The 72,089-nt window shown below is 41.5% G+C and overlaps 1 protein-coding gene across 1 annotated transcript; it reads left to right on the top strand.

The window, feature by feature from the left end:
- The first annotated feature begins 31,130 nt into the window (after positions 1–31,130).
- On the top strand, positions 31,131–52,373 carry Bpnt2 (3'(2'), 5'-bisphosphate nucleotidase 2). The gene is made up of 5 exons (XM_038347899.1): positions 31,131–31,619; positions 42,314–42,476; positions 43,705–43,800; positions 48,168–48,329; positions 49,523–52,373. Exons 1-5 carry the CDS (start codon positions 31,233–31,235, stop codon positions 49,792–49,794), a joined length of 1,080 nt encoding a protein of 359 aa, XP_038203827.1. The 5' UTR covers positions 31,131–31,232; the 3' UTR covers positions 49,795–52,373.
- The last annotated feature ends 19,716 nt before the right edge of the window (positions 52,374–72,089 follow it).

Raw genomic sequence — 72,089 nt, 5'->3', positions numbered from 1 at the left:
AAATTGTTATTATCCTTGAGCCATTAATTTTAGGCTTGTTTTCTATCATTTTAATACAATTTAAAACTATTAATTTTCTACCTTAGCTCCACCACATAAATTTTGTGGGAATATGTGAGCAAATTTATGTGGACACATGTATATGGGTGGGTCTGCATTCAAGTAGGCGTGGATGTGTTGGTATCCTGGTTAAGGGTTCTATCCCTGTGATAATATACCATAGCCAAAAGCAACTTGGAGAGAAAAGGGTCTGTTTCTTCTTATAGCTTGTAATCTGTCATGCAAGGGGTAAAGGCCAGGAACCCAAGGCTGGAGGAACCTGGAGACAGGAACTAATGTAGAGGCCAAATAGGAGTGCTGGTTACTGGCTTGCTTTTTATGGTTTGCTCAGTCTGCTTTCTTATATCATCCACGACCACCTACACAGGAGTAGCATCAACCCCTGTGGGATGGACCAGCTCTCATCAGTCATTAATTAAGAAAATGACTTACAGGCTTGCCTATAGCTGATCTGGTAGGAGCATTTTCTCAATTGAAGTTCCTTCTTACTTTAACATGCCTAGAGTTGACTTGGAGGCCACAAGTCAAACTCAAGTGTGACTCTGTAACAACTAGCTATAGTTTTTGTTTGTTTGTTGTTTTCAGAGAAGGTCTCTCATTAACCTGAAGCTCACCACTGAGAAAGCTTGGCTGCCGCCACCAAGCCCCAGAGATCTGTGTTGGAAGGCTCTTCTGCCTAAGGTCCAGATAAGCCTCTGAGCTCCACACAAAATAGAGGACTCCCTTCCCCCGAGCAGGGCTTCCTGCCTTCTGCTTGACCTCATTTGAAAACTGTCCCTGAGCCTGCAAGCCTGTGTGACCTTTGACACAGTTCCCTGAAAATGCTCCCCCCACCCGTGCTCCCCCTCCATATGATAATTAGGTGTTGTCCTCCAGCTGTTTTGTAGGACTGTGCTGCCAAATGCAAATTAGGTGACGCCCTAGCCACTGTTCCCACCCAACCTATTTCCCTTACTCTGGAAGAAAGCTGACTGCAGGAAGACCCACAGACCTGACTGGTTGGCTCTGTCTCCTTTGTGTTGGGGTTATACCTGCATGAATTTTTGTATGTGGGTTCAAGGAATTGAACTGAGGCTGTCACAGTTACACGGCAAGCGCTTACTCATTCTCCCACCTTCCCAGTCAGCATCACATTAAATGTTGATAGATGGGTCTCTCTCTCTCTCTCTCTCTCTCTCTCTCTCTCTCTCTCTCTCTCTCTCTCTCTCTCTCTCTCTCTCTCTTGCTCTCTCGCTCTCTCGCTCTCTCGCTCTCTCGCTCTCTCGCTCTCCCTCCCTCCCTCCCTCCCCTCCCTCCCTCCCTCCCTCCCTCCCTCCCCCTGTCCCTCCCTCCCTCCCTCCCTTCCTTTATTTCATTGTTGTTGGTTGACTGCTGTTTTGTTTAGTTTTTTCATTATCATGCAGATCATAACATTTTTTTACCTTTCTTTTTATTTATTTTCTGAACCATCAGTTACTGAGAACATTGTAGAACTCCCAAGTACACTGAGATTTTTCAGTATAAAGCTTTAGTTTTGCACTATTTCAATCTAGCATATGTTTCGCACTTCTACCTTTAGAACTCTGTTGACTTTTTTGGTTTCTTTCATGGTTCCGCACATGGTGTTGGTCAATGACTCAAGTGTACTGATGAACAGCGTTGTTTGCCATGTTGGGTGGAGTTTTCTGTAAATGTCACCCAGGTCAAATTGCTCAACACTGTTGGTGCTGCTCAAATTTTCCATGTGCTTCCTGCTTTTCTCCTTTATGCACATATTATAACAGTAGAGAGCCAAGGTAAACATTTCTCTACTCCCGTGGCTCCACCCCGCTCCTCCATTCTCCAGACTTTATTCTGCCTATGGTCACGGTCTTAATTGAGTGCACACATGCTTAGATCATTATGTCAATAGTATCTGACTCTCACCGCATTAGGAAATGTCTTAATTCTAGGTACTATTTATTTGCACAACTTCTATTTGCTCTAATATTACTATAATTTCTCCATATTTTTCTCTTTTTCCACTCTGATAAATCTCACAATTCTCCTGCCTCAGCCTTCTGAGGGATTACAGACATATACTTAGCAATGTTTACATTTGAATGAACTGCTTATTCAGAGTGTATTGCTTATGTATGTATATAACAATTTTTCTGTTTTATTTGGTCTATAAACCTCTGTCTGCTGAGTACTGTGTTTAAATGGCATTCATTCAGTCCTATTATAAATGTGACTTATTCCAAGAAAATATCTTTGTAGTGTCTAGTTCATTTTAACCCTATTCCTGTTATTTTTTAATTAATGCAGTTTTTATTGTTGTTGATACTGTTTTGATCTTTTGAAGATAGAGTTTCTCTGTGTCAAAGCTCTAGCTGTCGTGGAACTTGCTTCGTAGACAGGGCTGGCCATGAAATCATACCAGCCTCTGCTTCTTGAGTGCTGGTGTTAAAGAAGTGAGCCACCACACCAGGAAAATGTAGTAATTTCTAAGATTTTTAGAATTAAGATCTCCTGGGCTGACATTATGATTAGATTTTAAGTGTGTCCCTACCCCCCACTCACCACCACCAAAGGCTCTTGTATTGAGGACTTGGTTCTCACTGCAGTGTTCAGAGGGTAGTCTTTGTAACCCATGATAAAATCATGAGCCGCTGCCCTAGTAAATGAGTTGATCCATCAATGAAGTCAGAAGCTGACGTGTCCTTACGGGAAAGTGGTGTAAACAAGGAACTTCCTTGGGAGAAGCATATCATCAAGGAGGGATCCAGGATAAGTATTTCTCTGTTTGAATTATATTCTTTATCTTCTCAGGCATTTGTCAGGCTGTCTGAATTCACACAGCTGATTGGCTATGCCTCGTGCTATCTTCCACCTTTGTTGGTCTTCTTTGGTTTATCAGCATGTTCATGGGATAGAGGAATAGCACAGCTCTTTACTAAGAAGAGCAACTTCCACCAGCAGGCTTTATGCTCCTCTTTCACCATTCCACCATTGTGATGCATTGTGCACAACAGCACAAACACGGCCATATGTTGTGGATTTTCCTAAAATAGTTTTGAAGAGTTTACATAAAATTGTTGTTTTAATCTTACCAATCTGTTGACTGCTTCTGACACTCTCTATTCCTTTGTGTGGATTCAGATTTCCACAATGTTATTTTCCTTGTTACAGCATTCTCAAACTTCAAATAACATTTTTTAGGTTATCCAGGAAGCAAAAAATTCTCAACTTTTGTCTGTCAGAAATGGTCTTTACTTCACTGTCAGTTTGAAAGCTATTCTCACTCACTATGAAATTATATTCTAGCAACATTTTACATTTAGCTTTTGAAAGGTCACTCCATAGTTTTGTGACAACAATATTTCTGATGTTAAGTTTAAGCGTGTCTTCTACCTTTGGATATAATATATCTATTTCCTTCCTTTCTTCTTTCCTTTCTTCCCTCCCTCCCTCCTCCTCCTCCTCTTCCTTCCCTCCCTCCCTCCCTCCCTCTTTCTCTCTCCCCCTGTCCCCTCCCTCTCTCTTGCTGTTCTCCCATCCCATCTCCAAGGTCTCACTAAAAGCCCTAGCTGTCCTGGAACTTGCAATATTGACCAGACTGCCTTCCAACTCACAGAGATCTGCCTAAGTGCTGTTATTAACGGTGTGTACGACCATGCCCACCTCTGTCTAAAATTTTAAGTTTTATTCTTTATTGCTCTTTTAGCATTGATTATGATGCACCAAAGACATTTTCTGCACTTTTCACACCCTTGAGCTTCTTGGATATGTAGGCTCATGGTTTAAATCAAAATTGACAAGGTTCAGACATTTTAATCCATTTCTTTCTGTCACTGCATCTTCCTAGTTCTGATGGCATGTGTGTCAGAGCACCTGCTAATGGTATAGAGGCTAATGATATCCCTGTTGTTTCCGTTTCCTGTAGGCTTAGAAGTGACTCTGAACTACTGTTAGGTCCACAGCTTTTCTTCTGCAGTGCAGCTTTGTGGCTTCTCAGGTAAGCCTCCCCTCGTCCATATCGGTCCCTCTTGGTTCTTTTCTGCGTTTTCTTCATGTTGTTGCTTACTATAAATTCTGAGCTTATTAACAACTGCCTACACCCTTTTTCTGGACATTCCATTATTTCTATCTTTCTAGATCTTTCTACTGACTTGGTTTTCTACTGGTTATATGCTGCTTTTTCACCACCAAGTCCTCTTTATTGTGTTCTGGGTGTTCCTAGGATTAAACGCCTGAATGTTTGAGTTTCTGTGTTTATTTTTACAAATAGTGTCTCTGTTCAGAGCACCAGGTTACTCATCAGTTTTATCTTCAAAAGTTTGTATTTTGTTTTTTTCAAAGCTTTTTGAGGATGATCTGCCAGATTGTATCAAGAGCTCTTCAGCATTCATCTTTGATCAATCCAAGGTCTGATCCTTTTGTAACTCTGTAGAATGCCATGTCTCAATTCTAAGCAGCATAGCTAGAGGGCCTGGCTTTCTCCCTGAACTCCATTCTCTTCCTATCCTTGTGGAGTTTGTCTGCATATGCACATTTTAACACTCAACAGAAGAATCAGATACACATACAGACTTCATACTTTCTGTGACCTCTGTGTGTGTGAATTACAAGCCCCTTAGCATCATGAAGGGTGAATCATTGTTTCCTCAATACAGAGAGATCTCCAGGTAGTATTGGGAATTTTTCTTCTTGAACTGCTCCCAGACAAAACCAAACACAAATGCATGTATCTTAGCTTTCTGGTAGTATTGCAAAATGCCTGAAACTAGGTATAATGGTTTGAAAGAAAATGGCCCCCGTAAGGAGTGGCACTCTTAGGAGGTATGGCTTTGTTAGAGTAGGTATGGTCTTAGAAGAAGTGAGTCACTGTGGAGGAAGGCTTTGAGGTCTCCTATGCTCAAGCAATGCCCAGTGGCACAGTTGCTTCTGCTGCCTGTGGACCAAGATGTAGAACTCTGAGCTACTTCTCCAGCATCAAGTCTTCTGAATGCTGCTACGTCCCACCATGATGATAATGGACTAAACTTCTGAAACCATAAGCTAGCCTTAACCAAATGTTTTCCTTTATAAGAGTTGCCATGGACATGATCTGTCTTTACAGTAATAGAAACCCTAACTGAGACAATGGGCAGCTTTATATACAAAGTTAATCACTTAAACGAAGGTCTAAGTACATGGTGCTGTACCAGCAATTTGGCTCTGGTCGGGGTTCCATTGCATCATAATGGTGACAAAGAGTGTGTGGTAAGGATCACATAGCAGGATAGGAAGCCAAGGCACAGGGAAATATTAGTCTTATAACCCTCATTGAGCCTACTGCTTAAGGGTTCCATATCCTCAGGTAGCCACACTGGCTTCCAAGCCACTAACCCCTGGGGCACATGTTCAAGCTGTATCTGAATAAGAATATAAAAATAACCTACAATTTACTTCCTTCAGTTTCCCCTAGAGATCATAATCATACAATGCCTGTGCTCAGTATCCAAAACACACTCTTTCGTGTAGTTTATCAAGCTGTTTGTAGAGAGAGGGCAAACTCAGTCTCAGACATTATGGCAAGGGGATGAAGACATTCAGTCTCTGCTCTGCCATGTTGTCCCAAGGCAGTTCTTCCAGGTGGCAATGTGAACAACATTTTCCCATGAAAACTGATTTGCTTTGTTAAGGAAAGGAATGATAAAGAGTAGCAGATGTGGCCTGGGGACGCCACGGAGGCAACACGACACGCTGTGTGATAAAATTCCCCAAGTCAGTATCAGAAAGGAATGGAGAGACCATGTGGTCCAAATCTATCACTTTATCAAGGAGAAACTCCAGGAAAAGGGGAGGCATGTGGTTTTCACAGAAAGAATTTATATCAGAGGGGTATTTTATATCTCACTTCAGACCTCCATTGCCAAGATCTTCAGCAGCCCATAATCCTTAGCAAATACACTAATTCCATTCAACAAAATGTCTAGAGAATGTTTTGTCCACAAACACACCTGCCTCAGGTCTAGGTTTGCCTATGCAGATCTACCCAACTCCTACTTTCGTGAACAGCTTGGTAGCTCCTTTAAATCCTAGTTGGGACTTTTTCTTTCTGTAGAGGGGTCTATGGTTAGTCCCAGATAATTCACAAATAACAGAAGAAAATTATTCTGTTTTTGTCATCCTTACTGAGACACAATCCATCAAAAAGACCTGTGATTAACACATTGTCATAATGGCAATTGAGAGTCATTCAAAACTAGGGCTGGGCTTGCTGTTAAGGGTCTCAACCCCAAAGCCCTGACTTGGTTTTAAAAAAACAGATGTTATAAGCTAAATTTTGTGCAGGGGGTGGGTGGGGCATATTTCAAAATGATGATAGACCCACTATGATTTTTTTTTCTCAATTTCTTAGTAAAGCTTCTGATTTATTTATTAGCCAAGCAGGGAAATCTCAGCTGTAGGTTAGATTCTAGCTGATGCCATGCTTAGTTTTTAGCATGATGGAAGGTACTGTTCTGTTAAGACATTCTAAAAGGTTCCATGTGATAACCATAAGGATGTTGGGTCAGATACAAAGACAGACAGTGCATGGCTATTAAAGAGATAAAGACAGGCTAACACAATTTGGCTCTGGACCTGCAATAATCTAAATCTCCTCACCAGTGTAGGTTCTAATCATCCAACTCTAGAATCCTGAACACAGGTTATTTTTAGCCCTGAAAAAGTCAGTTCACATAACTAATGTTTAGCATATATAGATAAATCTTGGAAAAGAGAGAGGGAGGTATTAGTGTGTGAGTCTTATAACTACCAGCCAGTGAGGACTGCTCCACATTTTTTATATGGCCCCAGTCACCCTCCCTCTCCCGGTCCTTGCAATCCTCTGGCCCCAGCCTCCCAAGTTCTAGGATTATAGACTTGTGTCAATAACCTGTATCTACTAATCTCCTCTTCTACCACATTTTTAAAGAACACACACACACAAACACACAAGAAAGAGAGAGAAACAGAGTCTGTCATATATAATTGTTATGTGTGAGAACTTGTATCACTTTTAATTCCTAGTTTATGCTGAGTCAGTCAAGCCTCCTCCACATCTGTCTTTGGCAGAAAATGAAAGCCTGTGTGTGCATTCATCCAGGTGTCCCTGCACACCTGAAGACCATTGGTGTTACTATACTGTTTGTGTTTCCACCCATTACTCCATCATCAATCCATAAATCCATTTATGAAGCTTAGCAGGCCAAAGCAGCCAGAACCAAAAGCAGGCAAAACCTGCTCCTCAGAACTGAGTCACACTTCTGAGGCCTTGGGGGTCTCCATGCGTTTTCCCGCTGTTACTCCTTAAGTCTTCCCCAGCACCCAACATTGGCGCTATCCTCTCCCTTCCTGGGTCCTCCTGATTTCTCTATTTTGAAGGTTTACCCTACTCTGCATTTCCTTTACAAGTTTATTCTCACCTGTCCTCTGAGTTTTGCTCCAGAACCTTTCTGATCAAAAGAAACACCGTGCTGATAACACCTGTAACTTTAAATCATCTGCTAGCCTCATTATGAAAAATAGAAAGTAAAACTTGATTTACTTACATGTATTCGGCTGAAAATAATCAGTGATTCATTGTGTCTCAATTTTTTCTTTTTCCTTTTTTTATTTCTTCTCTCTCTCTCTTTCTGTCTCTCTTTCATTGTTTTTGTTTTTGCTTTTTGAAACAGGGTTTCTCTGTGTAACCCTAGCTTTCCTGGAACTCTCTCTGCAGAACAGGATCCAGGCTTGTCTTGAACTAAGATTGGCCTGCTTCTGCCTCCTGAGTGCTGTGATTAAAAGAGTACACCACCATGGCCCAGTTATTTTTAAATTTTTAATTTGTGTCTACTGTGTCTCCATTTAGACCCAAAATTTTCATTGAAATATTTATTTGTTCCTGGATTTCATAAGCATTGTAATTGACAGCTAGATTTACATGTTGGAAATGTTCAGACCACTAGTATTCCAAAGGCTGAATGAGAAAAGAAAGTCATTACCCCTTCATATTGACCCTTGCAATGGCAAGACTGCCCCATCAGCTTTGCAGGAGAGAAATGACATTGGCACATCTGAGTTTAGCATGTTGGCCAACTCTTTACCAACTCATCATTAAAATCATGGCCAATTCTTTACCAACAAATTATTATACTCATGCCCAAAGAGATAATTCACAACTGAAAGACAACCCTTCCTCTGCTGGAATCAAACCAGCATCTTTCAGGTCTTCCTACTGCCCTGCATAATTCCTCCAAGTACAGTGAGAACCTCTGCGTATTAACTCATGGTGAATATAGCTGTGTTTGGTTTGTGTTACAGAATGTTTCAGCTTTGAGGGAAATCTGCAAGCCTGTCTTAGCTATCTATAAATAGGTTTTCTTCCTTGGCACTTCAAATTTAACTCATTAGCATAAAGTCAGTGAGGAAATGCGAGTCACACGTGTTCGGGGCCTGATCACACGGCAAGCAGGTGCTTGTGGGAGACTGAGGACTTGGAATGTCATTTGTGCAACTGAAGCTGCGGGAAATGATTTTCTGGTAACGGTATTATTCTCTGGGTAAAATTACTTTTTTTAAACCATCTCAACATGCAAAATGCTTTTTACTGCAGAGTCCACGCTGGTGGACATACGCATCACCTCAGATTGCTTTGGTCTCCTCTCTGTTCTGTGAGGTACCCTGTGATATACTTATCTGGATAGTTTGTTTCTGCAGGAGAGGTTACAGAGGCATCTGTGCGAATAGCAAAAGTAAAATACTTTACTACAAAATTAAATCATGTCTCTACCTTACTTGCTTACCCCTTAACCTTTTCAACTCTGAGTTTCTTGACCAAAACTCTTCTTTAAGCAAAGCTTTAGTCGAGTCCTCTGAGCTTGCAGAACTCCAGCTTAATCAATCCGTAGACTCAAAGGACCTGAACTGAGGGTGAAAACACAAGACTCTCGGTACCAAACGCCCTCAGCATTTTATCAGCTGGTCTGCCTTCTGCGATAACCCTGGAAAGCAAATAATGAGTCTTTACTGTTACAGCCTAGCATTCTCCACCCACTGTCCCCACCCTATTCCTTGGTTATAAATTCCCACTTATCTTGGTTCGAGTCAGAGGTGAAGCCATTCTTCACTTGCCACAAGAGTCTGTTCCTCTACGACTTGTTGCCATCTATGGCATCTTTAACAAGTATCTGGGTATCATTTTTCTCTGAAAGGCTTGATGCATGCTGTCCGCATCTCCATTGCATTACTAAGGCCTAGGGACAGCACCCATCACAGAATAGATTGTCCACAGCACTTAGTGACTGAACAGTCGGGGCCTGCCGGGCATCTTCACCTCTCCTTTACTCTCTAGATACATTCCAGTACCCCACCATTCCGATAGGTGCCTTGCGCATGTCATATGTGGGGGAGGAGACTTTTTAATAAGATAGTAAAAACACTTCTGCAAGCTTTATTTGCATGGTGTAGTTCGAAACTTTGAGAGGTCAAGTAGTCAGAATGGTATTTATCTACAGGGAGATCAGAAGGGGCCATTTTTAATTGCAACTTTAATGTATATTTTGAAAACAACTCCACAGAATCCAAACAACACACAAATGTTTTATTTTCTAGTCATGATTAGAAACATCTCAAAAGGTCAAGATCTGCCTTTATGCTTTGTAATTTCAAGTAAACCGCTTCATCTCTATTAGTTTATGTCTGAGCAAAGGTAAATTATCAGAAAAACTGTTGATCATCTCCTGAGCTCATTGTGGACGTCAAGAATTATGAGGAAAGCGTAGGACACGCTGCAAAGGTAAGCTCTGAATTTATTTTAACAACTTTTATTACAATAATGAAAACACAAGAAGATTGCATCACCTATTGTATTTAAGGTATTTAAGCATCAGAAATAGATGCTTATTAATGTGAACAAACACTGGGAGGCTATAGGATGGAGAAATGGTTCAGGTGGTAAAAGCACTTGCTAAACAAAAATGAGGACCTGAGATCTGATCTCCGTAGAGGTGTTTTTCAAAACTGTTCGAGCGAATCTGTATCTCTAAAGCTTGTTTGCCAACCAGCTTAGCCAAATCAATGAGCTCCTTATTCAACTAGCCACCCAGTCTCAGCACATAAGGTGGGAAGCGATTATGGTGGTTTGAGAGCGGCCCCAGAGGCTCTTCTGTTTGAGTGCTTGGCCCCTAACTGGTGGAACTGATTTGAGAACTGGGCATGTATCACTGGTGGTGTGTTTCAAGCTTTCAAAAGCCCATGATAAGCCCAGTCTCTCTCCTTCCAACTTGCTGATGAGGATGTAAAAGCTCCCTGCTAGTGTTCCAGTGTCATTCAGGCCTGCTGTCATGTTCCCCAACACACGCTGAAACCGTAAACAAGGCCCCCAAATTAAATGCTTTCTTTTATAAGGTGTGTTAGTCGTGAACTCTTCCCAGCAATAGAAAATTAGCTAAGACAGTGATTAGGAAAGATACCCAATGTCTATCACTAGCTTCCAAGCATGTACACACCCTCACACACGTATGTACACATTAAGACATGCATTCGACACACAGAAACACACATGCACAATGGCCACATATTGGAGGGAGTAAAGCAGAAAAGTAACTGAAAGACTCAATTAAAATAACAAAACAAAACAGCAGGATGCAAGGCAGCTCTGAGAACCTTCTTATGAATCAAGCAATCAGTGCTTCAAGTTGCCTGTAGCTGGGTGACCCAGTTGCAGGGAGTTCTCTGTCTTGTGCTTTTCTGTAACTCTCTCAGCGTCACGTGTTCTCAAACTTCTGGAAAACTGCCTGATTCTCCTCACACAGATTTTGTACCAGTTACTTGGTGTGGTAGGGTTGTGTGCAGATCTGACCCAACTTGACTGACAGGAAGAACATATTCTCCCTCAAGGGAGAACTGCAGTTCTGCTCTCCAGACAAGAATCTGGAAGAGTGCAGGTGGGAATGGCAGATGTAGTCCATACATAACTTTATTATAAGCTGTAAATTTCATGGCACAGTACACAGATAAGTCTCCTATTTTCCAGTTCCTTCCTGTGAAGCAGGTGAAGGGAGGGACAGCTGCTTGTTGAGAACAGACCTGAGATAAAGGTTCCTTGTTTTGTTGAACTTACAAAGCTTAGAAGGTTTGCTCAACTCAATCAGCAGTATTCAAGCCTGTGAGAAAATACAGATCGGTATGGAAAGCGTTCCAGATAGTGGGAAGACCAATGAGCAAAAATCAGAGACTGGGAAAGAGATGAACTGGGTTTGAATGTTCGAGAATCCAATATAGTATTAGAGCTTTGAGTGGGAACCGGGTGATATGTTCCTTGTTCTACCAGCTCCAGGGGTATTTCCAGGAGCCTAAAATGGGTGTGTCAAGGAATCCTACAAAGAGGGTTTGCTGGATTACAGAGGTTCCAGGAGCAAACAGAAACAGACATGAGGCTACCGAATTGCTTCTTATGTGTTCTATCGGGAAATGGCTCCACGGTCCTCAGCTAGTGCTTCTCAAATTGTTTTTTCAGGCTAATGTTGACCTAAGACAATGCTGGAACTGCTCCAATGCACAATTTAAAAAGAGAATTTTTGAGCAAGATTTTCATAAAATCTTATTTATTTATTCATTTAGTTGGTTAGTTAGTTTTTGCAAATTATTGAGCTTGATGTCTTCTGCATGTGAAGTATGTGTTCTAACACTCAGCTGTCCTTTTATACCTTAAATATACTTTGTTTAAGGAATCTTATTCTAAAATTGAGTCCTTCTAATACATCTGGGTGTTAAAGTATCTTTTTCATATGAAAATGACTAAAATAGCACTGTTTAAATTATCTTTACTTGCTACAGTGAATATTGGAAATTCTATGTCAGTTTTTTCTCTTTCTTAAAATAATGTTAGCCTAAAAAAAAACTATTGTTTTGGCATTCTTGAGCAAATGTGAAGAAAAAAAATGGCAAAGGACTGGTCTTTCGTCATCTGGACTCAGTAGGCCGTCACATTTTGTTTAGCTACAGGAATGTACACTGAGTGACTTTGTTGGGTGACTTTCATTATTTGGACATCATGGAGTGCATTACACAAGCAAGGTATCCAAACACAATGTGAAGCAATGTATTTCATATGATCATTGCCATATATGGTCAGTCAGTGACTGTGTGGGACACACTATATAGGGATGAATAAAAAAAAAAACAAGATCTTTACATATTAACTTAGAAAAAGTCACTGTATTACAAGAAATCAGTGGCTTAATGTCCATGAGTGGCAATATTGAATAAGTTTTAAATAACTAATGGTAGACTCAAATATGGTAAGCTACTGTCATCTCGAAGTTAAAACTCTGGCCCTACTAAGGCAGCTGGGGTACACTGTCAACCACCTTTTTGCAAAAACCCTGTGCCCTTGTCATATAATGCCCCTTTGTACCAGCTTCAGAGGGTCCCCTCCCGTACTCATAGCTCCACAGCCATAGTTTAACTTCAATGCAAGGCTTTGAGAGCAGATCATTGTCTAAATGTTCCTGCAATTGAAAGAGCTACTTTTGTTTTCTTATCAAAGTTCAAGTTTTGCCAAGTGGAAGTTAGTTGGCAGGACCTGACAAGCCGTGAAAAGAGCTCAGGGGAGGTACCAGCTGTGCCTGGGCAGATGCCCACATGTTGATCCTGTGTAACGAAGAAAGGCCAGTCCTTGCCAACTAAATGCTTGTCCATCTCAGTGTTCTGAGTGTGCCTGCATGTACAGATAACACTGAGGTCCTCTTGTTTTCATTAAAGTACTTAACAGTCACAGAAACTCCTTGAGGAGGAAGCCCTAGGCTAAGAGCTGGGTGGAGGAGATTTTCAAGAAAGATTCCCAGTGACAAGATCTAGGGTGGGAAATTTTCATTTCCTGATTTTAAGTCTGGAAGCCTCGGAGCAGAGACATCCCAAAAGATGGGCAGGCAAGGAGATTTGGAAATTACCCTCATTCATGGCATGAGCTCAGACAGTTTTGACAGTGAAAGTTGACCATCTAGTATGCTCTGACAGAGGCAGAGGCACAGCTTTGAATGGTGAGAAGGCATTTGGCAGAATATGCTTTAGGAAGGAACCCTTGCCTAACATGCATAAGAATCTGGGTTTGATTCCCAGCACCAAAAAGTTAATTCATCAGCCAATCAATTAATTAATTAACCAATCAATCAATTAAGAAGACGAAAGTAAATTGGGAATGACATCCAGCAAGCAAGTAACACATAAACTGGAGCATAGCTCCAAATCAGGAAAATGCTAAAACAAAAACAAAAACAAAAACAAAACCTGCAAAAGAACCACAGAACATCTAGTAGGGATATTGTCCCCTCACTGTAGGGTATTTTAATTAAACTTGTGTGTGTGTGTGTGTGTGTGTGTGTTTCTATAGTAGTAAGTTTCCATGAGTGATGGAGGAGAGTTATCTGTCTATGTTACTTTCATTGGTTAATTAATAAAGAAAACTGCCTTGGCCCTTTAAGATAACAGAAAATTAGGTAGGCGGAGTACAGAGAACAGAATTCTGGGAAAGAAGGGGAGACGATTCAGGCAGTCTCCATAGTGAGTCTCCATGCTTCTCCTCTCCGAGATGGACGCAGGTTAAGCTCTCTCCTGGTAAGCCACCCCTCATGGTGCTACACGGATTACTAAATATGGGTTAAAGGAAGATGTGAGAATTAGCCAATAAGAGGCTACAGATAATGGGCCAGGCAGTGTTTAAAAGAATACAGTTTCTGTGTAATTATTTCGGGCGTAAAGCTAGCCGGCAGCTGGGTGGCGGGACGCAGCCCACCGCTCATTCTACACATGAGGCTTTTTCAAATGACCCTTAGTTTAGTTATCCCTCCTGATAGTCTCTCCTTTTCTTTGCCCTCACATCCTGCACCCCAATTTAACCCTCCTTATCCCATTGTTCCCTTTTAGCCCTTTAAATTATTGTGCTCCATGTCCCATCACTTGAAGAACCTGGTTCTTAAAAACCCTAACTGAATTTCTGACTGGTGTAGGTTTTCCAAGTGGAGTATATACACCTGAAAATTCAAAGAGAACAGAGCTCAGGATTATGAGTATGAGGCCAGCCTGAGCAAAATAGTGAGACTTTGTCCTCAAACTAATAGCAATAATAAATAGTGACTAACTCTGAGCATAAATGGCAAAGAAAAGTAGGAAGATGGATTAATAAACTAGACAAAATAAACTGGCTTTGGTGGGAGGACACAGGGCAGGTGTTGGCATTTCTGAGTTAGCCTGGTCAGTGCTGTGATTTGAGTGTCTTTGTCCATACTCAAATTCATGCTGAGGGCTGTTCCCTCTGAGTGGCAGTGTTGGGAGGTGAAACCTAGTGGGAGGAATTTGAATCAAAAGGGTGGACAGCTCATGAATGCATGCATGCTATCTCCCTCAGTTGAGCTTACTCTCATGGGACTGAGACAGTAACCACAGAGTGCTTGTTATAAAGGATATAACAATTCACTATCCTGTTTTGTTTCTCTGCAGGGGCTATTCGCTATCTGCTTTCCCACAATGCATACAGCAGCACAAGGCCCCTACCAAAAGTAGAGCTGAAGCCACCAGCAACAACTTGCTCTTAGACTCCAGTCCCCCACCCCTCAAATACTTCCTTGCTTCGTAAACTGTCCAGTTTCAACTATTGGGTATAGAAGAAAAAATGGTGTAGACTAGCAGTAGCATCTAAAATTAATAAATCTAAGAAGCTCCTTGAAAAGTGGTAGGCTCCAGATGAGTGTTTAGACAAGCCCCGTGAGAAGTCAACTTTCCTGAGAACTGGAAGTCCTTTCACCAAAGAGAAAACAAACGCTGGCAGACAAGCTCAGGCAATTTGTCCTTGGACATCACCACGATGCTCTTCTGCCAAGGTGGGCTGAAGAGCCGTGACTGAAGCCGCAGAGAGCTACTAAAATAGGAGACACCCTCAGTGTAGACGCTGGGCACAGGAAAGGGGTTTGGAAGTCTGAAAAATGTGACGCTACCATAGCAGAGTTTTCAGAAATACAGTTGAAAACCACAGAGAAACTTCAGGGCTCGAAGTGAGAAATGGCAAGCCTAGGTGTGTCCCTCTTTTTCAGAAGACAGGACAGCCACTGGATGGTCATCCAGAAAGCTATCCATGTCCAGGGGTGGTACAGGCCAGCTGTTGTCCCAGGAGATGAACATGTGATGGGAAGAGCCCCCATGTCCTACTGTTCCTGTCCATTCCTCGTCTGAAAAAACAGCTACTCAGCTTCCCATTCTCTGAAAGAACTGACCACACATGCTCTTGTTTGGGGACCACGTTCTCAAGTTTGGGTACCATGTTCTATACGTAAGTGTCTGTAGTGAACTGGTGTACCATCTAGAAACAGGTTACAATTTGTCAATGGCAGGCATGAAGCATGCTAGGCAGTGCTTAGTACTGAGAGTCACACCCTCATTTAGTGCTGAAGGAAATATCCTTGTAATGAATCCAACGCCCTCTGGGATATGAACCTTGCTATGGGCCCTGAGTCTTAAGCCATCCTCTCTGAATTGGGTGCAAGACAGACACATGGCAAATTTTGGTTGCCTGCCATCCTTCAGGAGAATAACGAGTAGTATGAGAGCTGGAAACACAGGAAGAAAGAGAATCTGGAGCCTGTTTGGACTTCTGGGGCTGACAAGAAACAGGGAAATGAAGGAGACTAGGGAGACTAGAGAACTCTAGAAGAGGCAGGAAGTGGCTGTGGGGGAAGAAGGCACTGTTGTTGGTTTTTTTACTCTTTACTCTTTTGGGGGAGTCCACCACCCAACTCCCAAATAAAACACATGAAGATTTATTATTACTTATAAATGCCAAGCCTTAGTTTGGCTTGTTTCTTGCCAGCTTTTCTTAAATTATCCCATTTACTGTTTGCCTCTGGGCTTTTATCTTTCTTCTATATACTTTTGATTTTTTTTCACTCTGTAGCTTGCTGTGTAGCTGGGTGGCTGGCCCCTGGAGTCCTCCTCCTCCTTCTCTCATTCTTTGATCTCTCTCCTCTCTTTTTCTTCTTCTATTTATTTGCTCTGCCTGCCAGCCCTGCCTATGCTTTCTCCTGCCTAGCTATTGCTCATTCAGCTCTTTATTATACTACTCAGGTATTTTAGGCAGGCAAAGTAACACAGTTTCACAGGTCCATTCTGTTGTTCTTGTAAATTTAAGGTAAAGTCTGTAGATTATCATGAAGATTACATACAGCCATCCATAAGAAAGCCATTTTATCCACTTCTGCAACCTTCTATGGCTACAGCACAGACCCTCGCATCCGGGAAGAGCGAGTTTGACATATTCTTCCCAGATGACCTTGTCCTGGAGTGTAAAGACCCAAGTCCATCCTCAACTCCAGGGTACAGTGACAGGAAGAGAGAGGGCTTTGCCCTCTACCCTGCCATCACGAGAACTGTTCCCCTTCTTTACATACCCTCTTTCCAGAGCTGGATGTAAACTCATTATGAAGAATTCAGAATAAGTCCTAGTGGCTATGAAGCTGAGAAGCCAGGAAGATCCATAGTCACATGACACTGCCACAGAAAGACTTTTGGGCATTGTGTTCATTACTTTCTTATTTTTGTGCCCAAACACCTAGCAAAAAGAGACTTAATGGGAGAATAGTTTATCTGAGCCCTCAGTTTGAAGGAATGCAGCCCATCATGGAGAGGAAGGCACAATGGCCAGGACATGAGATGGATGGTCACGCTGCTACTGCAGCCAGGTGACTAAGAGTTGAAGCCTCTCCTTTTCATTCAGTCCATGATGCCAGCTCACTGGATGCCACCCCACATTTGGAGTGATCTTCTTCTCCTCCATTAAAGCCACTTTAGAAACACTCTTAAAGATACACCTAGAGAAGGCATGTTTCTATGGTGATGCTAAATCCAGTCATGTTGCGATGCAGATTAACCATTGTGGGCATGCTACCCAACATTTTGCCGTTCAGTTTTTCTTGTTGATACAATAAGCCTGGTGACATTCATAAAAGGCTAAAAGACATAAATTAGTACAAAACTCCTGGTTATCCTTCAGTGGAGTGCTGAGCATTTGCTGTCTGCAGCAAGGACTCCCTAGAGTTGTCTAAATTTGTGGGGAGGATGCCTTTGTTGACCTCTGACAGTCCTTGTGAACTACATGATAAAGAAAACTGATAGGGCTGCAAATGTGTGCTATGCTATTCCTGCTCATGGCAATGCGAATGGAGTCTGAACTGGCTCAAAACACGTTCTAGAAGGTAAATGTGTATTGGGGATGTCTAATGTTGGATCCAAGACCAGAACATTTGACTTGAGAAAGCCATACAGAGAAAGAGGAGCCCCACAGTAGAGGTTTAGCTCTGTAATCTCATCTCATGATGACAACCAGACAACTTGGTGGGTTTTTGTAGGTCTATATTGTTAGTAAGAGCCTTCAGCTACCCTGCCCTCCAACCCCCCACCACACTTAACCCTCTCCACTCCACTGATCCCTGTTACACTTCATACAACCTGTGTTCTAGTCCCCCTTCCTTGAAACCCTCCTGTGGCCCCTTTCTGGTCGCCTCGCTTGTGTGGGCACATCAATTTAAACACGTCTCAAGAGTTAAAGCTAGAATCCACATGAGGAACATCAGCGTTTGCCTTTCTTCCTCTGGGTTACCTCATCGAGAATGACTGTTGCTAGCTCCACTCAATTAGCTAAAAGTTGTAATACACCACATAAATACACTCAAGGACAGAAATGGTAGAAGCATCTCATTACATACAAAAAAAAGTCCTTTGACAAAATCTACTATCCATTCATAATTTTAAAAAAATCCTGGAGAATAAGCCTGCAGCCAACATCAAGACATCCATTTATATGGAGAAAACTATGATGAGATCTCTGACTGAGAGATGTCTCTAGAAGAAAAGGAACATGGAGTTGGGTTTGTAATCAGACTTTCCCATGTCATCCTCCCCTCAGTGTGCATTCAGACCACTTACCTGTCCCTTTGGTCCCTAGAGCCACTGCTGCTAGTCCCCATGAGGTTGCATTTCACAAATGTTCTGCTTTGTTCCCCCCTGCCGTTACAAGCACCATTACCAAAAAGCAACTTGGAGAGAAAGGGGTTTGTGTCCTATGACTGCTTCTAGTCTGTTATTGGGGACACTAACGCAGATAAAGGAGATGGGGGATGAAGCAGAGGCCACAGCTATTTCCCAGTTGGCCTCACCTTTTCTGGTTTCCTCAGCCACCTTTGCTACACAGCCCAGGCCCACCTGGCTGGAGATGGTACCTTCTAAACCTAACAGCTAAATATTATGCTAAGTGATTTATATCAACTATCCCATTAGTCTCAGAGAAACCCAATTATTTCACGGTTCCAAATAAAGCCTCATAATTCCAAAAAACTAAGCAATTGCTCTGTCATTAGCAACAGACCTGGATTCCATGTTCCTTTCTTCTTTGGGGTGGTCTCTTCCTGCAAAGAAAGGAGCAGAAAAGCCTTTTACTAATGACACATTCTTTCCAGTTCTTAAATTTACATTGTATGGCTGGTTTTCTAACTAGTGGAAAATATTTTAATGAAACATTGCTTAAATTCTTTCTGGCTGGACAGTACACAAAGAAGTAATTTTATTGCTCCACTGATATGGTTCAGCAAATGAGGTACTTACCTCAAAGCCTGAAAACCTGAGTTTATCGTGGGAGCAGAGAGCTCTCTTTCACCCAAAGTGTCCTCTGACTGTCTCATGTGCACTGTGATATGTACACATACACACACACACACACACACACACACACACACACACACACAACCCCATGCATGTATACATGTACATGCACACACACAAACTAAATAAATGTAAATAATTTTTAAAATGAATTATTGACTAGTGAGAGTTAAGGATGCCGAGTCTCTGAATTGCTGGCCAATAGCAAATGTAATTTTAAGCATTAAGAACAAAATCCCATTGCAAATAAAAGTCTAGTGGTGGAAAAGGTAAAGGAGCACATTCATAGTACAGAGGCCAAGGTGAATTCTAGAAGGCCACGGTGCGTCAGGATCTGAGAGTCCACAGTGTAGAGCAGTAGAACTTTCCACGCCGGCTGCTGTAGAGACTAGGAGCATGTATGCAAGTAGCTTCTACCACCCAAAGCCCAGAGACATGCGCATAAATTCTGCTTCCTAAAACTGACACTTTTATGTGCTCAAATAATGTGTTTGTATGAAGGACAATTTCTGACTTCTTGTCCCCAGCCCGAGAGTTCTGGCTTGTTTCACTGTTGCTTTATTTCTAAGGATTCCCCTGCCTTCTAGAAGCCTACGAAGTACTTCCAAAAAGGAAGTCATTTATCAGACCAAAGGTGGCATCAAACAAATGCTCTCATATCAAAGAAAATCCAAGTGGAAAATGTGGAAGTCAGCTTTGCGTGTGAGCTGTGGTAGATATGTTGTAGATTTGGCAGAGGGTGCCGATTTGCCAGCTGTGTGCTTCACTTCACCCGGTTGTCTCCTCTCCTCCTTTTCTTTTTTATTTCAGTCCTGGAAATCTTACTATAGGCATGCTCATATGTTTACCATTTTTTTTAATTTTTACTGTCACTTGTTATTAAGATTAATAGTGAGCTATTAAAAAGAAAAAGTCCTATGACTTCTAAACTTTGCTTTTACACTTGAATATTTGGCCCTTACTAAAAGGCCAAAAAGGGTTTCTGCACTAATTTTAAAAGATAAAATCCTTTGGTTTTCCATTTTATATTTTTTGGTTCTTTGTCAAAAAAATGTGTAGGTGTGTGCATTGATCTCTAGGTCTTCGATTCAATTCCATTCGTCCCCCTGTCTGTTTTTATACTAGTACCAGGTTGTTTGCAGTACTGTAGCTCTGTAATTGGGGAGTTTGAAGTCAGGGATTGTGATGCTTCCAGAAGTTCTTTTATTGTACAGGATTGTTTGGGCTATCCTGGGTTTTTTTGCTTTTCCATATGAAGTTGAGTATTATTCTTTTGTGGTCTGTAAAGAGTTTTACTGGGATTTTGATGGGGTTCTTCTTGTTACCTAGCTTCTTTGGGGTTGTAGACTATAGGATGTTTATCCTTTGCTTTATGTCTAGTATTCGCTTATGAGTGAGTGCATACCATACTCATCTTTCTGGATCTGGGTTGCCTCACTCAGGATGGTTTTTTTTCTAGTTCCATCCATTTGCATGCAAATTTCTATTTATTTTTTTCTCCTGAGAACTACTCCATTGTGTAAATGTACCACATTTTCCTTGTCCATTCTTTGGTTGAGGGGCATTTAAGTTGTTTCCAGGTTCTGGCTATTACAAATAATGCTACTATGAACATAACTGAGCAAATGTCCTTAAAGTATGATTGAGCATCCTTTGGGTATATGCCCAAGAGTCATATTGCTGGGTCCTGAGGTAGTTTGTTTCATCTTATGGATTATTGTAGGGAGCAAAGGAAGCTCAGGTGACTCAAGTCCCGAGTGACTGTGTATCGGCAACATAGAGACTGCCATGCTGAAGACTCTAAGGCCTTGGACCCATGGGAGATTCCCAAAGCTGGTTCTACATACAAAGCTGGTTCTCCATACAAAGCTGGTTCTCCATACAAAGCTGGTTCTACATACGGGTCGGACTTGGAAAGATAATGCATCACATATTTTCCCCTGACCCAAGTACAAGTGTTTATGATGATCAATCCATGTGTATATAAATCAGCAACTTCATTTTTCTCATTCTCCTGGATGTTTATAGTTGAGCCTATCTGACTACAGAGATTTCTTATAAAACTAGGTAACCTCTACCCCTGTGATATAACTAAGATCTTATATCCTGATCCACTAACAGAAAGGGGAGAGAGAGGGGAGAGGAGGGAGAGAGCGAGAAAGACGGGGGCGTGCGAGACTAACCCTGACATGGACCTTTGATACCTCAAAGCCAACGTCCAGTGATATACCACCTCCAATAAGATCACGCCTCCTAATTCTTACTAAACAGTCCCACTGACTGGGAACCAAATATTCAAACATATGAGCCCATGGGGGTTATTCTCATTCAAACCAGTACAGAATATAACTTAAGATTGCCACTATGCCATTGACTTAGGTGGTGAAAGTTGATTATATAGGAAATCCAAGGCTAGCAAGGTTGACTGTTAGATGGTTCTCTTAAAAGCAGATCAAACAGACTAAGTACACAGTAGGATGGCAGTTTCAAGCCTTAAATGAGCTCAAGGTGTATTATTAACTCTGGATGTTAGGCTTAGTAAAAGTTTCAGTCTCTTAGAATGTAATAGATGTCTTCAGAATAGTGCATCACCACACCACCTGACCCAAGCTTTCCTGTAGTTGTGTCTGTGTGTCTGTCCTTTCTTCATTACCTTGCTGGCTTATAGACAGGATTCCATGAACCAAGCTACACCAGTTGAGGTAGGTTACCATCCATCACCAATGGAAGCCAGGGAAGGCTGAATAAAAGATATTGGAGTCAGGAACTGAAGTGGAGACCACATAGGAACATTGCTTACTGGCTTGTTCCCTGGTAGCTTGCTCAGTTAGCTCTTTTCTTTTTTAGTTCTTTATAAAATTTATTTTTTAAAAGTCTTTTCTCATTTTTACATACCAATCCCAGTTTCCCCTCCCTCCCCTCTTCCTACTCCCCTCACTTCCCATCCCCATCCTAACCCCCCTCATCCACTCCTCAGAAATAAGGCTTCCCCTGGGAAGTCAACAAAGTTGGGCACATTACTTTGAGGCAGAGCCAAGACCCTCCCTGCTATATCTAGGCTGAGCAAGGTATCCCTCCATAGGGAATGGGCTCCATCAATTAGCTTTCTTATCCTGCCAACCCCCCCTAGCTGGGGACAGCACTATGCACAATGGGATGGACCCTCTTACACTAATTAGCAATTCTTAAAAATGTCTCTCAGTCAGACCCACAGGCCAATCTAACAGAGGCAATTCCTCAATTGAGGATCCCCTTTGGAGGGGATTCAAGGCTTGTGTTGCAGCTGGAGCAGCTATGATAATATGAATCAATTTTGCTCTACTTACATTCATTATAACCTTTGGAAGACAGTACAGTGATTTCACAAACTGATGCACCCTGGGCTCCTAACTCTAAGAGCGGATGCTGCTCTAAGGTTCCTTTTCCTTGGCCTGGCGTGTCAAGAGACAACTGACCTCTCTCTCCTCCATCCTCCATTTCTCCATTTTCCTTTTCAATAACATCCCAGGTTGTTGTTGTTGTTGTTGTTGTTGTTGTTGTTGTTGTTGTTGTTGTTCTTCTTCTTCTTCTTCTTCTTCTTCTTCTTCTTCTTCTTCTTCTTCTTCTTCTTCTTCTCCTTCTCCTTCTCCTTCTCCTTCTCCTTCTCCTTCTCCTTCTCCTTCTCCTCCTCCTCCTTCTCCTCCTCCTCCTCCTCCTTTTTCTTCTTTCTTCTTCCTTCTTCTTCTCTTCTCCTCCTCTTCTTTTTTTGCTGTACATTCCTGGCTGGCCTTGAATTCACTATGTAGCTCAAGCTAGTCTCAAACTCACTGTGCTCCCCTGCCTCAGCCTCCAAAGTGCTGAGATTACAGGTGCACACCACCATTCCAAGCTCTCACTTCACTTTTCTACTTCTCTGTCTCTACAATTGTTTTTCTTAATTCAAACTCCACCAATTCAGGAAGAGGTGAAGATGGTTACAAGATCAAGTCTTTGGTGGCAGTAAGCACAGCATCCAGAGATTCTGTTTAAAGAAAGGAATACCCATCCATCGTCTCTCATCGCCTTTCTCTTCTCCATATCTGGAAGAGAGTGATTTGTCAGGCTTTCTTGGCATGGTAATATATGGCAGCTAAATGTTTTCTTGAGAATATAGGCACTCTTCTGTTTTAACTTGGGAACAACGGTTACAATTTTAGGAAAGCAGAAAAACATCTGTAATATCTTGTTGTGTGTGGCAATCCCTGTGGATTCTGTCACCTTCTTTTCCCATCACAATGCCTCATGGCATCGTGTACTCAGTGAACAATATTATCCAGTAAGGTGCCAGCTAGCAGGGAAGTTACAAAGGAAGACTAGATTATAGCCCTCGAGTCCTCAGCACTGTGATAAACTGAATAGCTGGCTTTTATTTAAACACATTAAGCCCACAGCATACAGGCCAACTGGAACAGCCTAACCCTAGTGAAGGCAAGCCATGAAAAACAGGCATGTGGGTCCTGTACCCTAAAGGACAGTGTTCTTAAATGGACAGGAAGATGCTGCCACAGAGCATCCTCAGCATCCCATACTACATGGCCCAGAGGTCAGAGGCAGGAACCTTGGGAAATGAAAAAGAATAAAGACAGAAGTAGGGGCCGCCTGCCTAGCAGACCTGTTCAGTTGTCTGTCAGTCAATCCAATGGTCACTGAATAACCACAACTTACTCCATGTTCAGACTTTCAGACAAGTGAATTCCTCAGCCAACGGTAGCCAGAAGAAGCTGACCCTTATAGTTGAGGAATATGGATGAAGGAGAAAGTACAGCTGTCAGAGCATAAAAGATAGGCAAATGATTGAGGAGGGATTTGCAACAATCCTTTAGGATGATGATGGATGCTATGCTTTGGCTGTAGAATGCTTCATCTTCAGAGTTATGGATATTAGGCATAAATAACTAGGAAGATAATACGGTCCTAAATGGAACAGCAAAGATTATGAGCACAATAGAAAAAAAAAGAGAGTGGCCTGATAAGGGGAGGCTGGCTTGGGAAGGAAGCCAGATCCTGCTAGGACTCGGCTAGGAGAGAAAAGCAGGGAGAGAGTATCATAAGAAGAAAATCGCGGCAGCAATGAAAAGAAACATGCATTGTTGCAACCCAGACCAGTTGAGGAAAACCAGCACTTCTCGTTGGCAGCATTGTTCTATCTTTAGGCTCAGCCTCGAGAGCCCTACATACACATGGCAGTGTGGGCTGCAGTTCACAGTGCTCTAGTCCAGAAGCCAGCAACCATGCCGCCTATCTTTCCTCGGTGAGTATTTGTCCACTTCTTCATTTTGGCTAACTTTGCTGCAACCAATACCAAAACACTTTCTCCTAGATTTTCCTACCCATATCCAACTGGAAGGACTAAAGACCACAAATCAATTGGGACTTGATTCATCTTCGGAACTTGTATTCATGTGTTGTGTATCCTATGGGAAGATTAAGGATTCGCCTATTTCCTGGTCACTCCCTTCCTAGTCATCCACATTGCTATTTTGTTAAATATTTCTTCCTACATTCAGGAGTCAGAATAGGATTGCATATCATGCCATACAGCTATAGATGTTTCTTGTATCTTAAAACATGGCACTAGGACAGTCTTATTGGGGACATGTCATAGTCCTGACCTCTGTGTTGTCTAGAATGTTATATTAAAAGTCACATGCAAGATTTGTTTATGTTTTTGTTTTTGTTTATCCCAACGGTTTCTCATGCAAGCCAGGTTGGCCTGAAACTCATGTATGTGCACTCTCCTGATCTCAAACTCGTGATTGCCCTGCCTTGACCCAAGTGTTGTAAATACATCTGTGTGCCACCACACCAAGGCTAGCTTTGTGTTTAACCTGAGTTCCCTTCCCCTTATCCCTTCTTTCTTCCCTCCCTGCTTAGAAGTTTAAAGGTAGACAAGCTAAAAATAGGAGATATACAATTATATCCTTTCCTTCCCCCCCTCTCTTAAAACTAAGTTTGGGAAAGATAGTGCTGTAGATAAGAGCACAGGCTGCTCTTCCAAAGGGCCAGGGTTGAGCTCCAAGGACCCACATGGCAGCTCATAACCATCTGTAACTCTAGCTTCAGGGGATCCAGTGCCTTCTTCTGACTTCTGTGGATACAGACATGTATGCAGCATTCACACACATAAAAATAAATAAATCTTAAAAAATGAAAAAGCTCTAGGCCTGGCTTGAGACGGCTCAGTACCTAGAACCCTTGGCTCCTCTTACAGCAGATCCAAGTTTGGTTCTCAACACCCACATGGGCACCCGCATAGTTGCTCAGAGATGCAGGTAACTCCAGCTCCAGAGGATCAGTTGCCATCCTTTGGTTTCTGTGGGCAGTGGCATGTACATGGTACACATCCATACACTCAGGCACAGACACAGAAAATAAAAATGACAGACTATTGTTAAGAGTTTAGATGATATAATTTCGATAATAATTTTAAGTGCTCAATCTGATAAATTTTGATAAATGTATGGAGTCAGATAACCAATCAATAATCATAAAATAGCATAATTCCATAACTCCTCAGAGCTTGTTCAGCATGCACTTTTTTATAGCACCCAGGACCAGTGCCCAGAGGTGGCACTGCCCAAGGTAGGTTGGACTCTCCCCCATCAATCAAGAAAATACAACACAGGACTGCCCACAGGCCAATCCATGGGGGTATTCTCTCAAAGTCTCCTCTTCCCAAATAACTCTGACTTGTGTCAAGTTGTCTCAAGGCAGGGGTCTGGAGACAGAAACTGATGCTACGACCATGGGCAAATGCTCCTCTCGAGCTTGCCTCACATGACATGCTCAGCCTCCCTTCCTGTAGAACTCAGGACCTCTGCCCAGGGGAGGTACCACCCACAGAGAGTTGGGTCTTCCAAATCCTTAATCAATTAAGAAAATGACCCACAGGCTTGCTCACATGTCAATCTGGTGACAGCATTTCTCAACTGAGGCTCCTTCTTCCCAAATGACTCTAGCTTGTGTCAAGCTGACCTAAATATAGCCAGCACATCTAGCACAGACCTAAATATGTAGAGGAATGTTAGCATATAAAAAAATAGTCACCTCGACATTCTCTTAGTTTTATTGCTCTTAATTCACACTTAATTGAACTCCGTCCAATGGGCATGCTGATGAATCACAAACCACTGAGTCGTCATCTATCATTTGCCCAGATATCAGGAGTCACTACCCAGAGTCGTCATCTTTGTTGACTTGCTATTTTTATAAATGCTTAATCAAAGGTGTGATTGAACCATGTTTCCAAAGACAAGTGGTGCTAATTAACATTATCTCATAGAACATTCTAAGATCAGAGAGAGAGAGAGACAGAGACAGAGGGAGGGGGACAGAGGGAGTAGAGAGAAGGAGCAATAAATGCTGTCTCCTAGGTCTGTTCTTCCTTCTTTGACAACATTTTGTGCCTGGGAGGTTACTGCCATGTTCTACTAAACTGGTGGAAACAGGAAGGAATAAGAAATCACTGAATGAGACTGTGGGGCAGGGGGTGGGGGACCCACAGGACTGAACATGGCAGCATAAAGATGCTGAGATGAAGAAAGGGTTTTTGAAGCCTTGCAGAGTGGTGCCAAGTACATATTTGGCCCTGCAACACGAAACTCTGATAACCGAGACCTGGTTCATAGCTCACCATGCAGTGTGGGAGATGGCCCAGTGATCATACAGAAGCGTGGGCTGGACCATGCAATGGCAGCAGCAGTACTGTTCGCTAGGAGGGGCATAAGCCAAAAACAAAAACAACACCACAACAAAAACAAAAAACAAAAAAAAAGAAAGAAAGAAAATAGTATTCTGAGGCCAGGGAAGTACGGAATTTAAAACAATATGTGAAAAAAAAAAGCTGGTAAAGTGCTTGTCATGTAATTATAAAAACGGTGCTCAAATACACAGAAAAAGCCGGAAAATAATTGTGCATAGGCCTGTAACCGCAGCTCTGGGAGTAGGGAGGGAGAGGGTTACAAGCAGATCCAGGATACTTGCTGCCACAAAGGCTGGCGGAAATGGAGAACTTCAAGAGTGCTCCAGGTTCCATGAGAGACCCGGTTCCAATACAATAATGGGAGAACAGTAGAGGAAGACACCTGGTGTGCCAGCTGGTTTAGAGTTATCTGAAAGGAGAGAATCTGAATTGAGATAATGCCTCCATAAGATCCAGATATAGGGCATTTTCTTAATTACTGATTAATGCCGGAGGACCCAGCCCATTGTGGGAGGTGCCATCCTTGTGCTGTTGGTCCTTGGTGCTATAAGAAGGCAGACTGAGAAAGCTACAGATAGCAGGTCAGTAAGCAGCGCCCCTCCATGGCCCCTGCATCAGCTCCTGCCTCCAGCTTCCCGCCCTGTGTGAGCTCTTGTAATGACTTTCTTGAGGGATGAGTGAACAGTGATGTTGAAGCCTAAGACAAAAAACCCTTTCTGGTGATGCTGTTTTATCACAGCAGTAAAGAAGACACCTGGGATCAGCCTCTGGCTTCTAGTTGTGTGCACAGGCATACAAATCACACACACACACACACACACACACACACACACAATATAAGAAGTGTAAAACCCAAAGTTGTTTTTCAGAGTTGTTTTAAGCAATGAGAGATTCATATATTAGAAATAGAGATCATTTTAAAAATTAAGTGGAGTCAATCAGAAATATTCAAGCAAATTTTTTGTTGTTTTATTTTTTTCGAGACAGGGTTTCTCTGTGTAGCTTTAGAGCCTGTCCCGAGTCTAGCTCTTGTACACCACGTTGGCCTCAAACTCACAGAGATTCGACTGCCTCTGCCTCCCATGTGCTGGGATTAAAGGCGTGCGCCACCACTGTCTGGCCACTCAAGTAAAAATTTTAAGATGTGAAAAATGCTATACGAGCCCAACATGGAACATACATTTTTACTGAGGGCTCAAATAACTTTTCACGAATTATATTACAACACAGTATTAAAGAAAAATTAAAATATGAGGGAACAGTAGGAAATAATTTTTACAAAGCTTTGTGGTAGGCATGGTTGGGTCAGTCTGCAGTCCTAACCTCAGAAGGGGAAGAAAGGCACATCAGCAGGTCCAGGTCGTCCTCAGCTACATAGAAAGTCCTTGGCTAGCCTGGTGTATATTAAACCTTACCTATAACTAAATAACTAAATAAATAAATAATCAAATAAAAACTTTCATGGTTAATTTGGAAGTTATGACATTTTCAGGTAAGCCAAAATGTCCTTGTCATTTAAGATATGCATATAGTTCAATAAGTGGTATTATTAATTTCACAAATAACAGAGGGCTGATGGTATTTGGGGGAGCAGTATTTAGGCAGAGAAAACCTCTGGCTAACAAAATGTCAATAAATCCATAAAGCTCAAAGTAGAGAAGTATAGAAAACAGAAACTTAAGAAAACTTGAAATTGATCTATCTTCTCATATATGGCAAGGGCTTTCTCTGAGGGACCCCCCCCCCAGGTTCATTTTCCATATATGTTATGTACCTCTCTCTGGCTTCAGTTTCCATAAAGTCAGTTGAAAGCTTGAAGATGCCCCAAACACAATGTGACTTGAGCAGGACTGAAGCTTCACAACTGCCTCCCCTGCCCCAAGTCAGCCAGACTCTGCTCTAATATCTTCATTAAGTCACCGGAAATCCTTTAGCTTTGAATTTGCACTGACAGTTTTAGCTCTACATAATAATTAAAAGGGGGCTGGAAACAGGCAGAACTGACCACTGTGAGGCATATCAAGTTCAACTAGCAGATTCGCCACCAGCTCTGAGTAGGTGGAACTAGGTAAGGGAAGTCCCTCCTCCAAGTGGATTCTCATGGCTCTCAGTTCCCACACAGTATCAGGTGATGCTCACCGTCCTCAACACTGAGGAGAAAGACCATTTGCCCGGGATCACGTGCCTATTAATCAACAGCCACTTCACATAATGTTGGAAACTTCTGACAGCTTGTTACTATTTTTATAAAGGTTTTTATAATAGCCAGGCAAGAGATGATGCTCCGTGATGGACCACTTGCTTAAGATACCATGAGTTCAATCCTTAGAACACCTTTCCCCACCCCCACCACAATAATCCATAAGTATTTAAATGATTCTATCAGCTCATACTTTCTCTTATTATTCTATCATTATTTAATGTCACTTATTACCACATACTGAAGTCTTTCTTAGAGCAATGATCTTTAAACTCATTTTCTTTTTTCCTTTTTGTTTGTTTTGTTTTTTGAGACAGGGTTTCACTGTGTAGCTTTGCAGCCTGTCCTGAAACTAGCTCTTCTAGACCAGGCTGGCCTCAAACTCACAGAGAACCACCTGCCTCTCCCTCCCAAGTGATGGGATTAAAGGCATGCACCACCACTGCCCAGCCTTAAACTCTTTCTCTAAGCCTTGGTCTTTTCTTCCTTGGGTAATAGATACGTTTCCTGTGGTAGAAATGTCCAAGTGCCTATTATTGTCTCCCCCAGTGATCCCACTGAGACCATGTAAAAGTAAATGCACCTCTAAATTCTTCCTAAAATCACCACAGAGCACTTTTCAATTTATTCTGATGTCACCAGACGTCCTGCTTTTGAGCTTTCTCTGCATAACATCCATCTCATTTTTTCTGATTGCTTGCTTGGTTGGTTGAGCGGTTGATTTCAACTTGAGATAGTCTAGACTACAGAGCTGAGCTTGGGTTTATTTGGTTGGTTGGTTGGTTGGTTGGTTGGTTGGTTGGTTGGTTGGTGTTGGCTTGAGGAAGCCTAGCCTACAGACCTGAGCTCGGGCTTTATCTCTGTGCTAGGGTGGAAATTCACAGCTACTCTATGACCTCACTTTCAAGTCTGTTTTGAAAGCAGGAGGCTTGATTGTGATGTTACTCTCTACGGCATCATGCGGTTACTTAGGCTCTCTGGCTTTCTGTGCTTGAGGGACTGTCTTTTTACTGAGTCTCCTGGGCGGTTAGTGTTAGATGCCCTTAATTTTCAGCTAGTTATCATCAACAGGAAGGAAAAGTCATGCACTCTATGGGTGAATTCTACAAGTGCCTGATCAGTATAGAAACTTAAAGGTCAACAAATAACTGATAGCCATTAGTTTAGATACTTGTAACTTTTATGGTGACTAATATTAAAATCCACTTTACACCAATGTTTTTTAACTGAGGAGCAAAATGGGTTAGATTTTGACTTTTATATAAACATTACAACATTTAGGAGTTGTATTTTTATTTATGCATTGTTTTGTTTGTTTTTGAAGCCAAATCTTATGTGTTAACTGGAGTTGACCTGGAACTTTTATGTATCCCAGGCTAGCCTTGAATTCACAGTACTCCTTCTGCCTTGGCTTCCTGAGTGTTGGGTTTACAATTGTGAACTACTATGCCTGGCTATTTAATATAACACCAGATGTTCTTTTAAAAATGAATAGAAATTTTTGAATACTAAATACTAAAATCGAGAATTTGCTATTATTAATGATCGGTGATATTGTAGAAGGCAGTTATTTCTTTTAAATACATCTGCATTATACCACATTCGGTGAACTTCTATTGGCTCATAATGATGTAATCGATATACTTTAAACCAAGTGGTCCCAGTCTAGTAATTCTTCCCCTTTAACCTCTGTATAGAGGTCTGTGCTAAAATCTTCTTGGAAAAGAGAGAATCCTTCAGTGTTTCCCCTAGTCAAGTGTGGATTCACAGCTTCTTAGAGGAAACAAAGTATAATCTACACATCAACACATAACCATTTAGACCCGTGGTTCTCAACCTTCCTGATGCTGTAATCCTTTAATACAGTTCCTCACGTTGTGGTGACCCCTCAACCATAAAATTATTTTCATTGTTACTTTATAACTAATTTTTCTACTCTTATGAATGGTAATGTAAATATCTGATGTGCAACCCCTGTGAAAGGGCCATGCCGACCCCAAGGGGTCTGTGACCCACAGGTTGAGAGCGTCTGGTTCAGCCATCACAAGGCCAGCAAAAATGAAGAAGCAAATGACAATCCTCCCTCGGCGTCAGCCCCGCCCAGCTTGGTCCACTGTACACGTGCCACGGGGAAGGCTCAGGTCGGTTCGTTCTAAAACGCCTTTCCTTCCTGTTTTCAGTAATCAGAGTGATAGGAAGCCATCGTCACCGCGGCTCCATTTCAAACAGTTGCAGAGGCACAAGCATGACGGATTCAAAATGCCACGCGGCCTCGCTCGGGTCCCGCCCCCAAATATGGACCCGCCCCAGGGCGGGGCCTATCCTACTATTCCCCGCCCCCTTCCCCACGTAACCCGGATATACACCCTTGCTCCCCTTTCACCTCGCGGCCGTTGGCCTATGCGGAAGGCCGAGCGGCCGGCTGGAGGCAGGGGCGGCGGGGCTCGGGGTTCGGGGTTCGGGGCTCGGGGCGGCTTTTCCCGGGCGGTGATGGCGCGCACGGGCGCCGGGAGACAAGGGCCGTTGTAGCGGACTGAGCGGCGGGCCGGAGGCGGCCCTAGCGCCCGGTCGCGCGCCATGGCCCCCATGGGCATCCGCCTGTCCCCGCTGGGGGTGGCCGTGTTCTTCCTGCTGGGGCTCGGGGTGCTCTACCACCTCTACTCGGGCTTCCTGGCCGGCCGCTTCAGCCTGTTCGGCCTGGGCGGCGAGCCGGCGGCGGACGGGGCGGCCGAGTCGGCCGGCGGCGACGGGGGCGCGGTGGACCTGCGCGAGATGCTGGCCGTGGCGGTGCTGGCGGCCGAGCGCGGCGGCCAGGAGGTGAGGCGGGTCCGCGAGAGCAACGTCCTCCACGAGAAGTCCAAGGGGAAGACGCGCGAGGGCGCCGAGGACAAGATGACCAGCGGCGACGTGCTCTCCAACCGCAAGATGTTCTACCTGCTCAAGACGGCCTTCCCCAACGTGCAGGTGGGTGCTGGCCCCGGTGCCCTCGCCGATCGGGAGCGCCCTGGACTCGCAGGGGTGGGGGACTTGGAGACACCGAGGAGGTAACGCGTGCAAGGTCACGCACCCTGGAGCTGGGCGAGCCTGGAGTTTTCCCACTCAGGGTCACGCTCCTCCTCCCCTCCCGGGTTGTGGGTGGGCGGGTGTGTCCGCACTGGGGAGACCTGGGTGGGCTTGGATGCCGGGGTGCTGGCCGAGTGAACCAGGGGCGTCTGTAACAGGCTCTTATTCGAGTGAAGGGGTTGGACCTCTTGGGCCTTTGTGTGCTCCTAGGATTGGATGTCTAGAGGAGGACCTGGCTGTCGAGTCCGTGTTTTCTGGCAGACAACCCCGCCAACTAGGCCAAGGCCTGTAGAAATCTTGAGTGTGCAGAGCAGCGGGAGGAAGGGAATGTGCTCATGCGTTGCCCAAGCTGTGCTAGCAAGACTCCGTAGTTTGGACTGCCTTTCAAGAAACATTTGAAGATAGGCTTTCTCGAAGTTTCATTTAAGTGTATCCTAGCTCTCAAGAGTCTTTATATCAGAGAGAATTAAGTAACATCGACCTTCCCTTTGGTGGGTTTCTTGGATAGGAATTGACATTTTCTTAATCTAGGCATTTCTTTTCTCTTGGAATTAATCGTTTCAGTGCGGCTGCTTTTTGGGGTGTGTGCATGTGTGTCTGTGTGTGTCTCTGTGTGTGTGTGTGTACACGTGTGTGAGTGCGCGTGCCTTCACATGCTTGCTTTCTTGCGGGGGTTCTTTAGTCCCGGTGGAGCTGGAATTAAGCTTAGATTTGAATTCAGGATCCACTTGCCTCAGCTTCTTCCTCTGACTTTTCACTGGGCCTTTTCCAGTTTATTGTAGTTCAGAGGGAAGGGCTCAACATAGTGTAACACAATCTTTTAAATATATCACCTAACAATAGATGGGTTTTGGCTTCTGAAAATAAAAGTTGCTTCCAATAGTTTTGTTGATAAATAAACTCGGGTTTCTTTGGAAGGTTCCTGACCTGCTGATCTTCAAAGAATTGTCATTGAAGAATCTCCTAACTTACAGAACGCTCTCCCCTCTTCCATTACGGTTTTGGTTTTCGTTCCTTCCTGGCTTTGTGTCATTGTCTTTTCTGCTTTTGCCTCAGTGAAACATTGAACTTCAACTATTAAGCCGCTGGATGGCAAATGTCATTGACTTTATGAGATTTTTTTTTTCCAAATGCCTTCCCAAACAAAACACTATTTCCACTTTTTCTTGTACCTTACTGCTTTTTGTGTTACTGTGACAAATCACACCGTTGTTTACAACTAGATGTGAGATATACTTGTGAAATATCTTTGTCTTCTCAAATCACTTCAATTTCATTCAGAGGTAGTGAAAGAAATGGGAGTTTGGGGGATATTGATATACGATAGTTATATAGTACTGCAATGAATACATTTACTATAATCTAGGTAGAGGCTCAGATAATGGTCACATAGGACTTTAATCGAACTTCATAGCAATTTTTACATTTATATTTCATTCGTGCCTGTTTTCTAAATGGTAGTCGGGTTCGTAACACTTGAGCTTATGTGAGCTTCTCTTGATGGAAAAAGCATTAAGGTAGTGATAGTGAAATGTGTTTTGGGGGGGTTGTTTTGTTTTTAACTCTTTTACTCTTTGGGGTCCCACCACTCAGCTCCCAAATGAATATATGGAGACTTTTTCTTACTTATGAATGTCTAGCTTTAACTTGGTTTGTCTCTAGCTAGCTTTTCTTAACTTAGATTATCACGTCTGCCTTTTGCCACTGGGCTTTTATCTTTCTCTAGTTTATATATCTTTCTTTACTTACTCTGTGGCTAGCTGTGTGACTGGGTGGCTGGTCCTGGCGTCCTCTCTCCTCCTTGATCTCCCTTTCCAGATTTCTCCTTCTGCTTATTCTTTCTGCTTGCCAGACCCACCTATCCTTTCTCCTGCCTAGCTATTGGCCATTCAGCTCTTAATTAGACCAGTCATGTGTTTTAGACAGGCAAAGTAACACAGCTTCACAGAATCAGACACATGCAACATAAAAGAATGCAAGGCATTTTGGAATCCTTGCACAAATGTTCCACAGCATAAACAAGTGTAGCACATCTTCAGCTAATGTTCCACAACAGGACTGTAGCAAGCACAGCTACTTTATTAATGTAAGGTAAAGTCAGCTACATCGTAAGTCTTTAAATATCTGTGTATGTGTGTGTGTGTACATATAAGTAGAAAACAAAAAGATTAACTATCAAGGGTAGCTGTTGGATTTCAGGTGTTAACACAGTGCCTTAATAGAAGATAGCTGTTTTCTTGTGGCTGAATCTTTTGTCTGCCTTGAGTGTTGAGGTTAGGTATTGATTGATACAACAGATCTGATGTTGTGTTCATTTTTGTGTTCATTGAACTTAGGATGTAATACTGAGCTGTCCCCTTTTACTCCCAATTTATTAGACTGGAAACCAAATGAAACCGTATAAGTGGAGACCTAGCTCCTTTGGAGCTCATTAGTTCCCTTTGTGTGAACATGTCTTGTACCATGCATGATGTAGAAGGAAAGCTGATGAGCAGGTGGGGAATAATGCTGAGTCTTAAGAAGCTGGACCTGTGAGGAGTTGACTCATGGAAGCAAGAGAAGAACCTAGCTTTGTTTGTTTGCTTTGGGTTTTGTTTTTAAGATCTAAAATAATAGAAGGTATCTGTTACAAGGTTTTATTCAAGAGGAAAGTGGTAAGAAAAGGTCTTTTAGCCAGGCAGTGGTGGTTCACACCTTTAATCTCAGCACTCATGAGGCAGAGGCAGGTGGATCTGTAAGTTCAAGGCCAGACTGGTTTACAGAAAAGTCCTGGGACAGTCAAGGTTACACAGAGAAACCCTGTCTGGAAAAAAAGAAAAGGTCTTTTAAAGTAAAAATAAAATAGGACAGGTATGGGGGGGCATTCGTTTATACATTTTGAAAGTAGCTATTCTCTAGAGAAATGGCTGATGTTTATTTAGTAGGAGGGCTAATTCTTTAGGAAGTTGAACAGTCACAGTCTTCAGCCTGCACACAAGAGACCCAGGAAAGTTGGTGGCGTAGTTCATCTAAAACCCAAAGGCACAAGAAGCATTGATCCTATAGTGTATGTCTTTGTCAGAGGACAGAGAAGACTCCTGGCTCAGTTCAGCTGTCATGGTTCATGAAGGGACACATTCCCTTTCCATTCTGTTTCTTAGGCTTTCCACAGGATTGCGGAAGACTGAAGAACTGTACTGCATCTGCTCTTTTTGTTTGTTTGCTTGTTTTTTGGTTTTTCAAGATAAGGTTTCTAAACTGTAGCTTTGGAGCCTGTCCTGGAACTAGATTTGGTAGACCAGACTGGTCTCGAACTCAGAGATCCGCCTGCCTCTGCCTCCCAAGTACTAGGATTAAAGGCCTGCACTACCACCACCTGGTGCTTCTGCTCTTTTAAACACTAATTTTTATCATGAAACACTCAAGCCATACACAGAAATAATGTTTAGTCAAAAATCTCAGTACCCTATTGTGCTTTATAGTGTATAGCATATAGAGAATTATGTGTGAGATGTTATATCTAAAACTATATCAATTATATAATTATTTATGGATGAATGCACTAGATGGGTGATTCTTCTAAAGGCCAAAAGCCCCTTCAACCCTAAATTAACTGAACTATCGTAACAGTATTAATTGTGTTTGGGGTATTAAACTTTTCTTAGAACTGATAGAGAATAGTTTGTCTCACCTTTCTGGAGTCCAAGTTACAAGACTAACCTGAAAACCTGTATATATGTCTGTATGTGTTACATATACATATAAGTACATATAGTGTAGTAGCTTAATAACCTTTATATTAAGTAAATATGATTGCTAACCCTGAAGTGGTTGCACCAATTAACATTTTCCATTTTAAAAGTTACAGATCACAACTTCTGTTTTATAGCTGTCTCACATATATCACAAAAATCTGGACACCCTATCATTGCTTATAGTGGATTTGAGATGTTGTATCAAACCATAGTTTATAATAGTTTATGCTTCCCTTAAGACTTTTTCTCTTCAGATCTACATTTTTCATTTTGCTATATTATTTTTTATCTTATATTGCTCCTCCCTCTCAAACCACTTAAATGTGTTCCTTCTGTTTCTCTTCAATGTAGAGGTTTAGAGAAAGAAAATCAAATTAAATCCAATCATACATGTAAGAATTTATTCTGCCTTTTAAACTGATTACAGTATTAGGTATGAAAGAGAAAATGCGTTCATCACCAAGACTGAGCAGGCGATGCTCTAGAAGCATTGTCAGCATATCTGTCCTTCATCCTGTCTTTCTGACCCCATTGTTGTTGTTAATGTGTAGTTCTGCCATGGCAACATGAAAGGGAAACATGGAAAACTGTTCTTCTTTTCATGAGCAACAAAGTTAGATATGTCACATTTTTGTCCATAATTCATTGGCTAGAACATCCAATGTATGTTTTCTTATTGCAAGGGAAATGAGTACTGTGACCTTTGATATGCCCGGGAAGGAAATAAGAATTAGATTTTGTGAGCATTAGGCAGACTTACCAAAGAAGAACAGCTGGCCAAAAGAAATATATGCTTAATAATACTTAAGGCTAATAAACAACTATGTCGGATCAGTAGTTGCCAAGAATAGGTGGAAATTACAAGACTAGGCATCACTTACAGGAATAGCCTATAATCAGTTTGCAATTTTCTGGTTTCTAGAAATGCTTTATATCATTCACTGAAATTATAGGTTCTTTGAAAGCTTCATTTTCCATTCCTATCATTAATGACTTCTTTGAGAGTAGCCAGTCTGGGATAAGAAGGGATGGTGGTGAATGGTGAGAACTGTTGTTTGTAGGACGTCCTACGGTTCTGTGATTTTGTCATACTTAGTTCCCTGTTGAAGTCCAAGAATAGAGACATTGAGCACACAGGAGGCTGAATTGCTAACACAGAAGAAGAGTGGAGGAGAATAAATGGAGGAGGGAAAAATCCAAACCACTGTAGGCTAAGAATAGTGTCTTCAATTAGGGAGTGATAGTTGAACATTTACATTTGGTTTAGACGGTCCAAATTTTATGGGTGTTTTGCAAGAGAATCTATGACTTGGCTATTCAAGATAAGTAAGTTAATATGCAAACAAACAAGATCATTTTGGGAACTTATGAGGTCTTTGAAAAGGAAAAAGTCTTGTTATGTGCAAAGAGTGTGCTAGGGATCTTTATGTAGTATGGGAAGGTCAGACTGAGATATTTTCATTTGAATTGAGATCTGTAGAGATCTGTAGACCATCTTAAGTAAGCTGGAGAGAGTTTGAATTAGCGGAGAAGTACAGCAAGTATAAAAATCCCTATAAGAAGATGGTAAGTTTTTGAGTGCAAATATAAATACGCAAATGGAGAGACACTCTGCCTAGTGTTTGTTAGCATCTAGGATCATCTAGGATTTACCTAATAGATGTGAAAACTCTATATTCAATCTTTGCATGCTGAAAGTTATTGGGAGGGTTTTTGTTTGTTTATTTCTTTTAAATTAGGATCAACCTAATCTGATTTAACAAGATGGCAGGTTGTTAAGAAGGGCAGCTGTTTGTAGTTTTAGACTATTAAGAATAAGGCTGCGATAAACATAGTTGATCAAGTGCCCTTGTGGTAGGATAAAGCATCCTTTGGGTATATACCCAGAAGTGGTATGGCTGGGTCTTGAGGTAGATTGATTCACAGTTGGTTTCTGTGGTGACTATACAAGTTTCCACTCCTACCAGCAATGTAGGATATGCAGCAATCTTTGCTCCATATCCTTGCCAGCATGAGCTGTGGTTTTGATCTTAGCCATTCTGACAGGTATAAGATGGAATCTCATAGTAGTTTTGACTTGTATTTCCCTGATGACTAAGTGTGTCTCCTGACACTACCGCGCCCCACCCCTGACCAGTTATCATCAGAGAGGCTTCATCCAGCAGCTCATGGGAACATATGCAGGGATCCATAGCCAAACATTAGGTAGAGCTTGGGGAACTCTGCGGAAGGGAAGGATTGTAGAGGGTTGGGGACACTGGGAGAACATGCTCACAGAATTAACTAGGCAGGACTCACAGGGATTTACTGAGACTGAAGTGACAACAGGGAGTCTGTATGGTTCTGACCTAGGTCCTCTGCATATGTGTTGTGATTATGTAGATTGTGTTTATGGGACTCCAAACAGTAGGTACGAGGATTTATTTACATTATTTCATGTATGAGTGCTCTATGTTGGAATAAAGTAATCCATGTAAGCATGTGTTTGCAGGGAATTGAACTCAGGACCTTTGGAAGAACAGCCAGTGCTCTAAACTGCTGAGCCATCTCTTTAGCCCTGTCTCTGACTCTTTTGCCTGTTCTTGGGACCCTTTTCCTCCTACTGGGTTGCCCCGTCCAGCCTTGATATGAGGGTTTATGTCTAGCTTTATTATTACATCTTTTTACATTATGTTCTGTTTATATCCCTGAGAAGCCTGATCTTTTCTGAAGGGACACAGGGGCAACAGATCTGTGGGTGGGGGAAGGACCCAGTAGAATGGAGGAAGGGGAAACTGCAATCAGGATGCAATGTATGAGGAATGAGTGAATGAGTAAATGAATAAATAAATGAGTAAATATTAAATAGATGAAAAGCAAAGCTCTGTAGGGGAAATAATTTTTGTCTGATTTATGCATTCTATTTTTGTAGCTAAAAATGACTTAGAGTACAATAATCATTAAATACTTGTTGAATAAATTAGTGACTATGATACAGAATATAGGAAAAATGTAAAGACTCTTACAGGACTCTAGTGAGAAAGTGATTCTAGTGGCTTAAGTATTTTCTTAGTAGACATGGTGGTGCAAAATTGGGAGGTAGAATCAAGACTGACTGACTGACCCTGTCAGTGACAATGGAGGAAAGTGGACAAGGCAACCCAGTAGGAGGAAAAGGGTCCCAAGAACAGGCAAAAAGCGTCAGAGACAGGACTGGAGAAATGGCTCAACAGTTTAGAGCACTGGCTGCTTTTCCAAAGGTCCTGAGTAGTATATTATTACTCTGGTAGGTGGAGCTGGTATCCTTGATTCGAACACCTCAGAAAATGATTTCAGGACTCAATATGAAGTAAAGAAAATTAAATATTTGTTTCTGATACATTAAAATGCAGTTGATGATAGGTATTTATTTTCCACATGATAATCTGGAATATTTCTTCAAGTTCTTTTGTGTTGTTTCGTTGCTTAGTCATCAGTTGCAAATCGTGGTCCGTTAGCTGCATTCTAATTCTGTCCCATTGTTTAGTCATCAGTCGTAAATCATGGCTTATTAAATTCATTCCAGTGTTTTGTCTCCCACTCTTCTGTCCTCTGTACATTGGTAGTAGAGATTATAAGACAAGGCAGTTCCCTTTGGATTGTACTCTGTAACTACGGCTTCCATTACTCTGACCTCAAGTCCCGGGCCTTCACAGTCATACTGCCTTCAAGCTGCCCAGGAATGAACTAGACATGCTCTTCATTTCAGGGTCCGCATTTCTTATCCAAGAGCTAGAATACACTTTCTCTAGAGCCTGCTGTGTTCTCTTTTAGGTCTTAAGTCTAATACCACCTTTCAGGCTTCTCTAACTAACCTGGTTTTTTGTTTGTTTATAAGTGATTTTATTGCAGCATAGCTCATATACCATAAAATTTGTCTACTCCAATTATATAATTCAATAATTTTGGTAAATTTTCCATGTTGTAGAACTGTCATCATGGCTTGGTTTCTGTTTTTCTAATTGTCCACTTGTTTCTATTCCCTGCTCTAGGCAACTACCAGTCCATGCACTTTGGCTCTGCCTATTGTGAACCAAAGCACAGTGGTTCACTATAGTTCTATTTTATTATTGTTGTTTTGTTTTTGTTTCTTCGAGACAGGGTTTCTCTATGTAACAAATATGACTGCCCTGGAACGCTCTTTGTGGACCAGGCTGGCCTTGAACTCACAGATCTACCTCCCCGGTGCTGGGATTAAAGGCCTGCACTGCCACCACCGCCATCCAGCAGAATACTTTGTTCAATGGGTTCTTTAATCTTCTTTCACAAAACTTTAGGGATACACCTGCCTACCATGGGTGCTGGGGATCATCCATACTCAGAACTTAATGCTTATACAGCAAGCACTTTACCAACTGAGCCATCTCTGCAGCCACCATTAGCCTAGTTTTTAAGGTACAGATAGATAAGTTATTTGATCTGCTTCATTAATTGTATAAACTAATGAAAATTAGTTTATATAAATAACGCAGCATTAAATAGGCATTAATAAACACTAATTTTATAATGGTTTTATACTCTGAAGATTCCATACATGTATGCAGTGTATCTCAGTCATATCCACCTCTCCCTACTCCAGTCCAGCTCTTCCCAGAACCCTCCCATCAAATACATGCCCTTTACAACTATGGATTTTAACCTAGTAAGTCAAAGTAGTACTGCCTATGTGCCCAGCAGATAGCATGGGCCATCTGCTGGGGGCATAGACAGGCTTCCCGTGGCCATACTTATATAGAAAAGATAATGCACACATTACCCCCAGGAGCCATTAGCTGCTAGGAGTTGGAACTTTCGGTGGAATTTTTTTTACTGACTTACTTTTGTTTCAGGCTGTGTAAATGACAACTGCTGTGAGTTCATGTGTGTGCAACAGCCACGTCATAGTGTTTCACAGCATCCTCTCCGTCCTCCACCTCTTGAATTCTTTCTACCTCTTCTTTCTAGATGTCACCTGAGCCTTGGTGGGGGCAGCACTGATGTCTTGTCTATGGCTATGAGCACTTCTATCACTCTGCATTTTGAGCAGCATGGTGTCCCTGCATTAGCCACTATCTGCTGTACTGCAGTAAAAAGTTTCTCGGACGAAGGTTGAAATAATGCAAATCTATGGATATAAATATAAATATTTAGGGTTTCACAAGATATCTCAGTGGTTAAGAGCAATTGATCCTATTGCAGAGGACTCAGATTCCAGTCCCTGTACCCACATGGCTGCTCACAACTGTTCCAGTTCCAGGGAATCGAATTCCTTTTGGCCACCATGGGCACACATGTGGTGCACTTAAATACATGGAGCTAAGCACAGAAACAAAATACTTATAAGACAATCTGATTATATAATTCAGAAAGATAAAATCAGTGAGTCCTCTTTCGGAGCCTACAGGCTCCCTAGCAGTGGGCTTTGACAATGTTTACAGTAGTAAGCTCAGTATTTAAAGCAGTGATTCTATGTGGGACAGAATGGAGGTCTATTTTTTGGCAACATCTGGAGACATTTTTGGTTCTCAAAACTGACAGATACACCTTAGAAGGTTTTATGGGCATCTAGCCAGGACTGCCTCAAGACAGTCTACAGTACACAACACCGGTCACTTCATAGCTAGTTATTCACTCAGTAGTCAGGGTGCCGCAGTGGAAAATGCCAGGGAAAGAGGTCTGCAGTGTCCTTTGCTCAACAGAGCTCTTACTGTGCCCATTACTGCATGTGCCATATAGATGGTGGCCTATGGAAAGTACTGGCTCTGAAAACTGTTGGGGTGGAGAGATGGCTCAGCGTCCTTAGAGAGAATCCAGGTTCAGTTCCCAGCATCCACATGGCAGCTCACAAACCTTCTTTAAGTCTAGTTCATGAGGGTTCTACACAATCTTCTGGCCACCAGTGTACTGGGCATATGTGATAACACAAACATTCTTGCAGGCAAAACACTCACAAATGTGAAATAAAAATATATTCCTATATATTCTCTCCTCACTCTACAATTTTATATAATTATGATAAATCAGATTTATGTTTTTTTTCTTTTATGAATAAGAAGACAGAATTTTTTTTTTACTTTACCTTCTTTCTCTCTGACACATCTTTGGTATATAGTTAAAAGATAGCTAGGCATTCGTTTTTGTACCCTTTTTGATTGCTTGTTTCAATTTATTTGGGTTTTGTAATATGCTAGCTACATCTATTTAGTGATCTCCAGGTTTCTTTTTCCTTACTGTTTAAAGGTACATTTTAGACAAACAATCCACTCAGTCATTTTACCCCTTAGCACTCAAATTCTGTTTTTAAGGCACATCCTTTGTGTAACTTGCATTGTTATTGTTCTATTTGCTTCTAGCTGAAGTTGCTTATGTCCAGTGCTCTAGAAAATATCTGTTTTCAGGCTTTAGAATTTCTTTTTTTACTCTTTTTTAACAATGAGTCCTATAATAATAGCCTAATGGTGGCCTGAGGCCCACGCCTCCCCCATGAGCCTCCCTAGCCCTGGGCTGTGGACTGCTCCAGCTTCAGTCCCTTAGGATCTTTATTCCTGATTCAGCCGGGACTGACTAACTTCTGTGATACATGGTTTCTCAATTTGTATTAGATCCCTGTCTGTACTTGGAGTCTAGTCATCATTAACCAAAACACTAAACTTGAATATTAGATTAGAAAGTATTTGAAGATAAAATGTCACTACAATGCTTTTATATGATGCTTTTTTAAAAAAAAAATTGCATTAAATTCCTTGAAATAATTTAAGGCTATCATTAATAAGATTTTTTTATGAATTATCTGAGATACATTTTTTGAGATCTATTAAATAATAATGGTTTTTTCTTTTGTAATATCAACTATTTCCACTGTAGATAAATACTGAGGAACATGTGGATGCATCTGACAAGGAGGTCATTGTATGGAATCGTAAGATTCCTGAGGACATCCTGAAGGAAGTAGTTGTTCCTAAAGAAGTACCTGCGGAAAGCGTGACTGTCTGGATTGACCCGCTTGATGCTACCCAGGAGTACACGGGTGAGTCTCAAGCATTAGATTGTCATTTTCTGTTAGAGAGCCTAGACCAATGCAGATTGTGTACACATGGTGGCACATCCTTTACAAATCTAAGAACCTTCCAGTTGGATTTTAAGAATCCGATTAGATTTCCAGACAAGCAGGCTAGGTTATCAGGATATTACATGAACCATTCAGACGGACGGATGACTCTCACCTGTTTCCCTACCATAGCATACTCCTCTGATAACACCGCCTCCTTCAGTGGCTCCAGCACACTACCCGTGTCTGCCTAACACTAAGGAAAGTGTGTGCCAGATTATAATATTTACTTTGGCTATTGAGAATTCAGGTTTTGTTATATATACATCTGATATATGAATTTAAAGTAGTACATTTAATGGAGCCAGAAAGTGAAAAGTAGCAAAAGAAGATTATCGCCACCAACCTGCAAACACACGCACACGCACACGCACACACACATTCACGTTATTCTTGCCCAGCTCAAGTTTCATTTCTCTGGTCCTTTCTCAGGCTCTTTTTTACACACAATATCTAATTCTTGCTTTACCGCTGTGTGGTATATATTAAAATTAATTTGTCCCCCTATAAGGCAAGACCCCCAGAATATGTGAGTTTGTACTTTGACCTTGGCATTCTGTATACTGAACTTGAACTGTAATGTGTACTCAATAGATTAGTACTATTAAGGAAAGGCACAGGTGTATGTATGTGTGTGTGTGAACGTACATACATACATACATTCATTCATACGTACATTCATAAAACTAACATTGCAAAACTGATTTATATGAGTAAATAGCAGAAATGTAGACTATTGAGTTTGTTTTCTAAAATGAAATGATAATTTCAGTCCATAATAATAATTAGTGTGCATATTCCTTTGTACAATACTATTTTAAAGTAATAACTTGACTTTTAAATTTGATTATGAGATTAAAGGTTAATTTGTATTTGAAGATGGACAATTGTTATCTGTATTATACAGATAAGGAAACTAAGTTTGACTTAGTTAATTTGTACTAAGAAGTGGAGTTACTAAAATGATGGACTGAGTGACTAACCCAAGAACCAGATCTCATATGTACTTAGCAGCTCTCTTCCTGCTTAGGGCAGTTTTGCTTTTGAAAGGCGTTGTACACATCTCAATTCTGATAAAGTAAGTATCCTGTTGTGTGCTGCATTAAACACAGTACTTTAACAGCCATGCCTTTGTGTTTTCTCCTAGAGGATCTTCGGAATTATGTCACTACCATGGTGTGTGTAGCTGTGAATGGCAAACCTGTGCTAGGAGTTATTCACAAGCCATTTTCTGAATATACAGGTATGACGTATACCTGAGCTCTTTTGAGACGCAGTGGTACTTGTGGTACTGAACCGTTTGTCTGTAGCACTTAACTGTACTAGGATTTTAGCAATTGAAGTCTGTCTCCTATCCTTGTACACTATTTGTCTGAGGAGGATGCAGATTTTATGGTTGACACTAAGAGTATGTGGCAAAACAGAGCTTTATGGGAAAAAAAATCTGTTGGAAATACTAATAAGGTAGAAACATTCCCCAGCAAGGTGTCTTGTGTTTCTTTTATGCTGTCATTGGAGGTGATTTTCTTTCTTTCTTTCTTTCTTTCTTTCTTTCTTTCTTTCTTTCTTTCTTTCTTCCTCTTTTTCTTTTTGCACTGCACTGGAACATAGGGCAGGGAATAAGAGACAAATACAGGCAATAGGGGAAAAGGGAGAAAGGGAAGGGAACAAATGAACAGGGGAAAGCAGTATTTGTTGCCTGTGATTAAAAAGGAGACAGGTGGTGCTCTTAAGTAAATGGCCATTTATAGAGGTGACAGGGGAAGCCCTGTGTTAGGATGAGGTGTGTAATTTTAATTGGGCATGTTAATTAGGTGAGCCAAGGGGGGCTTTTGATCGCTGGACCTTGGTAGGAGGAAAGGGTCAAATAAGGGAACAGACCTGATGACCAGCTTTAGGAGTGCAACCCAACAGTTATTAGGAAGGCAGAGGGAATGGGAGAGAAGGGCAAGGCTTGCTAGAGCCATGTTTACCTTGCTTGAGCTGGGTAGAGTCTCTTCATCAGAGAAGAAATTATACTACAGTTACTCAACAAGGCTGCCTGTGTCCTTCTGGTCTTTACAATATGGCCAGTGATCTCATATTCACCATGACAGCACAAGTTATTACTGTTGTGGGGGAAGAGTAGTTAGTATAAATATTATTGCTGACTGCCTGCAATGATTTGTTGTGCTTTTAATTGGTTAATTCCCATCAACTCATAGGACAAATATTATGGCCCTCGGCACCATCATTCTCTAAGACCACAAGGCTATTCCAGTATCCACACTGCCAGTATTGAAAACTATGACCATGTATTATGGATAATATTAGTGTCATCCTTAAATTTGTGTATTTGTTTCTTACAGCTGCTATATTTAAAAGATATAAATATTCTATGTGTGTATGAAATACTTAAATAATAAAATATATTAAATGTAAAGAACTTCAAGATAATATTGTGGAACTACATAAATATATATCAATATACCATATAAAATGAAAAAAAACAGGCATTAGGTTTTTGATTACTAAACCACTCCTATTCTTTAGCTTTACTTTCTGAGCCACAGTAATCAGATTTACATTCTTTGTAGCTAAGTGTAACTAATACAGTCGGAGGAGCGAGAGACACTGCTTTGCCTTAGGTGTCGGGCTCTCTGCTTGGCCCCTACAGGCCTTTTCTTTATTTTCTGTAAAATAAACATATGTAGCTGATCTTATACCTTATCACCCAAATCTAACTTAAAAATATCCATTGGAGCTTGAGGGATGGCTCTGTGGGTAAGAGTACCTGTTTACTCTTGCAAAGGGCTCAAGCTCCAGTTCTCAGCATCCACATTGACACCCCTGCTCCAGGAGGTCTGCACGCTACCCTGGCTTTGTAACATCTGTGCCTGTGTTATAGATTCACACACAGACTTAACCATGGTTTAAAAGTAAAACTTTAAAAAAATATGTGTCCAATAAAGTGCTATAAATTAATGTATTGCATATGTAACATGAAGTACCTTTTAAAATACTGAATTAGTAATTGCTAGTATCCTACACAATACTGACCCCTAGAGCTAAAACATTGTAAGTTCACTTCTCAGTAAAACAGAATAGTTGGCAAAGTTAGAAAAGAATTTAGAGAATTTGGGTATTTTTTCCCCACTTTTTGAAACTTTTTGTAAATAATTACAGACAAAATTATGATAAATACTCATGAGCTTTTTCCTCCAGTGTACTTTAAAGTTACAAGTACTACATTTGCCTCAGCTAACCAGTATTCCCCATGACATGCAGCATTTTCATTTCTCTGCATGCTCCTGAATGGATTTAAGGTGCTCACTTAAAACAAGGTCCTGTCAAGTGAGGTGGATTTCTTTCAGCCACTAAGCTGTTGCTTTCTGTTCTTTTAGTGAGGAGCAGCTTCCTGCATCACTTCGCCCCATGTCTTTCCTTGCTCCGGAGAGCAGGCCTCTTCTCCCATAGGACACCTAGTCTCTGGGTGTGTTGATGGGATGCCACTGGCTACTCCTTCTCCGGGACCTTCCTCCTGTAAGAAGGATGGGGGCCTTCTTACCAAGTGCCTACTTTACTTTTGTCCTGTTGCCTTCTCACAGCTCTGGCTGCCTTTCCAAATGCCGAAGATACTTTCTCCCTCCACTGCCCCAATTTCCATGTCCTTTCTAAGCCTTTCCTTCTAAGTGTTTCTTATTGACTTATATTGGGTCAAGAAGGAACATTGGCTCTCTTGGTGCTTCTCTGAAGCTCCTGCTATTGGAGACATTGAAATTGTATTTGGCAGTAGTTTTGCTGATCTACACTGCCGTCTCCTTGCCATCTCATGGGTTTGGATTTGTCTCTGTTTCCTAATTACTCTGCATATATATATACACACATACATACATACGTATATGTATGTATGTATGTATGTATAGCTATATTCACTTCCTTGTTATTGTGTATAGTTTTTAGTTGGCTGCCATCATCCATGGTGACTTAGAAACCCAGACTCCCCTTTTCTTTTTTCTTTTTCCTGTAGCTAGGAATAAACTACCTTCATTGCTAACCATGGTATGGCATAGTGAATGAGTATTAGGATAGCAATCTAACTGGTTTACTTTTGACTAAATTTGTTTTCTTGCCTTATTTGCACCAGAGTGAGGAAAACTTAAATCTATACATGTATTTCAAGCTATCCCTGGAAGCCCCTCCCTTCTTTCAAAACTTCTCCCACCACCACCTGTTTCTTGGTTTCTTTTTCTTTGACTCATTCTTCTTAAGATAGGGAGGGGTTTTACACTCTGTGTCAGGGTGGCTTGGCATTCACTATGCATCCTCCAGTGGCCTTGGACTCAAAGCAACCCCTGTTGCTTCCACCTCTAAAATGCTGGGATTATAGGTAAGAGCCACCATATTCAATTGACTTTGCATTTTCATGCTCTGTTCTACTGTGCTTTCTGTTGTTATGATAAACACCATGACCAGAAGTAACGTAGGAAGAAAAGGGTTGATTTCGTCTTGGAAAGTATAGTCCGTTATCAAGGGAAGCCAAGGCAGAAGCACGAATCAAAATCTACAGAGGAACACTGTTTCCCAGCTTTGTTCCCAGGCTTCCACATTCAGCTACCTTCCTTAAAATGTTATTTCTGTATCTGAATGTGTCTTTGTGAGTATATGACACATATGTAAGGGTGCCCACAGTGGCTAGTAGAGAGGATCAGATCCTCTGGGATGGAGTTAAAGGCAGTTGTGAAATACCTGACATGAAGGCTGGGAACAGAACTCAGGTCCTCTGGAAGAGCAGCAAGTCCTCTTAAATGCTGAACCATCTCTTTAACTGATCAGCTACCTTATACAGTCCAAGCTCACTGGCCTAGCGATAGTACTGCCCATAGGCTGGGCCCTCCTACGTTAAGTAGCAGTCAAGAAAATGCTGCACAGACATGCCCATGGCCCATTTCATAGAAGCAATTTTTCAGTTGAGGTTCCCTTTTCACAAGTATGTCAAGACAACATCTCACTAGGACATGCTCCTGATAAGACAGTTGGTAAACTAACTCACTTCTTTAAATAGTTTATGTTCTTAAGGCAATTTGGGAGAATGAGAAATATGCAAATAAATGAACCTGAGTATATCAGAAGTAGAGATAGAAGAAAATCAAGTTTGAAACTTGAATTATCCAAACAGTTGTGTCCTTGTCACAGATCATGAATCCGACTCTGATGATGAGCTCAGTGTGAAGATGCTTGGTAAGAACTGTGCTGAGTGAGACATTTGCAGGAAGGGAAGAAAAGGGCTAAGTAGAGCTAGGAGTCGAGTTACGAGGTGGTCTCAGAAGATGCTCATTTGATAATGGAGAGAGTACTAGAATTCTTATGCCAAATATTTGATAGCCATTCTAATTGTGAAGAACACGGGGCACTTGGAAGTTTTTTTTCAACAAATGCCTGTTTTCTTATTTAAATACTTAAGTAATTTTTCTACCTAAAAAGAAAAATCTGTTCGAGGGAAATGATCAAATCTGTAGAAAATGATTCTTTTTTTTCCCCAGTCACTTGGTTCTGAAGATTGTAATTTGTGTAATGCTTTGGAATTGTAAACCTTCAATGCTGTTAATGGGCATCCTACTTGTTTTTCAGCTTGGGCAATGGTAGATGGTGGTTCAAATGTGAAAGCCCGCTCCTCCTACAATGAGAAGACCCCAAAGATCATTGTATCTCGCTCTCATGCAGGGATGGTCAAACAAGTTGCTTTACAGACCTTTGGAAATCAGTCGTCAATCATCCCAGCTGGTGGTGCTGGTATGTTCCCTCTGTTTCTCCCCATCTTGCGACTCCATAGTATGTTCCAGCAGGAGCAAAGATCTCTCTGGATACCAAAGTGTTTGTCTCATACTTGGACACAAAATAAGGAGGCAATGTACTTTAAAGACAGGCTCAGACTCCTGCGTTATCATTGCCCGTGTCAAGAAACTTGGTAGCTCTTCATAAATGACCACAAAAGCATACTGCCACCATTGTACACCAGCAGGACTGCTCTTAATACCACCTGACCCTAGAATCATTTTTCTGTGTGTTTAATGGTGGGCCTGTCAGGAGGAAAAGTGGAAGAATTGAGATGTCCTGCAGCGGGAAGCTGTCATCATCCTAGGGACTGCTAGAATGGCTAATCCCTGGATCATTGACCTCTGCAGCTCTCTCATCTGGGATGAGCAAGAAGAACTGTGCTCACCCATTGTAATATATAATATCCCTTGCTCTTATACACTTGGTTAGAAGTCAGAGTCCACAGTTGAAAGTGGACAGTAATAAATATTCAGATATTGTTACTGTGAGGTGTATACAAGAGCAAACCATAGCCCGGATTTGGCTTGAAAGAGCCTTTTGATGAACATTTATCACGTCAGAAATTTTTTAATTCAGGTAAATAAATTAAAATCAGAAAACATTCGTGTTCTAATTCCTTTTCAGCAGTGCTAAGGTATTTGAATGGGAGAAATGATACTTTTCAGCCTTATATTTAATTTGTGAGTTGTATATATCTTCTTTCCTAGATTTTTCCTTACAGGATGCCTGTTATGTTGGTTAGGAAAACTCAATGTCCAGATAGGTAGGAGGGTTGAGATGAACTAGTTTCTAGATGTAATGTCCTCCTCCATTTTTGAATTTTTTTATTATTTTTTTTTATTTTAATGGACGTGTACCTCTTTACTAAAAAAGTACTAAACTAGTGCTCTTTTAAAATTGGTATCTTAGACCGACTGTTATAATTGAGACTAACTTTAAATAATAAGCTTATTTTGACTGCCTGATATTGGGGTTGTTACTTGTAAGCATGATTATGTTGGGAGATGATTGATTTTAGATTAGGTGAAGGCAGTGTGGAATGCTCATGAACATCTCATCCTGTTCCCTTCAACTGTATACCTGAAAAACTTGCACACTTTTTATTAAGGCATTTCAGTAATGACCTAATTTTTTTCTTTGTCTTCTAGGTTATAAAGTTTTAGCACTCTTGGATGTGCCTGACGTGAGTCAAGAAAGAGCAGATCTGTATATTCATGTGACATACATCAAAAAGTGGGATATCTGTGCTGGCAATGCTATTTTAAAAGCCCTTGGGGGGCATATGACCACTCTGAGTGGTGAAGAGATCAGTTACACTGGGTCCGATGGCATTGAAGGGGGACTCCTTGCTAGCATTAAAATGAATCACCAAGCTCTGGTCAGAAAACTCCCAGATTTAGAAAAGTCAGGACATCAATAAGCATTCCTAAGCAGAGTGCAACTCCGTGAATTGTTCAGCCTGAACTTTCGGAAGCTTCAAAGGACTGGTGGAGACTATGCATGGTTAAGGCCATCCTGAACTTAGGAAGTACTTATGAAGCATCAGAGACTTACTTTCCCTGAAATAGGATGTAAAATCAGGGAAATTAGGTTGCTTCATTTCTCAAGTATTGTCTTTATTTTTGAGACTATTTTCATACAGTTGTCATACACAAGGCATATATATATATATATGTATGTGTATATATATATATATATTTGTGTATTAAAATCTAGCTAGGTCTACACTGTTATGAGTCACCATTTTCACTCAAATGATGAGTCTACACTGTTGAGAATTTCGTATAGAATTGGGTTTGAGGAAGGCTTCATTTTGTATAGATGTGTAGTGTACTTTTGAGGTTGTATCTTACTGAAAATAAAGTCATTGGTGATTTTTACTCCTCACATGGAAAGCACAAGAAGTCTCATATTCATTAATTGCAACAAGTGTTCTGGTCATCTGCCATTTCTATGGATTTAGTAGAAAAGGCTATAAACAGATTTTTTTCTCTGAAACTTCACTAACAGATTCACCAGCTGATAGAAAGTCTAGACAAATGATGAGCTGCGCTAGAGTTTTCGTGATGTAGACTTTGTTTTCATCAAAGTCTATCTATGGTTCCAACATTTCTGCCATGTTACTGTTGACTTTCATTTCCCCTTGGAAGATGTATTCATCCATTCTTTCTCTGTTGAGCTGGAAGTTGGCTTTAAGCTTCAATATTAGCATTATGAGTTCTATATTTTTTATTCGAGATAAAATATGCTGTAAGACACTATAAGAATATAAATGATTTTCTAATAATTGAAAGTTATTTCACATTAAATGGACTGACTGGTCTTCGTTATTTTTCAGGAATTTGGTTTCAGCAAATTTTTGCATCCTTGCCAGGTTTAACAGTAGAGATTCCCTTATTATCAAAAATGGGCACAGTTCCTTTTTAACTTTAATGGACTTAAAATAACCACATTCTCAAAGAAATTACTTTTAACCATAATCCCGTTGTTTTCTCTCAGATTACTGTCATGAAACTGACGAAAAATTCTCCCCTATTCAGTTGGCAGAATGTGGTTAGAAAAAGAGATGATGGCATTTGTCACGTTGCTGACTAAGCTTGCTTTCCAAGCTGTGTTTTCTGTTGCTCTAAGAACTTGTTTTTGTTGGTGTGTTTTTTCTTAGCGTGATCTAGAAAATTGATGTATCATGTTTTTTCATGTGGCTTTGATACCCTTCTAAACTTGAATGAGTAATTTCTCATATTTTCTTTTCTTAAAAACATAACCCTAAAGCAGTTTTCTGTTTATTTTCCTATCTTAGAGGTAAAATTGAGCCGAGTGGCCATGCTAGCCTGATAGACACACCTCATGTAGGTTTTCACGTCATGAGGTGCAAGGCCCCGGTGGTTCCTCAGTAGTGGACGGAATCTTAGTGCTGTACAGAGCTCTCCCCAGACCTAGCTAGCATTGCCTTCATGCAGTGAAAAGTCCAAGTTCTGTAAGTTGGAAACTTAATGTTTATGTAGCAGGAGTTGTGAGTGTTGACAACAGTTTCTGACACTAATTACTTAGCAATATGACAAGAGAAAGCAAATGCTGCTTTCTCCAGAGATGACAGAAGCAGGTCCTCACCAGAGTCCTGTGACACAGACATTTGTTTTCTCCAGAGATGACAGAAGCAGGCCCTCACCAGAGTCCTGTGATACAGACATTTGCTTTCTCCAGAGATGACAGAAGCAGGCACTCACCAGAGTCCTGTGATACAGACATTTGTTTTCATTGTAATATGTCAGAACAGGAAATGGAATGTGATTGAAAATGTTCTAATGTGCGGAAACTTATCATTCAGTAGAAGCAAAACTAGTTCATATTAGCAAACAAGATTGTTTTTAAATTTCATTAATCTATATAACTAAGGATATAAACAATGTGTGTTAAGCTCAAAAGATGTTGGCTGAGAGTTGAAAGTATTATTTTATAATTTGTTGGTGTTGTCTAGTTACTAATGATTTTACATACTTATATAGACATTTATAGTTCATTTTTAAAAAATTTGTTTAAGAGCCAATATACATTACAAGGAAAATGGTATTTATATTTATTTATGAGGTATTATTGTGCCAGAATGTACTAGCCATAGAGTATGTAATATCTCTCAGAATTAACATTAAATTGTTTTATTTCTAAACATAACAAACTAAGCAAGTTTACATTTGGAAGTGCACCTCTTTTCCCTTTGGTAGAAGCAGAGACATCAGAGCCTCGCCTGTCTCCTAGGCCACCCATCAGTCCCTTTGCACCCTGCCCTATGTTTCCTTTTGGCCCTCTTTCTTAGCTGCTGTGCCACCTTGCCCCGTGCTTAACCCAGATTTCTTCTATAAACACATTCCTCTTTATATTGGCCACTGAACACTGAATTGAGACTTTGGTAAAGTTCACAGTGAAAGTGATCAATCCTGGAAGAGATCTGGTTAGCCATTATTTTTGAGAAGTAAAGAAAATCACCTTCAAAACCTTAAAGTTCGTGTTGTCTTGTGTCTCAATACTACTGTTTTCACAAAGCACTTCTCCTGACTCATCTTTAGAGATAATCTCTATAATAAGCCTGGAATATGCCAGTGAATCGGGTAGGTAAGCTCGCTTGAAGAAACCTGCTTTCTCGGATGGTTTTCATTCTTATAGTCCCCCTCCATTTCAGTTGCCTTTACAAGGCCCTACAAGACAGTCATATTCAACTTTGTGGTTTTTCTCCTTTCCCCAGTTTTATGGTTTTTTTTAACTGAAATACTCAAACGAGGTATTAACAATATCTAATGAACTGATGAGAGCATCTAGATTCATGTTCATATGGCAGTTGTGTGGATTCTGTTTCCTAGGGCTGCTTTGCACTGTTCTGAAGATTGTCTCAGAAGATACAGGCAGGGCCAGGCTTACAAGAGAAGAAAGACGTGGGCGCCCATAAGAGACAGCAGTGAGGGAGGGAGGCCAGTGTTCGCCTTTCCTGACCCCGTGCTCTTAGGTGCTGAGTTCAAGTACCCGATAATACTCTGGCTTTGGAGGTGGCAGCACTCTGGTTGCCCAGACAAGTAAGGTGGAGGGCTAATGCAAAACTCATTTTAACCTGGTGATGGCTGAATATGGCCTTCCTGGGACAACCCGGGAGGTTAAAGCAAGAACTCTTTGGGGCTGTTCTAGCCACAACCACCTGTCTTGGCTGTGTGGAGAAAACAGCAGTAGGTTTTCATAGTAGGTCTGGATTTAGATGGCTTTAATGATAAGCCTGCAAAGTGGCTCTGCCCTATAACTGTGTAGAAAAAAAATTATCTAATCTGCGGGGTTTTTTCCTTAAGAAAAAAAGTTGTGCCTTAAATAGGGCATTGTATGTTACTAATACAAAACAATTTTTTTAATAAATGGGAAAAATAGCTTTTTTCTCATTAAACTTTAAGTTCTTTTAATGTTTTTTATATCAGAGTTGGGGAAAGTCATTAAAATTAAACTGATAAATTATTTTTGCATAATGTAGCATTTCCAGTTGAAGTCCATTTTTCTAAGAACTGGATCATGATGTATATAAGTCTGAAATGATGTTTCAACATTTGGTTCTTAATTAAATGTAAGACCAAGATAGATCACATTTTACACATTTTACTTTTAGATAAATCATTTACCTTTTCTAGTCCTCTGGGGTAATTTTGGTTAAAAAAATAGCTGTTAGTGATAGCATTTTTGGTGGTCTATTAGTTAAATAATATTGTGTATTGTGACTAATAGCTTTCCTAATAAGGAAAAGACTCTAACCCTGACCAGCCACAGTTGTGAGGGCTGCTTCACAATAGTGGAGTTCTGCGGTGACATTGTTTTGTGAGGTGCTGACGTGTGCATTGTTCTTTTTTATCTTGTCAAAGCCTGGCAGGTGTATGTATTTGACTTAGCATTGACAACGGATTTTTTTTAATTATTTTTTTTTTTTTGAGCTGGGTGGTTATTTAATGGAAGAAATGGCATCTTTCTCTGAGATAATAATACAAGTCAAACTGAAGTTAAGGGTGGTGAATAATGCTAAAACACCTGCTTATATACCATGGTTGTGATCATTCCCTAAAGTATTATGTAATGAATGTATCTGTGTAAAGTGCAAAAGCAGAGGTTGTGATGTTTTGTCAATATATTTAATTAAATTATTTTAAGGTGTAAAACAAGTGGTACCTTTGTCATTCTGGAGAGATGTTCCCTCATTTTTCTTTTTTAAACTATAAACACACTAAGTTAACATGAGATACTTAACCTGAAAACAATCTCGTGTCCCCAGATGTGGCCTTCAGCCTTCATTATGTGGAGCAATCTGCAGAGGTGCCCTTCCTGCCCTGTGCTCACAGTGGCCAGAGCAGCCTGTGGTCGAGGGTGTCTGTAGTGATGGATGCAGCTCTGCTCAGGTGTGTGCGCATTTGCAGTGCTGCCCGGGCAGCCGGGCCTGCATCGCCAGAGCTCACCTTTCTGCTAAACGTCTCATCCTCGTCCTGTTAATTGATTTTCTAAAATGGGTCAACAGTGAGAGAAATTAATATATTTTACCTTTGAAAAGTTCTTTCTTACCACACATTTAAAGCCGTGGAGGAAATAAGCCGTTTCTTGCTGCAGAGATGCCACGTTTTCTTAGCAGGCTCTGATCTGCCAATCTACTCCACCAAACTAATGTGGAGCCATTGTCAACTGAACTTCTTCCCATGGCCTTCGAAGAGTGCTTTGTGCCTCACCACACCACTTTTATAAAGGCTGTTGGTTCACTTGCTAAAGAGATGGAGTGTGTCTTTGATTTTTGTGTGTGTTTCCACCATATTCCCAATACCTAGTGTATTGCACAAATTAGGTCCAGATTGTGTGGTGAATTTAACTAAAGGATCACTGCTAGTGTTAGCATGCTTCATGCCTCAGTAGTATAAGCTAGTTGTTTCCTTTGCTGATATTTGTAATTACCACCCCACACACACAATTTTTTTTTTTTAATTTTGCCTTTCCTCTGGATACCACCCCCATGGTCAGTTAACTGTATAAAATGTGATTGCTTCTGGTGACATAATTATTCCAAACCCTGCCCCTGGATATACCCTGAAAAATAAAATTTGAATTTCTTGAATAAATTGGTCATGTATGAAAAGGTGGTATGCTGTGTCAGTGTTTTTCTATTTTACCTCTTAATTCATTGAAAAAATCATTTTACACACCAACCACAGTGTGCCCTCCCTCCTCCCCTCCCATTCCGTCCGCCTATTTCCCTTCTCCCCCCCCCCCCCCCATCTACTACTCCTCAGTCTTCTTCAGATGTGGTAAGGCCTCCCATATGAATCAACCAAGCATGATGCATATCAAGTTGAGGCAGGACCAGTTTCCTCTCCTCAGCATCAAGGCTGAGCAAGGCGTCCCACAATAGAGAATAGGTTCCAAAGAGCCAGCTCATGCCTCAGGGACAGATCCTGGTCCCATTGCCAGGGGCCCTACAAATGACCAAGCTACACAACTGTCACCCAGCTGCAGAGGACCTACGTCAGTCTCATGCCGGCTCCCTAGCTGTCTACCCAGAATCCATGAGCTCCCACAAGCTCAGATCAGCTGTCTCTGGTTTTCCCCATGGTCTTGACCCCATTGCTCATATAATTGTTCAACCATCTCTTAGACTGAAATCACAGAGCTCGGCCCAGTCATTGGCTGTGGATCTTTGCATCTGTTTCCATGAGGGACAGGATGAAGACTCAATGATGACAATTAGGGCAGTCACCAATCTGATTACAGGAGAAGACCAGTTCAGGCACCCTCTCCACTATTGCGAGGGGTCATTCTTGTAGATTCCCGGGCAGCAGAGGAGCAAAGTAACAAGGAGCAGCCTAAGAAGAATGCATGAATCCCACTGGGAAGAGGAAATAGATGAGATGTCTTGGGTAAACTGGAGGTGGGGGAGTAGAAGGAGAGAATATGAGCAATCAGGATGGTCGAGTTGGGGTCTGGAAGGCAGGGAGAGAGTAATGAACGATATCTTGACAGAGGGGGCTGTTATAGGATTAGGAAGACACCCGGTGCCAGGAAAAGTATCTTTTTTTTTTTTTAATGTAAAATTCTGTGGCAGTCTTCAGCATCCATTTCCAGAACCCAGTCCACATTTCCAAATATAAATGATACCAAACAGTGACTTCCATCCTTTCTCTGTTCATACAGCAAACACAGAGAATCTGTTTTTAAAAAAAAGCCAAATCACTTTCATTTGGATTAGATTTTGTCAGGTTTTAAACCATGAGGGAGGAAATAATGATCTGAGCCAGCAGGATCCAAAATGGCGAGATGTTGAGAGGACTGGGAATGTGAAGACAAAAGCAATGGCTGGCACCAAGAGGTCTTTGATTAGCTGATGACTTATGTCAGGCAAGTTTATTAAGTACAGCATCATATATACTATTGGAAGGAGGAAAATGGCCAAGGTCAGCAGAGAGCTAAGTCAGACAATGTTGGCAAACACAAATACCACAGACACAGCTGCCTTAGGACTATAACTGTCTGGGTGGAAGCAATATCCCAGTCCCTGGCATCCATATACCCAGAGTCTGGCATGCTTGGGTGGAAGTTCCATCCCAAGTCCCCTCCCCTGGGAGTTGCCTCAGTCCAGACTCCACCTCCGAGAAAGCCTGCCAAACAATGACCCCCCTCCTCAGAGATGCTCAAGACCACTCCCACAGGGTATTTAAACTGCCTCCCAGAGAACAAACGTGGTTTTCTGGTCTTCCTTCCCTGTCTCCTCTCTGAGGTGCTGGAAGGCCACCAGGGAGCTCTGGTATCCTTTAAACCTGGGCTTTCTTTAATTTGGTCTGATTTGGAATATTGCATCTGCGCAGAGGTTAATCAGGTAGCAGAAACTTTTCAATAACCACAGCCTAGGTTCCTGAAACCTTAACCTTGACTCCCCCAAGGCACTTGCTTCAATGGCCTCATCAATTCTATTCCTGGACAAGGACACAGTTAAAGTTCCTTTTGTCCTTTCATCAGAGCATCACGAAAGTTCTGGGTCAGCCTGGCTACCCACAGGTAAAACACACACCACACACACACACACACACACACACACACACACACACACACTTGTAGAAATATGTTTCATTTATAAGCTTTTTGTTCCTGTAATGAAATTTTGAGATTTGAGCTACTTTATTTAGTTTAGCTTTCAGGAGGCTCAAGGGCCCAGCACTGATTTTGCTTGACTGTCTTGAAGACATTATAGTAGATATTTTGGGAGTGTGTTAGGGCCAAGAGGTCATATTACAAGACAGGAACCTCTAGAGCAATGACAAGATTGCAGGAGAACTTCCATAATCTTAAGAGCAAGAACGATACCATCAATGGTTTGTTAGGCTTTGTTTTGTTCAAACAAGCCACCAATGGTTTGTTTGAAAACCAAGTCTCTGACTCTCTAGGCCAGTCACCTGAGGACATCCCATGCCCCACCCCCACCCAGGGAACCCCAGAGACCTGGGAGCAACTTCTTGACACCCCCAACCATCCCCAAAGCACCTGCAACCTCGGGAGCCTTGGCCCTGCCTCCCCAGACCCACAACCATTCCCCACAGCATCTGGGGATGACCCAGAGCCTGAACCCTGAATGCACATGGAGAGGTCAGTGTCGGGTCCCTGGCTGAAGGACCTTACCCTTTAAGCCCTAACCCCCAGGCACATCCCACACCTTACCCCAACTCATCGAAGCCCTAGAGACCTGGGAGCAGCCTTTCCACATTTTCAAGCATCCCCGATGGTATTTGTATCCAGGAGACCCTTGGCCCTGCCTATACCTAGAGGAGCTTCAGAGCCATACCAGCATCCACCAGAGGCACTGACTGCCTACACCTGGAGGGAGAATGACCACCTAAGCCACAGGCTTCACCTGCACCCACTGTAGAAACAGATGGGCAGATAACAGTGTAAGAACACATTCAACAATATAAATACCAATTTGGCAACACCAAAAACTAGCAGTCCTACATCAGCAAGACCTGAACATTAAAATGCAGATGAAGCAGAAGCAAACAACATTAAAAGTAACTTTTTGAAGAAGATAGAGGTCTTTAAAGAGGAAATAAAAAATTTCCTTAAAGTAGAGGAAACATAAAACAGAAAAATGGAGGAAATCAACAAATCCCTTAAAGAAAGCAAAAAACAAAGAGGTGAAGGAAATGGTTCAAGACTTGAAAACTGAAATAGAGACAATAAAGAAAGCTCAAACAGGGAGAATTCTGGAAATGGAAAAATCTGGGTAAATTTTAAGGAACTACAGATGCAAGTATAACCAACAGATTATAAAAGATGGAAGAGAGAATCTCCGGGGTTGAAGATACAAGAGGAAATAGATTCATTGGTCAAACAAATGTTAAATCCAAGAAACTCTTAACACAAAATATCCAGTAAATCTGGGACATCATGAAAAGACCAATCCTAAGAATAATAGGGATAGAAAGGAAAGAAATCCAGCTTAAAGGCACAGAAAATATATTCAACAAAACCATAGAAGAAAACTTTCCCAACCTAAAGAAGGATATGCCTATGAAGCTTACAGAACACCAAGTAGACTGAACCAAAAAAGTCCCCTCCACATAACAATCAAAACACTAAACATACAGAATAAAGAAAGAATATTAAGAATCACAAAGGAAAAAGGCCAAGTAACATTTAAAGGCAGACCTATCAAATTGCACCTGACTTCTCAATGGAAATTCTGAAAGCCAGAGGTCTTGAGTAGATGTTCTGCAGACAGTAAGAAACCACAATGCAAGCCCAGACTACTATACCTAATATACCCAGCAAAGCTTTCAATCACCATAGATGGAGAAAACAAAATATGCCATGACAAAACCAGACTTAAACAATCCCTACCCAAAAATCTAGCCCTACAGAAAGTTCTAGAAGGAAAATTTCAACCCAAGATAGCTAGCTACACCCACTAAAATATAGGCAATAGATAATTCCACACCAGCAAAACCCAAAGAAGGAAAACACTCACACAATACAACCACAACCAACAAAACCAAAGATAACAGGTACTAACAGCCACTGGTAATTAATGTGATGTTTCAGTATATGTCTATATATGTGTTACTTTTATTGGATAATGAATAAAGCTGTTTCAGCCAATGGCTTAGCAGAGTAAAGCCAGGCAGGAATACAGAATGGAGAGAAAGAGTAGGTGGAGTCAAGGAGACACCATGTAGCTGCCCAAGGAGAAAGATGCCAATCATCAGTGAGAACCTTACTGGTAGGTCACAACCTTATGGTGATACACAGATTAATAGAAATGGGTTGATTTAAGATATAAGAGGTAGGTAGGAGCGCGCCTAAGCAGTTGGTCAAATAGTGTTGTAACTAATACATTTTCATTGTGATTATTGGGGTCTGGGCAGCTGGGAAATGAACCAGGCAGTCTTCACTTACATTATCTCTTAATATTAAAGTCTCATTTAACCTCTAAAAAGACACAGACTAAGAGAGTGAAAACAGGCTATATCCTTCTGTTGGATACAAGAAACACACCTCAACTTCTAAGACAGATATTACTCCAGACTGACAGCCATGACCATGGACACTCTTATAAAGAAAGACAATTAATTGGTGTGGCTCACAGTTTCCAGGGTCTAGTCCATTATCATGGTGTGGAGCATGGCGGCATGCAGGCAGATGGTGCTGGAAAAGTAGCCAAGCATCCAACATCTTGTAGGCAACAGGAAGTTGACTGAGACACTAGGTAGTATCCTAAGCATAAAAAACTGTAGGAAGATTTTCTTTGGACTGCCAGCTCACAAGAAATGACACAGAAACTTACTAATAATAAAAGCTTGGCCTATAGCTTAGGTTTGTCCCACTAGCTCTTATAATAAATTAAACCCATTTCTAGTCAACTACACATTGCCTCTTGACTCATAGCTTTTTACTCCTGCATGTCTGTTTCTTTTGCATCTACTGGTGACCCATCTTTCTTCTTCCCAGAGCTCTCTCTGTCCCGAAGTTATTTCTATACTTCCTACCTAGTTATTTGTTATTTAGCTTTTTTTAAAACCAATCACAGTGACACATCTTCACACAGTGTAAAGGAATATTCCATAACACTTTCCCCTTTTGTCTACATAAAGAAGAAAGGTTTTAACTCTAGCACATTAAATTTATATAGAATAAGAGTAGTTATCAGGCAAGACATTTTTAGTTGGCAAACAGAACTGAAAATAGTTTCTTTGCCTTACGTGTTCTTCATATTTATCACTCAATAAAATACAGAAAACAAAATATAAAAATTAAAATCTACTCTAACCCTACTTTTCAAAGATAATCACAACTTCTATTTTTGTTTGCTTGTTTTGTTTTGAGGCAAGATCTCTCTTTGCAGCCTAAACCTGCCTATATACCCTGGGGGGTATTGTGATTACAAGACACCTCCACATGTTCACAACTCTTCAACAACTGTAAAAAAACATCATCAATAGACTAAGATCAAGTAGAAAAAAGAATGCTAGGGATAGAAGACAGAAGCAGAGCAGTGTTACCTGCAGATATCAATGAAGAAAAAAATTAGCATAACCACAACATCAATAACTATGGAATATGATTAAGAGATTAAACCTGAAGGTAGACTGAGTTAACAATTAAAAGCAAGGAATATCTGTTCAAGGAAATCAGAGCAAGACAAAACAAAAAGCCCTCACTTTTAGAGAAAGAGATGGACAGCAAGTGTAAGAGGTGTTTGAAATCCCAAGTAGTTGTGGCATGACACCTCTATGATATAGTAAAGGCGTCAAAACCACAAAAAATGAATATTAAAAGCTAGAAGAGAAAGGCACCAAATGTAGGAATGACTACATACCTCTTATCAGAAACTAAAAACTAGGAAAAAGAATAATTTATTTCAAGATAGGAAAGAACATTGCTTCTAATAAAAATCCTACATGTGGCAAAGCAATCTTTGAAATCAACAGAAACATGGGATTTTAAAATAAGCACAATCCAATACCGTTCTTAAACACCAAGACAACTCCTCAGAAGATACGGGAATCTCAACCACAGAGGAGGAAGATAGTCTTATCTATAAGAACAAACACAAGATAAAATTTCATGAAAGAACTAGATTAACAAAGGAAAAATAGGGAAGGACTCTCTACTTAAAACACACAGAAGACCAGCAAACCCTTAATACGCATGAGAGAGACAGAAAAGAACTAAAAAGGCAACCAACAAAACTACAGAACTTATCAAAATTATCCTTAGATGTCAGCAATATCCTTAAACATAAAAGACCTTGGCACTTCAATTGAAAAATTCAGAGTGGCTGATTGGATTAAAAACCACCCATATGTAGTCTCCAAGTCAGTGATAAAGCCCAAGCGAGTCAATTTATGAAGAAAACAGAAGCCAGAACAAGCTGGCATAGCTGTATGGACATAGAATAAAGTAGATTTCAAACCAAAAATAGAAGAGATAGCAAATGCCAACATATATGAATGAAGGAAATAATTCAGGAAAACAGCACTCTCTCTTAATTTTATAAACAAGCCCTAGTGTAGTAGGTCAGATAGATCTGGATACTACAGTGGGTAGTTTCACTGCTTCATGAATCTATACAAAGACAGTCAAAACTTAAAAACAATCAACAAATAAACTTCAGAGTTAAACTATCAAGTAGTTTAAATGGACTTAACAATTATCTACAGAATAATTTCATCTGACAGACATTCCTTTTGTTGGCCCGTGGAATCATTTTTAAAATAGAATACATTCAGGGTAACAAAGAGAGTCTTAGAAAATACTAAATACTATTTTGGAGATCACATGTGTTTAGAAATTTGTCTATTTCTCATAGGTTTTCCGGTTTAAAGAGATGTTTTCAAAGTATTCCTTAATGACCTTCCAGATTTCACTGACAAAAATTTAGTAGCCTAGCTTCCTTTTCCTTTCTTGTTTTTGGTCATTTCCCTCTTTCTTTTTGTTACTCTGCCTGCTGATTTTTCCCCGTGTGTACTTTTTTCCCCCCAAAGACACAGTTCTTAGTTTCAGGAAGGCCACTTTCTGTTCTTTTATTCTCTACTGGTGTCTGCTCTGTTTACTTATTGCTTCCACTATGCTTGGATTTAAATTCCTTCTTTGTTCTTAGGCTTTGTGGTGCATCATCAAATTATTTATTTGATATCCCCCTTTCCAGGATAGAGAAATGGATCAGGTGTTAGGAGTGCTTGCTCTTCTTAAAGAGGATCAGGTTCTTACCATCCACACCAAATGAGTCACAACTCCCTAGAACTCTGGTTGCAGAGGATCCGAGATTCTCTTCTGGTTTCTTTGGGCAAGTATATTCATGTGTACACACAGAGATCCATACTCATACACAAACTTAAAAATAAAATAAATCTCTCAGATCTTTTTGGAATGAAAATACTCTTAGTTTTAAACCTTTCTCTTAAACCTTCCAAAGCTGTGGTAGGTTGTGCTGTCATATTTTTTAACCATGGCTATTTGATGCTTTTAATTTCCTGTCTGATTTCTAAGCACGCAACTAACACAAGAGCCAAAGAATCTACAGAAGACCTCCCCAAGAGGAGATATCTGGTACAGCTTTAATAATTGTTTAAGAACAATGAAATTCTGGAAGATTTACATGTGAACCCTGTCTTACTTAGGGTTTTCATTGCTGTGAAGAGACACCATGACCATGGCAACTCTTATAAAGAAACATTTGGTTGGAGTAGCTCACTTACTGTTTCGGAAGTTTAGTCCATTATCATCATGACGGGGATCATGTCAGCATGCAGGCAGATGTGGTGCTGGAGTTGAGAGTGTTACATCTTGTAGGTAACAGGAAGACATTGGGCGGTATCCTGAGTGTACGAAACCTCAAAGCCCACCCCCACAGTGACGCACTTCCTCCAACAAGCCACACCCACTCTTACAAAGCCACACCTCCTAATAGTGCCAATCCCTGAGACTATGAGGACCAATTACATTCAAATGACCACAAATTCCTACTGAGAATAACCGGAAAAGTGACTGTCACTTTCCAAATATTGAAAAATCCCTCTTGGGCTGGAGAGATGGCTCAGTGGTTAAGAGCATTGCCTGCTCTTCCAAAGGTCCTGAGTTCAATTCCCAGCAACCACATGGTGGCTCACAACCATCTGTAATGGTGTCTGGTGCCCTCTTCTGGTGTGCAGGAATACACACAGACAGAATATTGTGTACATAATAAACAAATAAATAAATAATTAAAAAAAAGAAAAAAAGAAAAATCCCTCTTGGCAACCTTCATAACTAGGAACATACAGGGAGGAAAAAAATAGTTCTGTCTTGTCATATTGACACATTGGAAGGTACCAGCATGCATTCTTGACAACCCAGCAATATAAATATCTCTGTAGACTATTCCCAGCAGCAACTATAATGAAGTTATATTTCCACCCATGAATCTCTGTCAGGGAACATTATGCACATTATTCTCAGGGTTCTCTGAGGAACAGTGTCTAAAAAGGGGTGTATGAAGATAGACATACTGGCAGTACCCAGGAAACAGGTAATGCAGAGAAGAAGTCTACAGCTAAGCAGGGGACCAAGCTCTTCAGGCAGCCGTTGTGCCATCATCTTCTACAAGCAAGGGGCTTGGTGAAATTTTGAGTTATGAGGATCCGAGCTTCATGAAAGTCTGTTCATAACACCCATTTCAATTTTTTTTAGATCTCATTCTTTCCCAAAGATATCAGTTTGTTTTCTGTTGCTTTGGCAAAATAACTGAAGCTGGATACTATATATTTTTTTTAAATGGACCTCTTCTACCCACATTTCTGGAGGTTCAAAAGCATGGCACCAGCATGTGTTTGGCTTTGGTATGGGACATCTCGCTAAATCACAGATCTCACAACACCATGGTGTCACATGGGAAATCACTATGGAAATATGTCTATGTGAGAAGGAGAGGCCACATAGCCAGACCAGAAGCCAGAGTCAGGGATGAGACTTATTCTTTTTATAACGGCCTGCTGTCTCACTGTGGGCAAGGCTTCCTTCCACCAAGCCCAACCTTTCAAAGGTTTTAGCACCTCACCATTATCACAGTGTGGGGCAAAGCTCTTCTCATTTTGGCCTTTGGCGAATTCGGAGCCAGCAGTTGCTTACCTGTGACAAAAGTCACTGTGGAGAGTAAAGCACTTAGCTTGCCTTTCAGTAGTTGCTACCAGCAAGACTGACCTTGGCATTCACTGTTCAGAAGCTCAGTTATAAGGGGAAATAGAAATCTCTGCTCCATATTGTCTTGTGTTTCCTAAGGTAGTTGTGCTGGTTTTCAGACCTGTTATGCAGACCCTAACCTGGAAATTGAAGCTGGAGAAACTTTACATTTCTTATCTAAGCCCTGTGCTGTACTTAGAAGTGCCCAGCCTACCCCGTTTGACTTATTTTTGTTAAAATGTTCTAAAGAAACAATTTATCATTCAGAGACCTCCCTTCCATAGGTACAAAAAGGTGGCAACTTTTATAATGTTTTGCCATGTTTTTCCAGTTTGCCCTGTTATTAGTGGTTTCAAATTCAGTAAAATTGGAACACCAACTTCATACAATTTAAAACCCATCCACTGACTCCTTTTTAAGATGCTGTCCCTCTGGAACTACTTTTGGTATCACATTCTGAACCAACCCAAGCTCAGCCCAATATGTAGAGTCACCAGGAACGAGCATGTGTGAAATGTTCTAGAAAGTACTCCTGAAGGGACCTGTCTTTGCATAGTCAGATGTTGACCAAAGAATCTTCCTTAACTGATTGTTTTATCCTGAGGTTGAGTGATGGGATCTCCCTATCAAAGTATACCAAACCATGAGAAAAAAAAAAAACCCAAAAGTACCATTAGCAGAGTGCTTTATCAAAAAAAAAAAAAAACCATAAAAACAAAAAACAAAAAAAAAAAAAACCCAGAGGAGAAGGCACTGTGGAGCAATGGGTGGGGAGGACGAAAGACCATTTTACAGGAACAATGCAGGAAGGCTCTGGGGAGTACAGGGGATTTTGGAAATGGCTGCCAGAGAGGGTTCTATGAGAAGGAAGCATTGTTTTTCTGGATGTGTAGGTGTTGCTTGACCAGTCTGGATATGACTGACTGCTATGGGGACAAGAGCATGCAGGGACCACAACAAAAATTCTCTTTCCTGCATATGTGAAGCCTTTCTGTCTGTCTTAGCGAGATTTTCTACTGCTGTGACAGAACACCATGACCAGAAGCAAGTTAGGGAGAAGAGGATTTATTTGGTTTACACTTCAGCATTGCTGTTCATCACTGGCAGAAGTCAGGATAGGAGCTCAAACAGGGCAGATCCTGAAGGCAGGAGTTGATGCAGAGGCCATGAAGGGGTGCTGCTTACTGGCTTGCTTCCCATGACTTTCTCAGTCCACTTTGTAGAACTGAGGACCACCGCCCAGGGATGGCACCACCCACCATGGGCTGGGCCCTCCCCTATTGATCTCTAATTGAGGAAATGCCTTACAGCTGGATCTCATCCTGGAGGTATTTCCTCAACTGAGGTTCCTTCCACTGATGACTCTAGCTTGTGTCAAATGGACACGCAAAAACCTCCCAGTACATCATGTTTCTTGAAAAGGCCACCTGGTCACCAAGAACAAGAATGCTTGTAGCTCTTTTATGTAATCCCAATGGCCATTGGTGTCTGGCACAGAAAAAGGCTCAGTAAATATTTCCTGACCATAAACAACATTATGAGAGAAGAGGAATGTGCACAGAAAATAAGAAACAATGGTAGAGCAAGATTGAGGAGGAAAGGAGTTGCCAGGAGCAAGATGAAGTGGGTTGATTCAAGGAGAGAAAACTCCTGCCCTCCATAGACAAGGAAGGAGATAACTGTGTAACAATAAAAATATTTAAAGAAGAAGGAAACCTTAAGTGGAGGTTATTCAACAGAGTTTTCATTTTTATTTCTTAGGAATAAAGAATGGGAGGATGCGCTTGGGGATACTGTACCAAGATTATTTTAAAAGCTGGAGTCTTAGGAAGGGACCACAGATACCAGCAGGGACTGATGCAGGCTCAGGTGGGAAGTCTTTCAGCTGCAGATCCCATCCTACAAAGAGCTCTAAGACCTACCTTTAAAAACACATTTTACATAAACATATAATCATATCACTTCCCCTTTCCTCCCTGCAGCCCCTCCCACGTTCCCCTCTAATGTCTCCCGTGTACTTATACTCTCAAATTGATACCCTCTCTTTCTTTAATTTTTTAGATATATATGTATATTTTATAAATATGTAAATGCACCTAACTGAATCTATTTTGTTGTTTGAGTGTCTATGGTTTCAGGGCTGATCCATTGAATTATATAAACAATTAGGCAGTTCTAGTTGATTATCCAATATAAAGAGCTCTGAGCTCTTAAGACCTGGAAGACACTTTGCATGCTGGGAAGTGACAGAGAGTATAAATAATATCAACCAGTAAACATAGAATTTGTAACCATAGGTCTAATATATAAAAATGCGGATTTACTTATATCTGAGTCCAATTTAGCACATCACCTTCTAGTTAATGAAAAAGTAGTTAAACTTCCAAGGGACTGAATTATAGGCAATGGTGAGACCCTAAATGAAAACAGCATGCATCTCAATCTATAGTTCTTTAACTAGAAAACTGAGCCTTTATTATTCTAACAACCCAAGAAGGAGGTCTTAATCAAGAGATATTGGGATAGTGAGATGAAACCAGTTTTTGGGCTGGAGCAGCAATAGTACGTGATAACCAGAAAAATCTTGGAGAGCACACGTGGCCTCGTCAGATACACAGAAATATGTACAAGGCATTTGACATGCATTCGGGGTGGTGGCATATCTGGGGCCTTGGAGGAATGACACTCATTCATGATGGTGGCATATCTGGGGTCTTGGAGAAAAGAGAAAGCCCATCTCCAGAAGCCACAACCCTGAGTGATGTTGTTTTACGCTCAGGACAGATGCCAACTTATCCAGTTTCTCAACAGTGCTCACAAGTAGAAGCACATTCACACTGTTGATATAAAAGGGAAGCTGAACATGAGAACACCAAGGTCATAAAGATGGTACTCCGTGAAGCCATGACTCAGAAAGAGAAGGAAGGGAGAAAGAAAAGGGTATCTACAGTGGATGTTCCCCTTTAATCACATAGTAGATCTTCAGCTCAGAGCACCCTTGTTTAGTAGAAAGAGTAGCATGCTAATTTAATGTGTTCTAATAGGACTGCAAGGCCAATATGCTCTGCCATGAACCCGAAAAAAAAATAAGGTATATCAGAGAATCAAGACATACTTCATTGAATCGCAGCCACAGGAGGGTTTTCATTTTCCACCAAAGTTTGCTTGTTCTTCAGTCGCAGGAGCTGGTGATTGCAGAGTTTTGTCCACACCTGTTCATCATCAACAGCTCCCAAAGCCACACCTTGCCCTGGGTGCTGTGCAGCAGAACTTATATTGAGTGATGGATAAGTGTACTGCCCCAGAGACGGGCTAGCCTTGGTTGATTCCAGCTGCTGCTCAAGCTCGTATAGCCCAGCAAGCATTAGCTTACTCCACACATATGCTGTATGAAAGAGGAGTTGGGGCTTCGTTTGTGACAAGTGATATTTTTATTTAAAAGTTTGCCTTTTAGGGCCTGGGGAGATTGCCCAGCTGGTAAAATGCTCACTGCATGAGCATGAAGACCTGAGTTGAATCCATAACACTATTGTAAAAGGCCTGGCATTACTTATAAGGCATAATCCCAGGGGTATAGTGGTAGAGACTCGCTTTTCCCTAGACGTTGCTTCCTTTTGGTAAGCCCCATCCAAGCAGAGACCTTGTCTTCAAACACAAGTAGGTGGCTCCTTAGAAACCAAGATTGTCTCTGGCCACACACACACACACACACACACAGAGAGAGAGAGAGAGAGAGAGAGAGAGAGAGAGAGAGAGAGAGAGAGAGAGAGAGAGAGAGAGAGAGAGAGATTGCATGTGGGGGTAGAATGAGAGGGAGAGAGAGAAATATTGCTTTTTAGCAGTAGTTAGAAAATGGGACTGCATTCAGCACATAAATCTTCAGCCCCACCCCAGAGTGCCTGGCGAAATGAGAAGAGCGAGGTGCAGCCGGTTTCACTGCACATGTCCAGGTGGTGCTGAGACTCACTCTACTCTGAGGACAGTGCTTTAGAGCCAAAATACTTCTTAATTCCCAGGTGTTTGTTTATTTGTCCCACCACAGAAGCTTGATTGAGCTACGACTCACATGCCAGAGAAAAGACCACATTAAAGTGGACCGTTCCATAGATGTTAGAACAGTGTGAAATTGTGCAACTGTGTCCACACTAGAGGCTCCATACCCAATAAGAATCACTCCCATTTCTCCCCAGACGGTGCCCCTCAGCTCTGGGCAGTCACGAATCTGTTTCCTTTCTTTGTGTATTTACCTACTCTGAGCATTTCATACGAAGGGCGTTGTATATGTGAACCTTTGTGACTAGCATCTTCTTCTTAGTAAGATGTTTCACAATCCACCCGTGTTCTAACATGAGTTTCTGCACAAAAAAGGAGTTAATCTTGTGGCTTTAGAACATTCATCAGTTGATAACACTCTTATTAATGCAGTTGGGTTTAATTAAAGTCTAGCTTTTTTTTTTTTGTATGAAGCACCCAGTGTGTTACACAATTGTTTCCTAGGGCCAAGAGGAATAGTATGCAGCTTCTGATCATATTATTCTTTTTGCCTAGAAGATTTAGGATTTATAGGCCATTTTGAATGCCACTAGTACTGCCACCAAATATATAAATGGAATGTATAGTATCTAATCTGGTGCTTGTTTTAGGAATTCTTTATTGTGGCCATTAGGGTCCTGTTGACTCAACCCTGGGTGTTCACATGACTGACACGTGAGTAGGAACCAAGGAGGCAGAAGTCAATAATATTTAAAACATTATTACTGTATTTGTAAGTTGTTCTATATTTTTAAATAAATAATAGGGAATTTTACGTTTTAATAATGTATTAAGATACAGGCCATTATTTTTGCTATTACTTCTAAAAGTTTAGTTCTTTGAAAACACAATGCTCATGGATTGACTCTTTTATGATGTCAACACAGATTCAAGCTTTCCTAAAGGAATTCCTAATAGAACCTGGAATTTTGGAGATGGTATTTGACTCTCTCATCTTTTGTAATTTCCCCCAACTTTAATTTGTTTTGTTGGAGCAGTTTGGAGTGTGGAGACAAGGCATGACTCACAGTGAACTCACTGATGGAGGCCAGCATCTCACATGGTCTCCATTTCCTCCCAGAGCTTGCAACCCCTTCCTCCAGCTGCATTCTTTGCCAGCCAATCCTGCTCTGGGGCTAAACATGAGAACACCCGGAAATGAAGGATTCCATCTTGTCAGGCCAAAAGGCAGAGCAGTTTCTTTCGCGAACCAGACTTCCTCTCATGCAACAAGAGTTCCACGGTTCTGGTGGGAGCGGGTCCTCATCCGTGCGGGCTCGGCCCTTATTTCACAGTAGGAATGCAAACAGCACCCTTGGCCCTGCTTTGCCCTCTGTGTTCAGTGAATTTAGTTCTCTAGCTGGATTAAGATCTTTGGTTACATCAAATCTCCATCTGGCAGAGGACCAGCTGTAATTTTTCAAAGAGAACATTGTCATGGAAAAATATTTTTTTTTAAAAGGGGGCTGTAGTTTTACCTAAAGCAGCTGCTGGGGTGGCACGGAGCAGCGGGAGGGAAATCGTTTTTCCTGAATGCGCTTTTTATTCTCCGGAGGGGCAATACAACGTCCTGCAGTGTGTCAAACAGTTGTTTGGGACCTCGAGCCAAACACTTTCTGGAAACCTCAGCGGATTACGTATCTCAAAACGAGGAAATATTTAAAGCAGTAAGTTCTGTGCGACAACAGAACGGGACTGCCACTGAGAGAAAGTGGCGATGGGCAAGATCAGCCCTGGACCCCCGCAAGCGATGGGAGGGGCTGGAAAAGCTGAGGTCTTTGAAGCACTTAGTTCAACCCTTCAAAGCAAGTCTCCTCACCGGGTTTTGTCAGTCTGGAGTTAGAAGCCTCCAGAAATGAGGGGGGAGGGGTGTCTCTGGATGTGAAAGTGACAGGCGGGTCTCCAGCTGCCATACAGTCTACGGCAGCGGTGAGGTCCCCAGCGTGGGGCAGAGCACGCACACCGCACATCGCACACCGCACACAGCACACCCCACACTGCACACCAGCTGCCTCTTATCCGAGGCTCTCAGTAGGCAAGCTCCTCAGCTGTGAACACGCGGAAGCAGGACTGGTATTTGGGTTATGGTGAGGGTAACACGAGATTAAATGCCCAGCCACCTTCAAGTGGTCACAGATATAAGACTGTGTGTTTGCTTCCTGCAGGATCCTTGTTTATGCTTCTCCAGCCTACAGTTTCCATCTATCCGGTACTTCCCCCATGTTAGGGAAGGGTAGAAGTGAACTTAAGTGAAGGCTTAAGCAGAAAGGGATTGACTTTTTAGAATGGACTTGCTGCTCTTTCCTCCTGGGTCTCCCTCCCACTTTTGGCTCTCCCAGTCCAATGCTGTCCTGTTTTCACGCTCTGCGTCTTTAGATTTACTAATGTATATAGTGTGCCTATGTGTGTGTGGGGATGGGGGTGAGTGCGTATGTGTGCACACGTGTGTGGGGGCCAGAGGTTGATGGTGGCTGTCTTCCTCAAGTGCTCTCCACACTTTTAGACAAGATTCTCTCTCTCTCTCTCTCTCTCTCTCTCTCTCTCTCTCTCTCTCTCTCTCTCTCTCTCTCTCTCTCTCTCTCTCTCTCTGAGCTCATGCATTGGCTAGGCTCGTGGTCCAGCAAGCTGCAGAAATCCATCTGCTTCTGCCTCCCCCATGCTAGGCTTATGGTACCACAACTGACTTTTAAAAGCCATGGGTGCTGGGAGTCCAAGCTCAGGTCCTCTTGCTTGGTTGACAAGCACGTTACCCTCAGGCTTTCAGTAGAAATTTTTTCCTCACTCGATGGCAGACACAACCCTTAGCGAATCCAGACCCACGTCCTTTCAGCGACTTCACAAGCGTGAGACGGTCTCACGCAGGACTTCTCAGGAAAGTCCTAGAAAGTAATCTAGTCTGTTTAGGCCAGTTGCTCAAAACTGCCAAAGGGGGGCAGGCAAGGTCTGTTGATGAAAAATAGAACTCATTGGCTAGAGAAACTAAAAAGCTGTCCATACGGGACAGACCCCAACCGTCACTAGCCATGGCCTGCTGCAGTTCACAACTGAAGCGTCACCCAAACCTCATGGTGCAGGCTTGGCCTCCAGGCTGTAGTGGAACCACCCTCAGGGTGTGGCACAGAGTGGAATCAAAATTGATCTCTGAGGGCATGCTTCAGAAGGCATCGTGGGAGGGCGTTCTATTTCATCTCTTTACTTCTGGTCTGGGCTTTGAGGCAGCACAAGCCCACTGCCATGATGCAATGCCCCACTGCAGGCCCCAAGCAGCCTGGCCGATTTCCTGGGGACAGAAACTTTGAGACAAAATAAAAATTTCCTCTTTTAAAGTTGATTACCTTGGGCTTTCCTTAAAGCGATAGAAAGCTGAATATTCCAGGGCCCAACCATGATGATGAAGTAAGGGACCTAATTCACCTCTGGTCAGAGACAACCTATGAGGATCTTCTGATCACCACTACCAGCTCCAGGCTTTTACCCTGGGACTTGGCCACACTCCCAAGCTGTGACAGTTTCCTCTGCATAGCCCCCTTATGTGTGGCTTGCTGTTCTGTGGCTCTTTAGGCTGGGGTAGGTATAGAAACCCTTCCTCCAGGAGTGAACTGCAGGCTACAGAACTTTTATCTCTACCAAACAGGTTCCAGGTCCTTCTGTGGAGCTCTACAAACTACAGCAACAGCTTATGGTGTTGAGTGCCGCGCAGTGTCTAACTGGCTGGCTGCCTGATTTTAACAAGAGCACATGGGTCTGTGTGGGCTGGGTACTGGTGCCCAGGGGCCCCGGTTCAAGGTTTCTGTCATTTATCCCTTGTGATAGCTCCACCCTGAGAAGAACAGAATATGAGGCCACAAGTCCCCTTCCATACCGGTTAGTATTGTGGTCTTAATCCATGATGAGAGGAAATAATCTTATTTCAATAAATACAATAAACCAAAGATTTGGGTTGAGCTGCCCCTGACTCAGTCTTTCAAGGAGTAAATCTAT

Source organism: Arvicola amphibius, chromosome 11 (assembly GCF_903992535.2).
Source record: "Arvicola amphibius chromosome 11, mArvAmp1.2, whole genome shotgun sequence".
NCBI classification, from domain to species: domain Eukaryota; kingdom Metazoa; phylum Chordata; class Mammalia; order Rodentia; family Cricetidae; genus Arvicola; species Arvicola amphibius.
Note: the sequence above shows the minus strand (reverse complement) of the source record. Positions and strands in the feature narration are given on the sequence as shown.

Bases quoted from the DNA above. Each gene is read 5' to 3' on its own strand.
- Bpnt2 (XM_038347899.1), top strand. From the start codon at position 31,233: ATGGCCCCCATGGGCATCCGCCTGTCCCCGCTGGGGGTGGCCGTGTTC. The intron at 43,801-48,167 runs GTATGACGTATA...CTTGTTTTTCAG, and splicing joins GCCATTTTCTGAATATACAG to CTTGGGCAATGGTAGATGGT. The intron at 48,330-49,522 runs GTATGTTCCCTC...TTTGTCTTCTAG, and splicing joins CATCCCAGCTGGTGGTGCTG to GTTATAAAGTTTTAGCACTC.